This window comes from Drosophila suzukii, chromosome 2L (assembly GCF_043229965.1).
Source record: "Drosophila suzukii chromosome 2L, CBGP_Dsuzu_IsoJpt1.0, whole genome shotgun sequence".
Classification (NCBI taxonomy): domain Eukaryota; kingdom Metazoa; phylum Arthropoda; class Insecta; order Diptera; family Drosophilidae; genus Drosophila; species Drosophila suzukii.
In genome coordinates this window covers 23783970-23845671 of record NC_092080.1, presented here as the reverse complement: position 1 = coordinate 23845671, position 61702 = coordinate 23783970, and the positions used below count along the sequence as shown (strand labels likewise).

Genomic DNA, 61702 nt, shown 5'->3' with positions numbered 1-61702 from the left:
GTATTTATTAAAAGTATTTATAAGAGTAAGTATTTATCCAAAATCAACAGATAGTTAAGATTTAATACCAGTTGTATTAAAAGTATAGATTCAGGACGAAAATAATTTAAAGTCTATACTTTACAGCTTTATTTCTATATTAAAAAGTCCATAAATTGGTTTAGTGGTGTTATTTTAAGGCCAATAAATTTATATTTAATACAAGTCGATACTCAATAGTGTGAAATTAATGTAACAATAATTGATTATGGCTATGCTTTTCGGTGTACAAGAAAGTTTTTAAGCTTTACTTTTGGCAAAAGCCTATATAATTGTTGAATAATATGATTTCAAACTCGTTAGAACAGCTAAAATGGGGCTATGGATAATTTGTAGCCTAATTTTAATTCTGTCGCACCATTAAAACCTTATACAAAGTGTTTTCATTCGAATCTCGAATAATTCGCTCATTTATCTGGCTGTCTCTCTGCCGCATCGTCCATCATCTTAACGCTTTTCTCCTCTCCCATTTTCCAAGATCAGGCCACTGCGACGGGCGGCTAACTGATGATTCCCTGACCATGGTCCATGACTTTCCTGCGGATAACAAATTGGGCTGCCTCCAGTGCTCCATCTTCAGCAGCTCCCTCTTTATCACCTCCTAAATGGCATTCCTTTCGGCCCTTTCGTGCAGCTCCTGCTCCTGTTGCTCCTTCTCGGGGTCCGCATCCTTCGGGTGCGTCTGCTGCCCCGCATCCTGTCCAATCACTTGCCCCTGCCCCGCCCCTGTTCCAGCAAATCCTCCGCCTCCTTATACAGATATCCTCATTTTTAACGGCTTGGCATTTGCAAACTGCAGCGTCATTTAAACTTTTCTCATTTGATGGCAGCGGCGGCAGCAGCGACGCCAGCGCAAAACTTCGTCCTGCTGCCGCTGCCGCTTTTGCAATCGAGGCTCAATGAGGAGAGAAGGGGGATGCACCGACTTCTCGATAAGCAGTGCACTCGAAGAAAATATGTGCCCTAATTTTTCCGAAATTCTTATTCAAAGTAAATTTTTATTTCAGTTATTTCTAGCAACAATTGCAATGTTAAGTAATAAATTATATATCATACTTAAAAGACAAATAGGGTTTTGAATACTTAAACGTCCACGTTCTTTTTGTTTGTTCATATAAGGGCAGTCAATATTTTACGGAATATTTGTTTCACATGAGTAATCTTTTGGCAGAAACTTAGTTGGTGTATGGGATCACGTAATATATAAACAGCCCCTAATATGAATAAGCTTAAGTTGCTCAACCTAGTAAACTTTGCAAGTTGCAACAATCGTTTGGAAATCGTTTAAGATGTTCATCAGTTTTGTTAAAATAAAAAAGATTTTGATTATAGTCCCACTTTCTTTCTTTAATTTAAATTTGAAGAGAATTCATTGATAAATTGTTATAAGTTTTTGGTTTCAAAGCAATATCCGCCATTATAAATATATGCAATTATTTCCAGAGTGTAATGACAAGGTTCTTGGCTCAATGGGACTTCTAAGAAATTTCGGCTACGGTTTCCCTCAAGGATCGTCATTGTTTGGCCAACGCATTTTTAATATGCAACTAATTTGCAGGACACGACAGCGACGCAATGCGGCAGAGTCCGATGGGGAGGGGGAGGGGCAGTTACTTCCGGGGGGCTGGTGCTACAACCTTGCAGGAGCAGGTGCAACTTAGGTGCAGGAGATGGCGATGGTGCAACTCAGTTGTGTCCCATGACGGCTATTGTTTGAATTCAATTCCCGCCTTTGTCGCCTCTACTACTTTGGCCAAAGTTTCGCACGCCCGGATTGCACATCCCTCGCCCGATCCCCCTCGATTTCTCATGGGCTCCCTTGGCTGCTGTTTGACTTTCAGTCTCGAATGATTTACCTTACAAGATAAACAGACCGACGCAGGCTTTGTCTGAGCAGCCAAGTTTGACTTTTGTCTTTTGTGCCTCTAGAGCAGGCGAATGCGGCTCCTGCTCCTCTGCTACTGGCTAAGGTGCTATGGCACTGGTTAAGTTGCCCGATTATATTTATGTGGGATAAAATATATATTCGAATTTAGTTAAAAGGAAAATGAATTTTAAAACCTTTACCAATATTTGCACTAACAAAGTTATTTTAAGCTACTTTATCTTTCTTTTTGGGTATTAAATGGTCTTAAATACGGCTAAATTTATTTTTTTTCTCATTTTTCCTCTTTTTTACTTACGAAAAATGTTTAATTTGTATAATATTTGTTGTACCTTAGCTACCATTAATTTTTGTCAATGTTTAGTTGCCTTATTATATAGTATTTTACATAGAAATAACCAGTACAGAAAGGTAAACTAAGCAATTAAATAAATAAAACACATTCTAAAAATCCTTTAAAAATTATTCTCACTTACCATGTACCTGATCTTAAGTTTAGACGGTAAAAAGTGGAGTGTCATAGGGGCATATTCCTGCTTACAGCTCGGCAGCTGCTTTCTCCGCTCACTTCCCCTCCAGAGCTTTTTGGATAATGCGCTTGAAATTGTTGCTAGGAGTGGCGCGTTGCTCTTCCCCTCGACTGACGCCGCATTGGGCCTGGGCAATGCAATTTCAACTCTTTGATAACTCGGCTAAAGTGCATTTGGCTGACAACGATATGCCCCGTACGCCCGCCCGCCCGCGCACCCCCTTTCTTATCAGTGAAAAGAAAGTAAGACACATGAAAATGCAATAGCCAAAGTTTGATATGAAAACGCAGCGAGTCGCGCTCCCCTTTTCCCCGCCGAGCGGAAAAGCCCGCCTTCCTTCTTTCGCTCAGCCGCGTATTGCAAAAGTTTTCAATTGTATTTTTTCCTGCACAGCCTCATCCGCATTTCCCATAGTTTTTTCCTCATTCCCGATTCTTGTTCGCACTTTTGGGTTTTTGTATGTGATTGCGTTTAATTTTGAATGCTGCCGCCAAGCTGATAAATTGCCTCGGCATTTGCATTTCCCCTTAACCACAGACGAAAAGAAACTATCTGCACCCCCTGAGAAACGGGGGAATATTTTCGCGCAACTTTCTTAAGAGATGAATTGTCAGCTGAGCAAATGCAGCTGTAAATGTGGCGAATTTCCAGGGAAAAGGATTTGGGACCAGGAAGTTTTAAGGGGGATTCGAGGTGCGAAATTCTCCGAAGAAACTTGAAGTTTTATTGATTTCGGTTTACCTTTCCGCCACTTCTTTTGGCTTTTTAACTTGACGGTTAAAAATTGATCGAATGGGAAATGATTAAGCTGAGGTCATACTTTAACAGACTTCTATGTACAAGGTGATAGCAGGAGCCAATCCAAAAGTGTCGTAAATGCTTGTTCTTATTTATACGAAAAATCAGAGAAAACTTTGGCAGTTTTCTGAAAATCAGTCTGTCCCCAATTCGTTTTCCCCTCCACAGTTGGTGGCCAAACTGAGGCCACACGTTGTCAACACATCATATCGACCCATTACCTGCCCCCTCTCCTGGCTTACGCAACCTTGTCTTAAGTTAAAGTCAAAATCCGCAAATAGAACAAAAAGAAAACCTTGTGGGGAAGGAAAACACACTTATGTTGCAAAATATGTCACGTGCCGAAATGTCCGAGTGCCAATAAGTGGAGGAACCAAAAGAGGAACCGGAAGGAGTCCTGGAAGGGGATAAAGGACACTGCGGACAGCGGACACATGTTCCTGTTAGTTGGGAACTGTCCTCGTCCGCTCAAAACTTGTCACTTTTTACGCGCAGCTGCAGTTTATTTTAAGATTGGCCGGGTGGCACCTTCTCCCCACTTTCACCTCCTCGGCTGCCTTGTTTCGATGGCATCGCTGACGCTTTTCGCTTACTTTCCACTGGCCGAAACTTTTCCACTCTCGTCACACTTTCCTTGCCTCCCCTCCCCCACTCTCCCCCCACTCTCCTTAACACTTGTCGCTACTTTTTAGCTATTTTGATTTTTAAGAAACAAAAAGAGAGTAGAAGGGGCAGAAAAGACTGGGAAGGAAACTTGAAACGAGGCTGACACCGAAGGCTGGAATACTCTAAATTTAAATATCCACTTAAGCAGATAGTTAGAAAAATAAAATGCGTTTTAATTCAGAACTCAACGGTTTGTTTTTTCTTAAAAGGATTAACCTGTTATCTTTCTTTAAAACAGATAAGGTATATTTTTATAAAATGTTTTCTTAAGATCATATAAATCCATTACAATATTTAAAGGTGTACCAAAAATACTTCAAAATAGTTAAAGATAATCTTTATATCCAAACGATCTGAAAAGGTTCTATTGAACTGGATTTCAATGCAGCCATTAAAAAAAGGATAGATGTGAAATAAAACGGACACAAAGAACCATTCATTTCATTTTAAAACGCAGAAAGCAGGATACAGGGACAAATTTTATAAAAACAGAGTTTCTTGGCTATGTCTTACAGAAATAATAAAAGGTCTGCCCTGAAAAAGGCTAGACAGGCTGGCAGCCCTGCAGAATTTATTAACAAAGTTTAAAGTTTTTAGTTTAATATCGCATATGGGGGTACTTCTGTTTACTTTAAAAAATAAGCGGATCGAAAAATTTCATTTTCTGGATTGTGTTGAAATCGAGACACCGTCTTATATAGAGTATAGTATTTAGGGGGAGGAGGCATCAACGGAATGGAAACTTTTGTTGCTGATTTCTTTTGCAATTTTCGGCAGCTGCCCCCGCAGCATCCGCAGTCACCCCCTCCTGCTCCTGCCCCATCTCCGTCCCGATCTCCATCCATCCCCATCCGCATCCCACCTCCGCTGAACCGGCGTCATGTGCGAAATAAGTTTCACACTTAACGACATAACAAGTTTTCGCCGAGCAGTGTCCGCGCCCCATTCTCCGTTTGGCTCCTCAGCAGCGACGCGACATTGTCCAGGGTTTTCAGGACTTTCCGGGTTCTCAGGGTTGTCAGCGACAACGCGTTGATTTTTGAGTGCAGGTCATTTCATAAAGGAGCGGTGGAGTGTGTCTCGTTCTCCGGCGAAGCGCATTGTTAGCTGCAAATGAAACAATCTTCAAGAACGTTTGAAGAGCTTAATTCGAGAGAGTTATGGCTGAAACGGAAACTGTCAAGTGCTTCAAATGTGATGAGATGTCCTTGTGCAGATGCAAGCTATGCTGGTATACTACTACACTACTGCTTAAGATCTTCAACGTATCAAATGCTTAGGATGGAAATTGGGCTCCAAAGTAGAATGCCATTATATAATTGTTTGCTTGTAAATTTCTTAAATTACCTTTGAATTTTATAAATTTAGTGTGGTAATCCAATGAGAATTAAAATATTTTTCTTTTAATTATTTTTAATGTTCCTAAAAAGATTAAGTTGTTAATTTTTTTTTTCTTGTAATATCTTTAATTATCGCGGTCCTTCTCCGATCCCTCCTCATAAACGATGGTCCTCCTGCACTTTTTACCACGCACTCATGTTTCGCCGAAGATTCCGTGATATGTAATTTAATTTCATGCATTGCCTGGCTAATGCGCTTTGGCGCTTAAAAGTATGCTATAAGTAAGGCAAATGCGCAAATGTGCTTACCAAAAACAAAAAATAAAGTTCAAAAAAGTTTGGCCAGTGGCGTCGATGGTGGGGGGCGTACAATTTTCGGAAGTGTGGGCGGGGGCTGCTCTTCAGTTTTGGTAGTGTCAGAGGCAGCGGCCTGGAAACAATGCGCGACATTCAGGCGACATTGTTGCCAAAGCTTTTTACAACTCGCATGAGTTTTTCCGCCGCCCCCCTTCAGACCCCCCTCCCCCCACCACCCCTCTCGTTGTCATTTGCGCCACAGCACACTATAGGCTGGCTGACCACTTTTTGTGGCCAAAAATCCATTTTTCGAAAGTCGTTAATATTAAAATCTAATGAAGTCAAAGTGTTGGGAAAACTTCAAACTTCAATGTTACGCAACAGAAATTTTAACAGAGTCACGATCTGTTAAAATATCGGCTGTTAAAACAGCTGTTCAGTGTCACGGGCGCACGAAAGCTACTTTGTGAAAAAAAGAGTCGGTTTAAAATTATAAAAATAAGGCACCAATCTAATTTTTTACAAAACAAGTTATAATGGCATCGAAAGATAGCGGTTTGTACTTTATGTTTGTGGTCGTCACAAGTTGGATTTGTTTGTGTAATTGAGTGTTTTTTATAGTCGCTTTACGTGTACAAATTTACAATAAAAACTAACTTTAAATAGAGATATAAAGTGAGTTTCACCTAGTTTCACCTTAATATTTACACTGTGTTGTTGGTATTTCAGTTCTTGTTCATATGAATGCTATCCTAAAGTGCACTTTTGCGCACTTTCGTCGCAATTTACCTTTTTAGGTCACAACCTCAGGTTGGACAACTCAGAATTGTTTTCGATTTAACATGTGAAAAATGGGCGGCGCCACACCTTTTTTCTAAATATATGTTCATTATATCGATATAAATCCAAATCAAAAATATACACCTCTAAATTATGTTTTGTTTTTAGGGTAAGTACTTTCTTTTATATTTTTATATTATTTTTTATGGTACAACTAGAAATTTCTCCAAAATGGGGCGTTGCCACACCTTTTTCGGTTAGTTTGCTAATTATAAGCCCAAATATAAGAACCGAACTCAAATATTTGGTTTTGCTTGAAGTTATTAATTTTGGCCACAAAAAGTGTTCAGCCAGCCTATAGTGCAGCAGTTGTAGCATATTATCTAAATGTGTTGCTCTACATATGCGAGTGTGTGCGGCAGTGCTTGTTTGTGTGCGTTTGCTTTGTTTGCTCTATGATTTGTTGTTGTAATGTGCTTTAATGTGAAAAGTTTTTAATGCTTAAGCTGTGCCCCCTTCATTACGGCCCCTGCCGCCGCCCCTGTCCCTGTGCCGCTCACCCACTCGAAAAGTCACTCACTGCCACAGCGACTCTCACTCAGTCGCAACCAAAGAGGTACACAGTGAGAAAAAGCGGAGAAAATATGTGGTAAGAATTTTTATATATGCATTGCCTTTCAAGATAAGTGCCTTAACCTCAAGATTGATATAACTAGAGTAATATCAGTTAACATAAAAAATTATAATTTTTAAAGTATCTTTTAAGACCCGTTATATTTATACATATGCTATCAGGGAAAAACAAATGTTATACGATTTTGTATCGCGATTGCCAAGTTTTATGACCATGCGCGAGGCTTGCGTTTCCTCAATGTACATTGATTTTTATACCCGTTACTAATAGTGTAAAATATAGAAGAAAGCGTTTCAAAATCCGAAAATAAATTATTATTTGTAAGATAAGATTAAGATGTGATATATGTATCTATCTAGCCATGTATGTCCGTCTGTCCGTCCGTATGAACGCTAAGATCTCGGAAACTACAAAAGCTAAAAAGTGTGATTTTGGCATACAGATTATTGAGGTTCTGTGACAGCGCAAGTTTATTTCATTAATTTTGTTTTGATTATCAATATCTATCTTAATGCCCAAAATTGTCGAGGTCGGACCATCTATTAAAAAGTTACACGTAAATAAAGGAATCGACGCTAGGCGGTGCCGTTGGGGGGTGTACAATTTTGAACAGTCGCTTTGCCCCATATCTCCATCTCCCTCGCACTTTCCTTAGCTGAGTAACGGGCATTTCATAGTCGATGGCATCGACAATAGAGTTTTCCCTCGTTAAAACCTATTTTGAATTGGAGAACATCAAAAATCTTGTATTTTATTTTCCTAATATTATTTCCCAGTGCACAGCCAAACGCAATTGTGATTGTGCTCCTATTTTCTTTGGCTCCTCTTCTGATTCCGATTCAGATGCTGCTGCTTCTTCTTCTGCTCCTTGGTGCTGCGTTAGTTGGCAACTTTTATTTGTGGTTTTTTTATGTAAATGCGCCCAAGTGATAAGGCAACTTTTCGGCTACTGCAGCGCCGGCAGTGCGACAGAGAGGGGAGAACGCTGTCGCTACATGACAAGAGCAGCAACATGAACATGCTGCCAAGTGCTCTTCATCTCCCTCTCTCGCTCTCACTCCTTTGGCTTTTTGTTGTTCCTCCTGATGCTTGGAAATTAAATTTCAGTGACTTTGTTGTTTATTTGACGGGGAAGGGGTGAGGAGGGGAGGGGAGGGGAAGGAGAGGCGGTCAGAGGGAGATAGCTTGTGGCAGAAGGAGCATAATGACTCGAGGAATACGTTTGCAAGTGGTAGGAAAAACCGGTTAAATCATACTGGATTTCATCAGCATACTCTTTACGAAAATTTCTAAAAGGTTATTACTATTAGTTTCAAGTGGCCGTCAACGTATACTTTATTTTGTTAAAGAACCTCCTTATATTAGTGTATATATGTAATATTCGCAGTAAAAAGGTACTGGTTTGCCATAGATTAACTTAAAAGAAAACAAATTAAATTGTGCTTCATTGCTAAATCCTATATCATCACTTATCACAGCAATAGCAATGATTTCACTACAATCGTATCGAATTCAAGTAGGTATTAGGGAAGCCAAATCAAGAATATTTTAAAGATTCGTTGCAAAACAGATGATATCTGCATGATTTACTTATTATTGTATGATTGTATTTAATGTTACCAGTGGCAATGGCAAGTTGGAATTGATTTATGATAGTCAGGGGATTATAAAAGACAATTTAAGAAAAGAAAATATTTATACTTGCTACTACTTTAATAAATAATTCAAAATTAAATGTTTTTATAAACTGTTTACGTACATATATGTTTAAAATAAAACCCTGCAGTGCATCCCAAGTTCGTTTTTGGAGCTTTCCTTCCTCAAAGCATGTCTATAGGGCATTGTGTCAGTGTGGCTGTCACGAGCTCCTTCCTCCTCATGTGTGTGTGTGTTTGCGACTGGCTCTGCTTTGTCCTTTGCCTGCGAGTGTGTGTGTGTGTAAATTAGAGAAATTTACGTTTATTATTATTTTTAGTGGCAGTCGCTCATCAGAGTCCGGGCAGGCAGCGCACTTACGATTCCACTCGCAGCCGGAGTCCATTGTGCGGGGAGGAGGCTCGACTGTCGGGTCCTGGACTACCCGTCCCCGCCCCCAAAAGAGGTCCTTATTCCGCCTCCCGGGGATATCTCTGTTATATTTATGTTTTCAGCATGTGCTCGTAGTAGTTTCACTCGGTTTGCCCATGCCACTCATGTGTGGAAGCAGATAACATGCAACCAGCTCCCCGAGAGACCGCCCAGCGAGAGACAGGGACGGAAGTGGGGATAGGATGGAGGACGCCTTTTGAATATGAAATGAAAATGCAACTTGGTCCGGGTGATGATAATAATTATGGGCCCTGCAGGCGATAATTGCCCACTAAGCGAGCCATAATCTCAGGCGACTGGGTGGGTGGGAGAAAGGGGGAGAAAGCATGCTCTGTCCTAAAGGGAAGACCCCAAAAGCCAACCGAAAACCGCACCGCAGTCGGAGGAACTTTTTTCGAGTCCTCTCACATCCTTTCAGCACATATTGCCCTCTTCCCACTCTGCGGTTGCTTTGTCTTTCGTGTGAGCTATGCTTTATCTCACTCCCCCTGCCGCTGCTGCACGCCTTCTTCTTCTTCTGCTCCTTGGTCAGCAGCAGGAAATTATTCATGGCATCTTCAGCTCGAACTTCCTGTGGCTTCAAGGGGTGGCCCTAAAACTCAATGTTTAATTGCCGTTGCGAAAACATCAAGAGCACAAACGACAACAACAAACAGACCGCAGAGCGACGTTAAAGTACAGATACAAACAAATTGTGAGCCACAAGGAGATAATTTAAGGATATAAGGTTCTTTTAAATTTCAGCTTATGCTAATCGAGGAACTACCTAATCTTAAGTACCTGTTATAACCAGTTTATTGATGGCTACTATCCTGCTTAAGTAATTTTACCTCAATTTAATTTTTGTATTTACCTAAACTTTCCATGGATTATTTTCTTAAACATACCTAACTAATATTTTAACTTGAAGATTTAAGCGCGAGTTCACGAGCCGTTTTCTTGAGTACCTACAACTTTTCTCATTTATATTTGAAGCCCTAGCTGACGCGTTTTACGTCCTTAAATTCCCTTTTTCAACCCCCCTGCCTTTCCGTGCTTGAGTGCTTTTGTCATTTCGAAAAAGGCAAACATTATTGGCTCAGTGAGATAAGCTCCGTCTGTAAACTATTTTTCTTGCATTTACGTGACGCTACCTCCCACAACTTTTCCCGTAGCCGCCTATCCTTTTGCAACCGTAAAATGCGAAAAATATTATGCCTTATCCATTTTAATAGTCAATCGTTTTGTCATTTTGCTTCTCCTGCCTGCTCCAGTGAAAGAAAAATTAATTTTATTTTAATGCCCGTTGCGGGTATTTGAGAACGGGGTTTTCTCGTGGTTGTTGTTCCTGTACGGTTGAGTGGGATTTCCAAGGATTTTCCTTATCAGTGATGCGGGATCGCTTTGCCTCAGCCCCCCTTTTTCAATGTTGTCAGGTGTGTGTGCTACCTTTTTTAGCTTTTTTCCTTCCCTTTATTTATTGCGATTTAAGTGAGTTGTCAAGCGGGGATAAGGAAAGTGCGATACACGGAGTGGGCTAAAAAGAGAAGAGTTTTCACAGCAACAAGCTGGGGTGTGTGGTCTTCATGTGGTTATCTAATGCGATTTTAATTGAAAAGTGGAGACTGTTGACGGTGCGGTTAGGTAATTGGTTACATCAATAGATTGGTTTGCTGTAGAAACTTAAAGGCCTGTCACAGTGCCTTTTAGACATTTGGTTTTATGAAACTTCTGCGCTTTTAAGGTTCCTTTTAAAATATCGAATTTTAAAACGATCTGTGTAGCATTGAAAGTGACCGAACTTGTTAAAGCCAACAAAGTCATCTATCTTTAAATTAATTGCAATATCAGTTTGAGTTCTTTAACAAAATTGAATTAGCGACTTTTCAACGTAGAAATATATCAAACAAAAACACTTCCTAACGACGTAAAAATCTAGTTACGATCGCACCTTCAACAAACAAAACTTTTGTTCGATCGTAACTAGATTGATATCAACTTTTGTGACAAAAATGTGTTATACGATCTACTAAATATAAATATCATCATATCATATCATCACTATCACGGTAGAATTTCATTTTTTCGTGTATATATAGTAGTCGCCTTCGCACACTCTCCTGGTGCGCTTCGTCACTACGTGGACTGCCGTCCGCAGTGATAGCAAATTGCTATTATTAAAAATTAACATCCCTTAAAATTAATTGTAGAGGACAAAACGGTTTTGCCAGCTCGAAGAATAAAAATAAAGTACGTAAAAACAGTTTTTAAATACTTTAAAGTTTAAACGTTCAGCTCCCTAGAAAATGACGGTGCAAAAAATATAAAAACAAAATGATGTTGCCCACTTAATGAACTACTTTAAATAATTTTCCAACTGAAAATTATTTTCATTTAGTAAACTTTGTCCTCGTCGCCGAAGTCGTAGCTCCTAGACGTAGCAGTGCGTTGGAGACCCTCGACAATCCGTCCCATCCCCGCCCCTTTTTTTTGGCCAACGCCGGGACTTTCAAGAACGCCTTTACTCTCATTCAATGGCAACTTTAGCATCGTTAACAATTTGGCAAGATTTAAAAATGGCAGCAATTGAGGGGACGAGGTGAAGAAAGGAGAGAATCGAGGAGCAGGGGCGGGGGAGCAAGCGAGACTCCAAATAAAAATATCACTTTACTGTGTCGCCCGACAACGTTGAAATCGCTGCCAAGGACGGGGTAATTTATCAAGACAAAAACCAAGCAACAGTGGAAGACGGGGTACGAGTGGAACAGATATAAAAGCGAAGGGTTCACTGCGAAAAATGCTCTCTTTATGATTTAAAGAAGGAATTTCATCAAATACCAGTAGAAATTTATACTACAATAATTGGGACCCGAGTCCCAAATGGGATAGTTTAGTTCCTGATTGAAATGATATCTTTTAAATGGAAGTTCCCATTGAAAACGTCGTTCTTTACGCACTAGAAATATATTAAAGATAAGGGGTTCAGGTAAATTACTAGTGTTCTAAAAGTGTAAAAAACAGAATTTAATATGCTATGTAATTTTATTATTTGCTATTGCTATGGGAGTTATTTGTTTGAAGCCTGGAGCAAAGCATTTTTTAAATCCCACAAATTACCTTCTTAAAAAGGACTCCCGTAGCAATAGCCAAATATTTTCGTAGTTACTTTTCAAAACAAAAATAAAAAATGTAATGTGAAATGGGAGCTCAATCCCAATTGAAAAAGTATTGGACCCTTTAAGTGATTTATATCTGCATCGTTTATGGTGTTTTATTATTATTATTTATTAATATTAAATGCTGGTTTTTTCTCGCAGTGCAGAGATGGCAGCAGCAGATAAGGTGAAGGGGCCGCCAGGGGGCGTGCGCGGGCAGCAGCTTTGAGTCTTTGGTTACTTTCTTAATTTCATTTACGCAATAGCAGCGACGCCGGCAGCGCGGCAGCGGCAACTTTCCAGCTTCCTTTGGACTGTTTTGTTTTTCAATTTGGCCCTGGCGATGGAAACTTTACCAAATACATCTCAAAAGCAGCAACAGCAGCCAGAGACGAGGGCAGCAGCAGCAACAGCAATGCGAGGAGACGTGCAAAGTTTCTATTAAAACGGATTTAATTATGTAATGGAATCATGATAAATTTCGCGCAACGTGAAAAGTGTTTGGCCAAGTCTGCCCACCTCGCCCCGCTCATGTTGTAGCATACAAAGGCCAAGAAAAAGGAGGCTAAGACAAAAGTTGTACAAGTGGAGCAGGCTAAGAACCGGAGAAGAGATGGACGGCCTGGCCAGATAGCCAGATAGATGGATAGACAGATAATGGGGGTGTGGCCGAAAACCTGGCAGCTCCAAGAAATCCCCCTCCACTTTGGGGGCTATGATTTATACGGAGTAGTTTAATTAACGATGCTCATAACTAGTGGTTCAAAGTTTCCGCTTCCGGCTCAGCCGCGCAGTTTTCTATTGTTGTTTCCGGCTGTTGCGTCAAGAGTTTTTCACCCCGGCTGCTTTGACTTCAAGTGCTTTCTGTAGATTCTACCCAATTAGACTAAAAAGTGGAACAAAGCTTGATTTTCATATCCCAAGAGGTGACTACGGTGATTCTAAAATATTAAAGCTCAAAAAGTCTTTGTGGCGAAAACTCGAGCCCAACAATAATCCTGCTTGCAACCTTTACATTGTTCAAGCACGGTGTTTGTATTGACCAATCCACTTAAAATTGTTTTATCAAATAGAAAATATATTTTAGTAGAATTATGTTTTAGTATTAACAAAGGGGCGACTGATTATTAACAATTATAAACCATTAAATTTATAACAGTTTTAAAAGAAAGTAGAAGTCAAACGTAACTGTTATATCTGAGTTTTATAGTAAAAGTCTAAAATACTTTAAAAATAAAATTATTAATAATAGTCATAAAAGACTTTTAATCTTAAAAGTCATAAAATAAAAGTTTATTGATAATCTGATTATATTAGGAGTAGCTTAATGTATATCAGGAAATTTCTTGATGCATTTCCAAAAAAACTCTTTTTAAAAAAGACCTATAACTAAATAACTGTTTATATAGGTCCTTGCCATAAAATTTTAATTTAAATGAATTATTATTTTTAATCCAGTTAGCCAATGGGTGTGTATTAAAGACTTGCAATCTTACTTGCAGTCTTACCAGCAAAATAATGAGTTCGTTTCCCTTGATTAATTGAAATGCAGCCATAACGTTGTTTTTCTCATTTCCTCCCTAATATGAACTTTCCTTGCGATAGTAAAAATATTTGTATATATATCTGCTGGGAAATGTGTGCTAGAGTGCATTATTCTGTACGTTCTATGGCCACCCATCCCCTTTCTGCATATGTGTGTGCTATTTGTTTGTTGCTTTTTGTTTCTGCCTGCAAAGATTCTTTGTTCTCTTGCCATACTAAATAATTAACATTTGTGAAGTTTTTGTTTCTCTTGCAGCGCCCCAAAATGGAATTCTTTTCATGTATTTCTTTGGCCGTAATTAACATTTCAAGACCAGAAAACAAATGCACCATCAGCAGCAGCAACAATAATTTAGAAACATTGTACGACGCAACAAAAGTGTGTTTTAATTTGTTTGCTGTTCGGTCGACCCACTCTAATTGATTGTCGCGTACGCATAAAAATGACTCACACTTGCTTTTCAAAAATATCCTTTTCTTTAAACCATTTAATACTTTTTATTAGTATTATTATTATTATACTTAAGTATACATGAATTATAAAAAATCAGAATAGTACAAAAGTTAATACTCCCATTTTGGTCAACTATTTTGTTATCCTTTACATAGATTAAAAAGATTTTCTTTTTACTAACAATTTATAGTTAGTATTTTAATAATTTACTTTGCAGCGTATTTTTAAAGTAAGTGAAAAGAAATAAAAACGCAGTTATTAATTTTATATCTTAGAGTTTATTTCCTTTTCAACAAAATACTTAACTACTTAACTAACATTTGAATTATATTGTTATAACATTGGGTTTCATAGCATGTTTAGTCATTAAATTAGTATAGTAACAGTAGTTACAGCTTGCTTTTTACTCATGTGGCAGATCGTCCTATTGATTTTTCACTGTACCTTCTCTAAACAAGACAAACACACGTGGAAAAGCGCACATTTCCATTTGGACCACTCACTCATTAGCCGAGCGTTCTTTTGTCCACATCCGTGGCCACAAATTCACTAGCATTTTTTACCGCATTGTCATTTATTTGCTGCTCGTTTTTAGCTTTCTACCTTTCATTGTATCTGTTTTGCGGTCCGCCGTTTCCTCCGCCGTGGACACCTTTCGCCCATCCTGGCAGGATTCCTGTTTTTTTCTGTCGGCCGCTTAATAACGTTTTAATTGTTGTTGTGGGCTTTGACCGTGGGTGGACCGTGGACTCGAATTTCCCACGCAGATCTGCCGCCCAGCCACGCCCCCTCGCCATATCGCCGTGCCGCTCAGCATTTTTATTATCATAATGAGCTGCGGTGGGGGTTGGGATTGTGTGTCTGCTGAAAGGAGTGTTGCATAATGTGGCCGCCGCGATGCCGAAAAACCATTCGAAATTATGCATGCCGCGGTATTATTTCTAGCCTTTGTTTTCCGCGCTCCGTGCTTTTTCCACTCTTAACTTTTCCGGGGGCGGGTGGCGAAATAAATTCAAGTTGCTTTGGCAAGTCTATTTAGATTTTCAAAACAGCTTCACGGCTCGCCGGGTTTATTACCATGAGTTTAAAGCGACTCCGGCTGTCTGCTTATCAAGTTGCCATTAAATCTCTCGCTTAAACATCCAACAATCCACGGCCACGCCTCGCCGATAAGCAAAATTTCAGCGCAAATTTATTTGATGTGTTTTATTGTGTTGTTAAATTTCGCGTAGCGAGAAGAGCCAACAAAAAAACAACTGGAAACAGGAAAAAGAAGTCCCCCTCCCACTTCCGGCTTGCTTAGCTCTATCAGCCGAGCCGTTTATCATTCCCAGAAGCTCTGGCTCCTCCAAAAGGCTCTCAGCTGTTTTGGCGCCGTGTTCACCTGCTCCCACCTGGATGCCTGTCGCCAAAGTTCATTAAATGCGCCATGAATTTCAAATGCCGGACGGGCTGAACTTTAAGTTGAAATGGGACTCTGCGTGCTGGGAATTTACAAGCAAATTGAAGCTGAACGGAGTTCAATGTCACTGACAATTGGCTTATTTCAACGCAAATGAGCTGGAACTGCTTTAAGTTCCAATTTAATTATAAATTCATTCGTTTTAATTCGTCTGATTTCGAATATGCTCGTGATTTAAGTACACTCCATCTACGTACATCAGGGCGGTCCAAAAATGAAATCTTGTTCAACAGTGCGTATGAGTTATTAACTTTGAAAGCAGTTCGCAGACCCTAAAACGGAAGTTTTTGATACCTTAAATTCCTCAACGCTTAGAACAGAACCTTAAAAATTGTTATATAAATGTGAAACACCCTAGAAATATACATATTTAAATATACATTATACATTTATACATATATCAAATATTTCATATATTTCCGTAAGAAGTATGCACTATAGATGTCTAAAATCGTTCTAGTACACAAAAATAATAGTAATATGTATATTTGAGCTTAGCTATTAACTGGTTAAAGTTAATTCTTAAACATTGTTTGCATACATTTCTTGTGAATATGGACTGAAAAGCAATATCTCAGATGCAGATTTACTAAACGTACTTCCCCAGTGATGTTCTTCTCGTCCCCCAACCATTGGCAAAGTATTCCGATATTAGCCAGCATTCCTGAACAGATACCCGGCTCCCTTTTGGCCCTAGACCATAAACAAGACACTATCGAACCACCGAACAAAAGTCGAGCCAGAAATGCAGCTGGCTCTGCTGGATTATCGTTTATTGCATTATTTTTATGCGATGAACGCGCGTCGATTAGAAAACTAAAAATGTATTTCGCATTTCGCTCGCCACTGCCTTTTCCGCTGCTGAGTGGCGAAAAGCGAATGAAATGCAATAAAAGTGAAACAGAAATGGGAACTCCTCACGGAGCACCGGGAACTGGGGAGGAAAGTGCAAAAAAATGGGAAAACGAGCCACGGAGAAAATGGCAATCGCATTTGGCGCATTGCACTTTGCCAGGCAACAGCAACACAGGCAGCAGCGGCAACTATCAGCAGTTTACAACAATATTGGCACCTCCACTTGGCTAACTTGGCTAACTGTGAAATTGTGGCCCATAAAACGTGAGCATTGCCACGGGAAAAGCGGGACTCTTCGACTATAAAATATCCGGTACTCAAACTGAAATCAGTATAGAAATATATATTAAACAAGGGAGAACGCTATAGTCGAGTACCTCGACTATCAGATACCCGTTACTCAGCTAAATGGAGATATGCAAGCAGCAAAGCGAGATTAAAATGCGCCACCTACCGGCGGTATACAGATTTAAGCGTTATGGGCGTTAGTGGGCGTGGCAAATTTTTTTTTGGATCAATCGATAGGTATTGACGAGACCAATACATTTCAGTGAAAATTTTTTATCTAGCATGAAAATTGTGGGCGTTACAGGTTTTTGCGGTTTGTGGGCGTTAAAGTGGGCGTGGCAAACTTTTTTTGGGTCAATCGATAGGTATTAGTGGGCGTGGCAAATTTTTTTTTTGGATCAATCGATAGGTATTGACGAGACCAATACATTTCAGTGAAAATTTTTTATCTAGCATGAAAATTGTGGGCGTTACAGGTTTTTGCGGTTTGTGGGCGTTAAAGTGGGCGTGGCAAACTTTTTTTGGGTCAATCGATAGGTATTGATGAGAACATTACATTTCAGTTAAAATTTTCTATCTAGCATCAAAACTGTAGGAGCCACAATTTTGGGCGGTTTGTGGGCGTTAGAGTGGGCGTGGCAGTCTACTGAAACAAACTTGCGCTGCGTAAGAAGCTCAGGAATCTGCACGCCGAATCTCAATAGCCTAGCTCTCATAGTTTCCGAGATCTCAGCGTTCATCCGGACAGACGGACAGACGGACAGACGGACAGACAGACAGACGGACATGGCTAGATCGACTCGGCTAGTGATCCTGATCAAGAATATATATACTTTATGGGGTCGGAAACGCTTCCTTCTGCCTGTTACATACTTTCCGACGAATCTAGTATACCCTTTTACTCTACGAGTAACGGGTATAAAAATATAGATATAGCTATGAATAAAGACAGAGTCAGCGGAAATAAATATGCCACTTTAGTATCAGAGAAATCTAATTAGAAGAAATAAATTATAGCGTACCGCTGTCCTCGACCAAAATAAAACGGAATATCTTAGAAAACATAAAGCTGTTCCAGGTAAATTTCCATAAGAAGGATTATAACAACAAATTATAAAAGTAAATCATTACACAATTATTTAAGTACTGATTATTCACTTAAAGTAGTTCTGTAAGTCTACTGAAGTCTTTAAAATTTGTTGTTCTTGTTAATATTCTTAAGAATTGGCAGTAAAAGTAGGTTTTGTTAAATTGTCGGGTTTCAAAAATGCAATAATACATTTCGATGTATTTACTAAGCAAAAAGGAATTGAAAAACCAAACTATTTTGTTTTAAAAGATAGAATGATATGACCTAAGAGGTACCTACAAATGTAGGTAACTCGAGTTACTTCACAATAAAATTCCAGAAAAAATCAACATTACTGCTCGAAAGTATGCAACGAAAAATGTAAGCTACTGACCTGGAGCTCAGCCACTGCCAAGCAGACAAAAATCTTGGCCAGCCACATGGCGTATACGTGTTAATTTAGCGCAACGATTAGACACGGCGCACTCCCCGCCCCTGATACAGGCACCAGTCCCTTCGGCTTCGGCTTCCTCCGACAATTGCAGCTTGGTAAATTGCCCGTTTGCTCAGCACAATAAATTTCAACACTGGCTCCTGTCAGTCAATGGCCAGGGGGGGGGATCCGGGGGTTCCTGGCCGGTTAGGCTGGCTCGTTAAGTGCATTTTAGCCGAAACGTTTTCAATTTGGCCGGGCCAGTCTATTTTTAGGCTAGGCCCGACACAAAACACTATATTTTGCCGGACTATAAGTAATGATGTGACGATTTGGCAGCAACCGAATGAGGTGAGCGAACTGGGATGGGTTCCGATCCTTTCCATATGTACACATATATATGTATATCCCTGCCGTGGGCGTTTCTAATATAGTTCATTGGCCGGAGGCCATGTTTTCCTCTGCTGTTTGGCATTTTACCCACGCAGTTCAAGGCCCCGTTTTGTTGGTGGTCGATTGAAGTCGGGGTAACCCAACTAACCCATACAATTCCTAATGAGCGTTAGAGTTTTAGAAAGAAAGGGTATAAAGTGATTTAAATAGTCCAGAATTTTAATCGAGAATAAATATAACTTCTTAGAAGTAAACTCAAGACATTTCCCAAAATTCCTTTGATCGATTACCAACACTGGTGATCATTAAACTTGTGATATTCTCCAATTTCCTTCACTGATGAGCTAATAGATATTTTCATACCACTTCAACCCACCGCATTCTTAAAGAGTATCTCCGATTCGCAAACATAACTCTTGGTGAAAATGTTTCCACTTTGTTTGTTTGTTGCTGCCGTTAAATAAAATTTACTTTGCCATGCACTTTGGGCATACATTCTGGTCGGAAAAGTGGCCGGGGCCCTGCCTTCGTGTTTCTTCGCTTGATTTTTTGTTCCTGCGAGGAAGGCGAGGAACCAGCTTGGGTCGTTTGCCCAGTCTGATAAATTGTTTCCGTAGAGAGAACGCTGCACGTAATTGCTGAGCGGATCGATGAAAAGTAGCTTAAGGATGCCAGACAAGAGTAAGTTGTTGCTGCGGCGCTCGATGCTGCCGCTGCTGCCCCTGCTGCCTGTGACAAGGCCAACTAATTTGTACACTTCACTCGGCAAACCGAACGACAGTTGGCATAAAAATAAGACAATGTTCCAAAGTGCAGGGCCAACTCATTGCAACACCCAACTTGTTTCCGTGTGAAATGTAATGCAATTTCATGTCAAAAACCAACACAGACGACAGGACTCAGTGGCAAACTTTAAAGTGATATTTTTGTGTCGGTTAGTGCAGCACACCTGTCCTGTTCCGTTGCCATCCACCTGCAGGCTTCCCGCCCTCGTCCCGCAGCCTTTAACCCTCCGCCTGCTGCCATCTTCGAGTTCGTGGGCTGCCGTGCCGGAGTCTCCGCTCGGTTTTTGCTGTCACTGCAGCAGGAACAGCAGCAGCAGCAGCAGAAGCAGACAGAAGTGCCAGTCACGAGGCCGCAAGAAAACAAACTTCAGCCTGCTTCCTGTCCCCCCCCCAGCCCACTCCTCTCCCCGGCTTTCACTCCTTTCACTCCGCTCATCCTCGACCGCAGCACACGCCGCTTACTTCCGCTTTTGAGTGTTAAGCAACGCACACAAACGGAAATACACTCGCACACACACTGCGATGAAAGTCGCGCAGCAGCGGGCTGTTCCAGAGCTTAAGAAAATGTATTCCATTCTACTCTTAAGCTTACAAAATTGCAAAGATTACTTTTTAAAAAATATTATTTCATAAGTCATTCAATTAAGTAAATTGTTAATTTTTACTAAAACCCTTTACTTTTAAATGGAATACATTGATATAGAACAGCCTTAATTTGTATCTTGTTCGCAACCCATAAGTTGTTTAGAAGTTATTGAAAAAACTAAGTTTCTCTTACAAGATGATCATTATTTTTCCAAACATGGCCTTGTCATAGCAATCTTGATCTATTGGCTTAGTTAATCATCGTTTTACGTTTCTAAAATATTGTCCAGAAAGTTGAGTTTTGAAAGGCGATGTAGTGTATACTCGAAATAAAATAGTCTAGAGGATCGACTAAGGGGTCTGACTCGTTTCAATGAGTAATTTCAGGTTTTGAAACCCAAACTGCGGTTTCATTTTTCGTGTTGCACTGTGTAATCCATTGACGCGCCTGGTAAATAGTTTTGCCACATTTTTCTCCGTGTAGGGACTGCCACACTCACACCCGAAGATTCGTTGTCCTTTGACATGCATGTCTCGGTCTTTAGCTGCTCTGTTCAACCTGTCTGCTGCTGCCTCTCTGTGTGCAGTTTTTGTCATTCCGGGTACTTTCCTTGTGCCCTGCCTGAAGGCAGTGGAAGTTATGACAAAAACTGCCACGCCTCCCGCCCATTGAACGCCGTGCCTAACCCCGCCTGCCAACTGGCCAAGATCCTTTGGCCGGAAAAGGACGAAAAAAGAAGAGTGGCGGGCGAAAGACCAAAAAGTGCATGGGAAGCGTTAAAGGTGATTCAGTTGTTTGCTGCTTGTTTGTTTGCAATTTGTTGCCATAATTCTGAAGTTGTTGCCGCTCGGTTTTCGCGCATCTGGATTTGGATTTCTGGCGAAGCAGGTTGACTCGAGTGGAAGTGGAAGTTGTTATGGCAACTTGATACTCAAGACTACATCTCTTGGAAGGTTGATTTATTATACTAAAACTCAGATACCGCGTGATAAAATCTTTTACATCGCTGAATACCCTTTCTTGCTTTTTAAATTGGCTTACAAAAGCCGTAGCTTTAAACACCACACCTGTTTTTAGCTGGGCCCTGTTGCGAAATGCAAATTTCGAACATGTCTCAAGGGCATGCAGGGCAAGCCTTAGAGCTTCGCTGTTTACGGTGCGTATACGTGATATTTTCGTCTGCATCTGTACCTCAGCTGAATGTGAATGCTCGCCATTTCGGTGGCCATATCAATTTCGCCATCGCTTGCTTCTGGCCACATTACCGTTAAAATTGTATTGGATTGGACCTGGCTGCTCTGCTGACCAACTGGATAACCGAATGGCCATTGTGGCCCCAAGTCAGTGCCAGATTGAGCATCTCCGTATCCTTTTCCCGTCGTCTGCATTCGGTCGCACTTGCCATATATATTTATGTGTACATAAGTATATCCCCTACATGCTGTATGTGTGTTTATAGATTTTTCGTTATAGCCACACGAAGTTCTTCTTAAAATGCAATTTCCAAGATTTTTCTTTTCCTTTTCAGCTCGTTTGGCCGGCGCCATTTTAGCCCCTGTCCGCTGATTTTAAGCCTTTTCTACCGACCCCCAAACTCCCCACCTTTCCCAACTGGCCAACACTTTTGGCTGCGGCCACGCCCCCATTTGGTTCTGCTTGCATGTGTCAAAAGGTATTTTTTATGTTCAGTTTCGTGTTTTCCAGCATTTTTCCAACGTTTTATTTTTCCTTCTCGGTTTGGTTCGCAGGACATTTGAGGCAGGGGCGGGGAAGTCGAGGCGAGTCGAGTCGAGTCCCATCTTGTGTGCAGGTAATGTGGCACTTGGCTAAAATGGTGTGTGAAATTTTATGCGAAACGGCTTAAGATGTTGTTGCTGTGGCCGGAGTTGTTGCCGTGCTTGTTGTGCTGATATTTCTGGAACGGAACACAATCATTCTGCTATGTTGCACATAAAAAGTTACGTTGAGTGGCAGTATAGTATATATGTATATATGTGTATATGCGGGCCGGGGAGTGGATAGTTCCCAATTCGGTTGGGTTTTCCTCCTTTCTCTGACCGAAGCTCTGCTGATGATGACATTTTCGTTTTGGTCGCTCGGATTGGCAGCAAAACACACACACAAAACTGGTAAAAGGGAAAAAGAAATCCCTAAAAAAAGATTAGTTAGCTTGGCAGGGTTTAGTTTCAGTTCCATCTTTTTTCGCATTTCAGTGTGGACTTGAGTCAATGTTGTTAGTTTGGATTCGGGGAATGGCAAATGGCCTGAGAATGAAACTCGATTTCGATTGCGTTCTCCTTTTTTTGGCTCTCGCTTTTTGTCATGGAAACATTTTCCGCATTGTTATTGAGTGTGCAAGAATTGGTCTTCATTTCCAGTCTCGATTTTTAAAGTAATCAGCTGAATACGTAGCAAAGAGTGCGTAAATTGGTTGCCTTACCTAAGAAATTGTAAATAAATACAAATTTGAAGTTCTGAAAAACATACATGTTCTTAGGTATCAGATACTCTGAAAGAGTATTTAAAACAGAAAGATAGGAAAGATTTAAAGAGCTAAAATGTACACAATTTGGCCCTAGGTAAAATGCATATATTTTAATTGAATTCAGCCGTATAAAGCATTTACAAATGTATAGCTGCACTTAGTCAAATAAACAACATTGTTTTGTAAATCAGCGCCAGCTCTAAAATGCATACTCGTTTTTGACCTTTTGCCTCATTTTTGTATTTCAATGCAAATAGTTAGTTCGGATGCAAACATTTGGCAAAAAAATAATGAAGGCTATAGTTTAAAATTTACTGGAGGTAAATGGGCCTTACATTACAAATTTAAACTGATTTATTGCTTTATTGTAAAAACCAAGCGCAGAGGCAAACTTTTAAGCTACTTTTCTGTAATAGGGGGTGTCATAGATAACCCTTAACGCTGAATTTAGATGCGTTTCTTATGTGCATTATGGAAAATTCTATACGAATTCAGCGTTAAGCGATTTCTCAGGCAACCCTAATTAAAAAGGGTTTTAATTTCTAAGCAAAATTATAATAGTCTCCCCAAATGTTTTAAAACAATGTTTTAAAACAAGAATTACCTTTATGGCGAGGTTACAAGTGATGAATATGAAACACTTTAGCAATGCAACGAAATTATATTTTTTTAAATGTTTTTACCTGTATTCTGTCAAAATAATTTTGGCATTTTAATTTGCATTTGGAATCCACCTGAATTTCAATTTGTTGCCATTCAGTTTTTGTCCTTAAAACAAGCCAACTACTGCATGCATTTGGACGAGAGCGTTTTACATGTCAAAGGGACGTTGGACTGTGTCCGTGCAGATAAAACAACTCTATACCGAGCGGAAAGGGACGCCGAATCCTGGGGGCTTTCACCGGAAATGGATGTTTCTCTAACGCGTATTTTCGCATTTTCGTGTTGTCGTGCTTTTTTGATGTTCTACCCAGAGAACTCGTCAATTACAGCAAACAATGACAAGCATCATCAGCATCAAAGGGAGCCGTTCTCACCTTCCACATCTGTCAGCGCCATCATATTTTCCAAATTGCTTGTAAAAATACCTTTTAATTGCTCGTGAGAAAGGGGATTCCATCGCATCCCCTCACTTGGCACTCAAAATTTTAACACGGTCTGGGATTAATTGAATTAAGCTGGAATGGAATGGGGAATGAGGACGGCCAAATCTAGTTAGCAGCCAGGGTTCTGATTTTGGTTTTTGCTACTGCTGCTCTTGCTTTTGACACTTTAAATGGATAGGCATAGCAAAATCATTAATTATATTTTGTAATTCGAATGGAAATTGCATGTCACTCCTTGGTACAGGAAATGGGGACACAATCTAGCAAGTCTTTAAAGGGCTGGAAGTAGTACTGCTATAGATGTACACTGAGGGAAAGAGGGCGTTCTTAATTCAGGAACCAAATTCACGAGTTATGTATATTTCAGCGGTTCTATAGATTCTTGATAAGGGGGCACAAGTTTGTGTTTTTGATTTTTTTAAATTGGTTTTAGGAAACAGGTCAATATTAACTGACTTTTAGTACCATTTTATTTTGAATGGAGACTGTGTTCTTGATTGCAGACGAGGCTTTTTCTCTGGTTGTCGAAAGTAAATGGTAGTACAGGAAAACAATAACCCTTTCACATTGTACTAAAAAGCAACTAAAATCAAAGAACCAAATGATTAAAAATGCTAAAGCTCTCTTAATTATCTTGTAAGGCATGCCTGGAAACCGAAGCACTACCAAGTTCACTGATATCATCCAACACATCTGGGTGAGAATAGGTGGCATGCAACGAAATAACCGTACTGCGCTCCACATGACTGGGAGATCGTGTTGGCGTCGAAGTGATAAAGTTTAGATTGTCATCGATTCCCACCAAAAAAGTTGGGATTTCGCCACGCCCTTTTACAAAGGTAAGGCCGCGATATTGGCAGACGATGCCGAATTCCTGAAGGATTTTGGCAGACTCCTCTGTAACCTGGATGTTGCCCGGTAGTCCTGTCGTCTCCATCCTTGAGGCCATGTTGACCGGATTGCCCCAGATGTCGTAGTGTGGCTGCGATGCGCCCACTATACCGGCCATAACCTCGCCGCTGGAAATGCCGATGGCCATCGATCCGTCCGTAATACTACGATCCCCTGGAATACTTTGGTAGGCCTTGTTGCATTTTGCCAGCGTGCGCATCATGTCCAGGGCATAGGAGACCATTACAAAGACCACTTCTTCTCGCTCCTTTTCGTCCTGCGTGAACTGTAGTCTTTGACTACCTCTTTCTACGTTGCGTTAAACGCAGTGGATAAGTAAAATGGTTCTAGTAGTTTCACACAAGCTAAGTACATACCAGTTGAGTTTGAGCCTCTATTTTTCGCCGTTGTACTAGTGGAACCCGCGAAGTTCACGTTCAGTCCACACGCTGCCATATATGTGCACCCGACGATTTTGATTTTCTCGACCGAGTAATATTCCTTGTAGAACAGCAACTGCATTTAGGTATTGAGAAAACTATTTTAATATTTTTCATGACACGCTAATTCTTGAGAGTTTTTGAAGCATAAATTAAGCTGTCATTCATAACACCTTTATCTATAAGCATTAGCAGTAAAAAGATTTTGCCAAATAGAGATTAAGTTTATGACTTGGACAGCTAAGCGGCTAAGAGAAACTTGTACCTTACCAACATATCGAATTCCGCAATAATTTCATTCAGTACCCGTAGGGTTCTTAGATCCATTTCAAAATTTATTAACATGGCAAACATAACCGAAACCATTTGATAATTTTCATAGTAGAGTTCGTGCTTGGCTAACGAATTTATGTAAACGTCGACTGCAGGATAGAGAAGATATTTTATTTTAATTTGGGATTTTATACCGTTTTGGACTCACCGATATGAGCGGGAAGAATGTTGTTAAGGATAATTGTAATCGAGTGATTGGTTAAATTGGCGTCAGCCTCCTTTTTCTTTAACTCAACACGCCAGCTGAAGAAATCAGGATAATAATACACATAGAAGCAAATATTTTTAATTTAAGTCCCCGAACTCACTGGAAGTTTACTTTGTTGGTGAACTCAAGTTGGCGCTCCTTCACAACCATAGTTAGCAGGGTAACGCATATTAGCAGAGCATGTGCGTACTCGGCGCGAAAACTTGGATTAGTCGTAACGCTGTGGTGGAAGACGAACTCATACTGGAAGAAAATCATCACCAGATAGCAGACCGTCTCTAAAACGGCCATTGCAGTCTTCAGTGCCAGGGAAATGTGGGCGAATGTGAATGTCAGGCAAATCATCAGGGAGACCATGTTGGTCGCAACCCAGGGCTGAAAGCATATCATTGAGTCCTGTTCGTAGTGAAAGAGCCTCTCCTCGATAAAGGCCATCTCGAACTCTTCGCGATCGCACGTCATCTGATTCAATTATTCAATGCTAAAATAAATCATGTTTACCTTCTCGATCGCTTTGAATACTCACCACAATAAGACACATGACGGAAAACCCCGATACCACTAGGAAGAGGTATATGATTACACGAATGATCATACTGCCTATGATTTTCTCGTACACACGAAATATAATGCAGCTAATTCGGCTGTAGCTATGTGGCTGGTTCCCAAACCTTTTCCAGCATAACTTCTTGTACCAAGCGATGAAGGTCAAAACGGTCTGCACTATAATCACGATGGTGGGCAATATCATGCAAGTCGGGCATAAAATCTTCGTGTCCATTATTTCAATGTACACCAGACAGTATCCAACGCACAACCCCAGGAGCATGCTGTATTTGAACATGTAGTCGGTTTGCTTCAGGTATGCTCTCTCCAATTCGCAATCGTGGTATTTCAAGCAAATGTTTAACTGATGATACAATGGTATGTTCACTCCTTCTCTTCGACGATATATGCCGTATAAGGTTTTGGGACTGTGTCAAGAGGCCGAAATTTAACAAATAAATTAGCAGTTACTTAATTTTACCCCTCGAATGCAAACAATTTCTTGAATGAATTCGTTTTAAATTGTGTGCCTTAAAATAAAAACAAGGAAGAACGCTATAGTCGAGTACCTCGACTATCAGATACCCGTTACTCAGCTAAATAGAGATATGCAAGCAGCAAAGCGAGATTAAAATGCGCCACCTACCGGCGGTATACAGATTTAAGCGTTATGGGCGTTAGAGTGGGCGTGACAAATTTTTTTTGGATCAATCGATAGGTATAGACGAGACCAATACATTTCAGTTAAATTTTTATCTAGCATAAAAATTGTGGGCGTCACAGGTTTTCGCGGTTTGTGGGCGTTAAAGTGGGCGTGGCAAACTTTTTTTTAAGTCAATCGATAGGTATTGATGAGAACATTACATTTCAGTTAAAATTTTTATTCTATTGTAGCATCAAAACTGTAGGAGCCACAGTTTTGGGCGGTTTGTGGGAGTTAGAGTGGGCGTGGCACTATGCTGAAACAAACTTGCGCTGCGTAAGAAGCTCAGGAATCTGCACGCCAAATCTCAATAGCATAGCTCCCATAGTTCTCAGCGTTCATCCGGACGGACAGACAGACGGACAGACGGACAGACAGACATGGCTAGATCGACTCGGCTAGTGATCCTGATCAAGAATATATATACTTTATGGGGTCGGAAACGTCTCCTTCCCTGCGTTGCAAGGGAATAAAAATTGGAATACTTTACCATATAGCTGCCATATGAACGGTTGGATAAGTAGTGATAAAATAATACAACGACCGAAACATTAAATTTTCGGTAAAGATATACGATAGTAAATTAAAATGGAACATTATTTAAATATTTCTGCAATTAGCTTTTAGTTTTCCTAAAGCTCTGTGCATATAATGCTCCCACAAGAACGACCTGCAAGGGTATAGAATCTTCGGCCTGCCTAAGCTAGCTTCACTTCTTGTTTAAATTTGATCTACCTTACATTTTTACATCTTACGCTTTTTACTTTTATCTGCCTGTGACGTCATTGACGTCTTGCTAGATACGGGCGTACAACTATTACTTATCAACTAATAGTCCGATTTTAACCATTTTGGAGTGCAGACAGGTATTGACAAGAGGAATAAAATAAAATTTATTTTAAATTTAAATATTTGAAAATGTGGGCGCCAGAGTTTTTGGCGATTTGTGGGCGTTATAGTGGGCGTGGCACTTTGAAAAACAAAAAAGCGCTGCGCAGGAATCTCTAGAATCTGCAAGACTAACCCTACAATTGTAGCCTTTATAGTTTCCGAAATCACAGCGCTTATACGGACAGATGGTGATGACACTCGGCTTGTGATCCCTTATGGAGTCGGGAACGCTTCCTTCTACCTATTACATACTTTCCGACGAATCTAGTATACCCTTTAAATCTACGAGTAAGGGGTATAACGGGTAATTTAACTATGAATTATCTCGGTTTCCTTTTGTAATCATCTTAACTAGTTTCAAGACATTTTATAATCCTTGGTTGCATTTTTTTTTGGACTTAGTTACATTATCATGACTTAGGGGTCAAAAGGCTGGAAACCATTTTGCCCTGACTATTTAGCCCTGAATTTCAAGACAGTTTCCTCAAACCAAGGATTTTGTTTTCCTCTTAATACTTACTTGAATGCACTAACCGGCATTTTCCGGAACTCTTCTCGCAACTCTTCATAAAACAGCTCTTTCAAGCTTTCATTAGTATTATCACTCAGTCTTGATCTTGATCCTACATTAAAGAGGGAGACAGCATGCAGTTCACCAAAGTTCTCGTCACTTTCTTCTGCATCCTTTTGCAAGTCTTCACGAATAATGTATGTATTTATTCGATGTTTACTCAGAAGAGGATGATTTCTTGCCTTTTCAGGACCATCTTCAATTACATAGCGCTGTTTGCTCAGATTATTCAAAGTTGCTTCGCTGATGTGCACGAATCCCGCCACTCCGGTGGATTCCAGAACATTGGCAATGGTGACGTCCAGTCCTAGAAGAATTTGAGAAATTTGAGCTACCAGCGGATTTTCGTGGAGAGGATTTGCCTTCTTACCCCATATATCAAACTGAAGCTTGGCTTCGCCAATGACCCCAGCAAACAGATTCCCCGAGTGAACTCCAATGCGCATATTAATGTCCAAGCCTTGTGTGTCGCTGGAAACGCATAACAAAGGTATAGTTACAGTTGGAGTAAGTATACTCATACAAATAAATTTATTTATTTTAGAAATCTCTCCTCGGTCCTTTTTAATTTAAGACAAATAATGTCTTGGTACTTAAGAAGATCCATTTAAATATAGAAGAAATATAGCACATTTCTTGAAAAGGATTAACAGGAATCGTCCTAATGACACTTTCCAAGAAAGAATTTTCCTTAATAGAAAAAAAAATTACTTGTTCTTGTGATCTTGTAACAATATCTTTTACGTTCTTAAATGCAAAAACTTCCCCTAAATTCCAGAAAGAAGTCGATTCAAAAATTAAAAAATAATCAACGTTAAAAACAACCGACATTTTCCGGTAGAGAAAAATTAAAAAAGAAAAAAATTATCGCGTGTTATTTGTAAAAAACAAGTCTCATATATTTTGACTCTTATTAGATCAGAAAATGTAATGTACATTTGTAAATATTTGTTTAGTAACAGTTAGTATAACAAATAATTATGTTTGTACAACATAATTTCAGCCAAATGATTTTGGTAGAACATAAAATAGTTATATACAGTGGATGCACATACACAGTACTAATGCTTACTCAAACATTTTCAGTGAAAATTCTAGCAAACATACGTAAGTTCTTGAGAACATTTTCCCTCTTATTTTAGTTTTAGCTGGTAAGGCGTTGTTTAAGGGGTGACTTACCGTACTTCCATGATTTCGTCGATCATAGAAAGGCCTAGGGCCACACAATTATTCGCGTGATCGGGATCGGGGTCTGACAAACCCGCCACACAGTAGTAACAGTCGCCCAGGAACTTGATGCGCTGCACCTTGAAGCGAAAAGCAGCCATATCGAATCTTCCGTAGAGGTCGTGCAGGACCTTTACCAACTTCTCGACCGTCAATGTAGTGGTCAAGTGGGTGTAGTTCACCACATCTGCGTACAAGATGGAGACATCGGGATGGATCTGGATGGCCATTGCGCGCTCGAAGGCACTGTAGAGACGAACGCCGCCGCCGCGCTTGGTCAGGATAATCCGGTTCTGAATGTCCTTTTGCAAGGGCTCCGAGATCTGCGGCGGCAGGATGGAGTCCAGCAACTGCTTCTCCTGGATTCGGGCGTTGCGCAGCCAGAGCTCCTCCTTGATGTACTGGTGCCGGTCCAGGAAGGATGAGCGCACTATCGTGTCGTTTATCACGCGGTAGAATATGCCCACCAGATTGAGGCACAGGTAGTGCACCAAGTCCACGGACATTCCGCCGTTGGAAAACAGTTCGGACACGAATTGGGAGAACCCGTTGGAAAGGTATTGCACGAAGTAGACAATGTACACGGCTGATACTAGGACTGCCAGAAGGACTGCTCCGCTCATGAAGTGGATTGGCAGGAACATGTATATCATGTATACGATGTAGGTGTCGTAGAACGTCCCCAGCTGCCAGTTGTGGGCGTGGTAGTGGTAAACAGATTCAGTTAGGTCTAAAGGTAGATTTCGGAATTTGGCATTACTAAAAAAGTTTCGATTTTTAAGGCTTACCAGAAAATACCAACGTAAAGGAGGCAAATACCGAACTGCTATACATATACCACGTGTGTTTCGCAATAAAGCCATCGCAGAAGTTAATGCTCAACACGAGTAAAAGGACAATGGAGCATCCTAAGGCTAAGGCCACATCAAAATAGATAATCGACCGGCGCTTAAAAAGTATAATATATAATTTGTTACTTAAATAAACAACTTACAAATTTGTATACCCCTTACTTGTACAGTAAAAAAGGTATCCTAGATTCGACGGAAAGTATGTAGCTGGTATAAGTTTATAAATTTGTATTTATAAAGGATTTATAAAGGATTGTATATTGCCTAACTGCAGTAGACAAGAATATCTCTTTCACCGCAAGTTCTCCTCAACCAATCGATTTCTTAATGGTCTATTTACCAAAAATTCGGTGAATTACTGGTTTTTATCATTACTCATAGAGTAAAAAGTAATGAAAAGTATGCATCGACGGCCTCGACTATCCGATACCCCTTAGTCAGCCAAGAGGAGTGCGAGAGAGATGAAGATATGCAATCAGCAAAGCGACTTTGAACAGTGAAGATAAATATTGAATCTCAACAATTTGTATGCTAAATCCAACCTTCTAGCTTATATAGTTTTTGTGATCTAAGCCTTCATACGGACAGACCGAAGTAGGGATGAACATGGCTAGATCGACTTGCCTAGTGAACCTGAGTAAAAATATATATACTTTAAAGGGTCGGAAAAGCATTCCGAAAATTACGAAAATCGATTCATCAAAAATTCAGCTTACTTTTTGCCCATGTTACTATGTGCAGAATTTGTACACACATAGCTGGTGCCATGATATCAGCTTCTTTATTTCGTCAATCGTTTTTTTGCGACCGTCACGACTTGTTTTATGCATTAATTATAATTTAAATAAGAGTTATAAGATATAAAACTTATAACAGTTACGAAAATGGGACCCAAATGTTGAGTATTGAGTGTTCATTAAAATTTTAATTTTAGTCTACAGATTTGGTGATTCCCCTTTTCAGGTTACTTACCTCAATGGTTGTTAACAGCAGGGTACAGTGCAAAAGGGTCACGAAAGAGTGCAGCAAAAAGAAAGAGAATAGGTAACTCTTCCAAAGGCGTATGCGATACAATCGGAACTCGTTCTCCAAGCCCAACTCTGCACACTTAGCCTAAAAAGTGCGCTCTTGTTGTGTTTAATTTAAAATAAATTAAAACTGGATTACAAGTTACCTTAAGGTAGCCCGGTTCCCACATGCGCTCCCTCGCATAGTTAAGCTGGCAATTTCCTCTGGGCAATGGCATTTTGATTTATTATTCACAAATCTGTTTTACTATTTCAAATGTCAACACGTTACGACTCAATAGATAAACTTAACATTAATCACAATGCCTACTATTGCAGGGATTAACATTAATAAACAGGCAAAATAAAAATCATTTATTTATTTTAAGACAAATATCCTTCCGCAATTTAGATGCACAAACCGTTGTGACTGCAATTAAAAAACATTTTAACTAAAATGATATAATATATATGTATTTTTATAAAAATAATATGATTAAGAAATACAAAGATTGGGTTCATTTTGTAAAGCGACGTACCTCGAATTTTCCAGTCAGCAATTACAAATAGAAAATTTGAGATACGTAGCCTACAATATGAATTTTGAAACCGATTTTAATTTTACGTAAAATTTTCCCTGAACGATTTCTATCAAACTTCTTTGCCGAACAGATCCGTATCTTGAGTATACGGTAAACGCCTTGGAGACTTACTGGAACCTTTCCTGGAAATGAAGTTTAAGTCCTCATCGATCCCAACGAAGTAGGTGGGAATTTCCCCACGTCCCTTAACAAAGGTCAAGCCGCGGTAATTACACTGAACGCCGAAGTCCTCAAGAATTTCGGCCGACTCCTCCGTCACCTGGATGTGGCCAGGCAGCCCCGTTGATTCCATTCGCGAGGCCATATTGACGGGGTTTCCCCAGATGTCGTAGTGCGGTTGAGAAGCGCCCACCACTCCGGCCATTATCTCCCCGGTGGATATTCCGATGCAGATCTCCCAGGTCGATAAGGCCCGATCGAAGGGTCTACCCGCGTATGCTTTGTTGCACACAAACAGGACTCTCATCAGGTCCAGAGCGAACGTGGTCATTATAAACGCCACCTCATCGTGATTGGAACCTTCTTTGATTGACTCTAGTAGACTGCGCTCCTCCTCCACTGAAACAAATACGTTCACAAGAACAACAAGAAGATAACTAATAATCCGATTTGAAAAAATAATACAAAGAGGTGTCCATACATTATTTGTTTTTGTATTGTTTTTTGTCTGCCAAATAATGACTCCTGCGAAACAAATTAGTTTTTTTGCTCGATAACAGGGTGGATGGAGTAAGAAAAAGTCAAAACTAAATATATATACAGTCCCTTAAACACTATAGTTACGTAATAAATGGATAGCCCCTTAAATAAATCTTACACTGCAAAAAGAACATATAAAACGCGGGCGCCCTAATCTTTTGTGGGCACAGGAATGGGCGGGGCAAAGTTTTAGGTCAATCAATAGGTATGACAAATTAAGAAAAACGTACACTGAAAATTTTTAAAACAAACTTGTACTTTTTTGTTACTTTTACAAAATCTTTAAAACATGCGGATGTAGATTTTGCATTAGAGTCGTCTGCCAGCACTAGAGTGGGCGAGGCACCTTGGGGTAACTAACTTGCGCTTACTGAAAAGCTTATGAATCTGGATGATAAATCTCAAACCTCTTATAGTTTCCAAGATCACAGCGTTATTACGGACAGCTTTCCCTATCCGATTATTAGTTATTGGTCTATCTATAAATAGATTGGTTCACCTTGTTAGTGGTATTTACCTAACCAATTCCAAATAAACAAGAAAAAACGCTATACTCGAGTATCTCGACTATCAGATACCCGTTACTCAGATAAAGGGACAAAAGGGAGATGAAGATATGCAAGCAGCGAAGAGAGATTGTAATGCGCCACCTACGGGTGGGTGTAACGGGTATAAAAAGACGGCAAACAGGTTTTTTGTACTAGTTATACCGCAGAACACAAGTTTGTATAGGACATTTACTCATGAGGATCTTATTATCATGGAAAACTTTAAGTGGTTAATGGAAATTTTTGGCTGTGTACCTCAACTATCAATGTCATAGCAATATCAATATGTTATCAATACGTACTTTTGGAGTGAAATGATTCACTGCCAATGCTCACACTGCGTTTGATTTTTGAAGCGAGGTTAAGATCCAGTCCACAAGCTGCCATATAGGTGCAGCCAACGACTTTGATTTTCTCAACAACGTAATATTTCCTGTAGGTAATCAACTGCAATTGGATGTAAGTAATATAAGTACCATAAAAGCTTCCACACGTCAACTTACCAGCTTATCAAATTCAGTTATGATGTCGTTTAGCACTCGTAAGCTTGGCAAATCCATTTGAAAATTGATCAGCATGGCAAACATGACTGATACCATTTGATAATTTTCATAGTAGAGCTCGTGTTTGGCTACTGAGTTCAGATAGAGCTCGACTGCGGAAGAAAAAGTTAGTTTCTGCTAACCTCATTGGGAAGTTATTCCATCAAAAACTGACCAACATGAGAGGGAAGAATGTTATTGAGCAAAATTATGATCGATTGGTTTGTAACGTCGGCCGCTTTTTGCTTATTACGCAAATCCAAGTTGAGCCTGTTAAAAGCAAAAACTTGCAGTTGACTCTGAGGTCTATGTGTCTAACATTTATTCCACTCACTTGTAGTTCATTTTTGTGTTGAACTCGGCCTGACGCTCTTTTGCATACATAATGACTAGCATCATGCAGACCCGAACACAGTGCGCTATCTCAGCTCTCAAATACGGAGTCGTGGTGGCACTGTGCTGGAAAAGAAAGGCGTACTGGAAAAGCACAATCAGCAGGTAGGCCACTGCCTCGCAGCAGCCGATGATTGTCTTGAGGGCGAACGGGATGCGTGCGAAGGTGTAACTCATGCCGAGGATCAGGGCTACCATGTTTGTGAACGCCCACGGGTGGAAGCAGGTATTCTGATTCTCTTCGTAGTGAAAGAGCTTGCTCTCAATGAGGTCCAACTCGTACTGACTTTGATCACAGTTCGCCTGGAAATATCGAAACGCATACAATATGTGAAAGAAGTCCTCCCTTACCAGGATTTAACCAACGCACAGTGGAACACCATTTGATTTTTTGATTATACATTTTTTTAAACTAAAATAAATGTGTCCCAGTCGAAAGCTAAAAATCACATTCCAATAAAGAAAAATTCTCTTATAAAACGACAATTTTTGCTAGAGAAAATTGAATGTAGGAAACTACTTTGAAGATATGTTGATGCATTCCAAAAGTGTTCTTTTGAGGATAAAAACAAAAAAAAACAATATCTTCCGAAGTTGAAACCTTATTCCGATGGACTGCAATAGGAACACTAAATTTAAAGAAATACATGTAAAGGAAAAGGAAACTTTCACTAGGGAAGACATTCTGTTCTTCCAAAGAAATAATAAAAAATTCATTGTAGGTATTAACTTCCGACTGAGGTGTACTGGAGTAGGATACGAGCATTGCCAAAATTTAGAATTGAGCACCACTGAACCGATGTCTAAACTCACCAATATCAAAGCAATCACTATGTAATAGCACACTATAAGCATTATATAAATAGTAATGCGCAGGAGAAAGCTGTGCTGAATCTTTTCAAGCAGTTGAAATACGATGCAGCTGAGTTTGCTGTACTTTTTATTGTTATTGTGTCCATATTGCCACCAACACAATTTCTTGTACCATGCGATAAAGAGTAGGGAAGTCAGAAAAGAAAAGGCGATCGCATTAAGCACAATACATTCAACGCAGACAAGTCTGTTGCACGCGATCTGGATGAATATCAGGCAGCCCCCAATGCCCCAGGCCAGCAGCATAGAAGACTTGAATATAAAATCTGGTTGGTGTAAATAACTCCATTCCAAAGACGAGTCCTTGAACGCTGCACAAAACATGCCCACATCGTGTTGGGATTTCTCACCACTCGAATTTGGATTTTGCTGGCAGCAAGGTGACCGATACCTATGGTAAAAAGTAGTTCCAATTTTAAAACATGTTTTTTGCGTGCACTATTTAATTCTAAGTTTAATGTGGTTTTATGCTTAAATGTGGGTCCTAAACGGATTCATTATCTAGATATGGAAATGGAGAAGAATGGTGGCCAGACATAATATACTCGATTTCAAAACAATTTTTGAACCTTTCGGTCCACAATCAAGTTTAAATTATTCATGGGTAGAAGGCTCATTGATGAAAGCAAAATTATTAAATAGGAAGGAGAGACATGTACAGAAATGAAGTTAGTATCGAAATCAAAAAGCCACAAAGCTCAGTTTTGCTATTTTGACATGAAATTTTATTTTCACTAAAACATCACTTACTTCAAGCCCCCCACGGGCATTTTGTTAAATTCCTCACGCAACTCATCGGTCATAGAGGCAAGACTGGCAGTATCCCGGGTTGGTCCCAAGTTTTTAATGTCAACGTCCACATATGAGGGCCTTACATCCACTGGTCGGACAGAAGCGCGGTTTACTACAGCGGAAAGAAGGAAGGTGCTCATCGGATGCTTTTGCAGTACGGGATCCATTTGTGCCATTTCCGTTCCCGGATGGATCGTATAATCGGCTACATTCAAGTTACTTAGAGTCCGCCCACTAACGTGCACAAATCCTGGCTTTCCAGTTGCTTCCAAGCGATTTGCGATCTCCACGTCAGAACCTAAAGAAGTCGTTACTAGGATTTCATTAAAGGGATTTCATTACATCCCCTTAGGGAATGACCTACCCCATATGTCAAACTGTAGCTTGGTCTGTCCAATGACACCTGCCAGCAAACTTCCTGAATGGACTCCTATACGCATGTCGATATCCAAGGCACGTTCCGACCTGTGGACCATAAGGCTATCATAAGTGCACATAGATATTTTTAAGGAAATAATAATATTTGTAACTGACCCTAGTAGCAGCATTCAATAACAATAACAGTATCCCTTTATTTGACTATCTAAAAAGATTATCGATTCATATATATTTATATATATATAGTAATCACCTACCCCACACTATTAGTTCAATTTATCACTTTTACTATGATTATGCTAACATTCATGAATTCTTGAAATCAAAATTGCCCCTGTTTACGCTGACAGAGATGCCGGAACGGTAAGAAAAAGTGTGACCGGTTTATAAACTTATAAGAACTAAACTGAGTAAATAAAACTGGTAAAGGCAAGACAAATTTCTGTATTTCTAACAGTCTGGCAACTTTGATTAACTAGGCTGACATTTCCTATAACTATATCAATCTAACATATAATATTTTCGATATGTATTATCGTATTTTAAAACGGTATTTTAATACACGAGTTTAAGACAACGAAAATGCTAGATTAAAGTAACTTAACTTTATTTGCTTTTGAGTGTAGACCCAATTCTTTTCCCAATCAGTAACATACCGCACCTCCTGGATGTTGGCAATCATAGAAATTCCCAGAGAAACAGCCTTCTTAGCGTGATCTGGATCGCCCATCGTCAAACCAGCCACACAATAGTAGCAGTCACCAAGAAATTTTATTCGCTGCACCTCAAAAGATGAGGCAGCCATATCGAATCTGCCGTAGAGGTCGTGCAGGACCTTTACTAGCTTCTCCACCGTCAGAGTCGTTGTCAAGTGGGTATAGTTCACCACATCTGCGTAGAGGATGGAGACATCAGGGTGGATCTGGATGGCCATGAAGTTCTCTGCCCTCCGAGGAACTCCCATTTGGAAGCGGTCGAACTCGGCTTCTGATTGCATTATCTTTTCCTTGATGCTGTTCTGAATAGGTTTTGCAATCTGAGGAGGCAGGATGCTGTCCAGAAGTATTGATTCCTGACGCAGAGCGTGACTCAACCAGATCTCCTCCTTGATGAACTGGTGACGGTCCAGAAAAGAGGCACGCACCACCGTCTCGTTCATGATACGGAAAAATATACCCATCATGTTGAATCCCAGGAAGTGGAATACGTCGACGGATATCACATCAAAGCCATGAATATGCTTAGCAAGGTCACTTGGGTCCGTCACCAGAAAGTGAACGAAGTAGACCACGTATAAAAGACTGACTGAAAAGGCCAATAGTGCAGCTCCAGTGATCGAGGGTATCGGCAGGAACATGTAAATCATGCACAGCACAAAGACGTCATATGAGGTATTGAGAGGCCACTGGGTCTGGTAGTAATGAAATATGTTGCACGCTATATCTGAAAACGGAAAGTCAAAAAGAGGACATAGTCGATGGATAAACTTAAGCCTACCGGAGAATGCCACAATATATGCGGACAAAACCGAGGTGACGATCATTATCCAGTGGTGGCGAGTCACGAAGTTTTCGAAGAAATTAATGCTCATCAAGCCAGTAACCAGAGCTAGAGAAGTTCCTTCAAAAATCAAATCCAGATAGGTGAATTTTGTGTACTGCATACAAGTTAATTTAGATATGCTAAGTCCATCAACTGATTACTCTCACCTCGGCACAAGACCATTTCACTACTTGATGACCTACGACCACTAGTATATACAAGGGATAGAAAACGGTGAGGTAACTGATCATCAGACGGACCTGATACTTCTTATACTCATCTTCCAAGTTCAATTCCTTACATCTAGCCTATGGACATTACTTTTATGAAACAAACTCCCCTTTGTATAATAATGGGTTAACGATTTGTTACCTTTAAATAGCTATATTCCCACAGGCGCTCATCAGTATAGTCAAGATAACAGGTCTTAAACCTCTCTTTGAACGGCGTTCTATGAGTTTTTTCGTTGTTCATATCTCCGGATCGTTTCCTAGTGTTCAATATTTTTGAATAAATTTTGGATACCAGAGCTAAGCCTGCTTTTTGTAATAACGTGTCAAACGCCTATTTCACCTAATGGCTACATACAAAAGAATTCGAAAGAGATTGGACAACTCTCCGTCTTCATAAACTAAGAATCAAAGCGACCCTAGACTTAAAAGTTTACATTTTTTTAATATTTAGGTTGCAAGCCTTTTTTAATTTTTTGTGTTTGACTTTTCTTATGACTTCTCTGGATAAATCCTCGTCAGATAGTGCTGGACTATCATATCATACTTAGCGATGCAGCGTTATAAGGACTTTCAGCCTATGTCCCTTCCACCACCTTACACGGTATAACTATAAATAAATGTTAAACCGTGTGGACACAAGCATTAAGTTAGTATATGTTGTATTGTAATCCGACCAAGTCAGTCGATCTTATATACTTCTTTTAGAATTAAAAGCTGTTGATAGATCTCGACAAAGCGCATCCAGCTCACAGTTTAACAGTTATTAAAATCTTAAAATATATAAAGAAAAGACAAAATTATTACATTTAAAATATATATTTGGAAAACTTTTGCAAAAACGTAAAGAAGCTATTCGCTCGAACACTCATAACTAGAAGAATCCCTACCAACAGAGTCTGGATCTAGTGAAGACATGACTGAAAAGCGTCTTGACGAACTCTGATTGGCCAATTTCGCGGACATGAACTTCAGGTTTTCATCGATGCCTACGAAGTATGTGGGTATTTCACCACGGCCCTTAACAAAGGTCATGCCGCGGTAGATGCACAGAATGTCGAACTCCTGGAGAATTTTGGCGGACTCCTCTGTCACCTGGATGTGGCCAGGCAGCCCCGTTGATTCCATTCGGGAGGCCATATTGACCGGGTTTCCCCAGATGTCGTAGTGCGGCTGGGAAGCCCCCACCACGCCGGCCATTATCTCGCCACTGGAGATTCCAATGCAGATCTTACCGCTGGATAAGGAGCGCTCGAAATAAGAATCCGAGTGGGCCCTGTTGCACGCCGAGAGGGTTCGCATCAGGTCCAGAGCGAACGTGGTCATTATAAAGACCACTTCGTCGTTGCCATCGTTGACATCGCTGTCATAGTTATCATCCGTCATCCTCAGATTTCGCGCCTGTTCCACTGGAAATAGATTGAATGCCTTATATAAATACACCCAGAAAAAATAAAAAAAACAGTTGAAGCGTTCAAAAATAAAGACCAAATAGATTTTAATTTAATTTTTCTTATGAATTTGCAATTCGCAGATTTGCGCCTGAAATGTATATTTCTGAACTAATTAACGTATGGGGTTCATGCTAGAGGTCTGTACAATGCACTCAAAACAGCAAATAAAAACAAGGAAGAACGCTATAGTCGAGTACCTCGACTATCACATACCCGTTACTCAGCTAAATGGAGATATGCAAGCAGCAAAGCGAGATTAAAATGCGCCACCTACCGGCGGTAGACAGATTTAAGCGTTATGGGCGTTAGAGTGGGCGTGGCAAATTTATTTTTGGATAAATCGATAGGTATTGACGACACCAATACATTTCAGTTAAAATTTTTTATGTAGCATGCAAATTGTGGGCGTCACAGGTTTTCGCGGTTTGTGGGCGTTTAAGTGGGCGTGGCAAACTTTTTTTTAGGTCAATCGATAGGTATTGATGAGAACAATACATTTCAGTTAAAATTTTTTATCTAGCATCAAAACTGTTGGAGTTACAGTTTTGGGCGGTTTGTGGGCGTTAGAGTGGGCGTGGCAGTCTACTGAAACAAACTTGCGCTGCGTAAGAAGCTCAGGAATCTGTACGCCAAATCTCAATAGCCTAGCTCTCATAGTTTCCGAGATCTCAGCGTTCATCCGGACAGACGGACAGACGGACATGGCTAGATCGACTCGGCTAGTGATCCTGATCAAGAACATATATGCACTATGGGGTCGGAAACGCTTCCTCTGCCTGTTACATACTTTCCGACGAATCTAGTATACCCTTTTACTCTACTAGTAACGGGTATAAAAATATATGAAGAACACTGTTTTCAAAAGTAATTCTCAAAACAAATACAAATGGGTTAAAAGACCAGTATAATTCGTGCAGAGACTTACCCTCAATATGAAGTGAGCTATGGCGAATGTGACTGCTTTGGCGGACGTTTGAGGCCAAATTGAAATCCAATCCACATGCTGCCATGTAAGTGCAACCAACGACTTTAATTTTCTCAACCACATAATATTCCCTATAGGCTGTCAACTGCGATCGGAAAGAAGAGATAGATCACTAAAACAAGTACATAGATTCAATACTTTAGCTACCAGTCTATCGAATTCGGTTATAATATCGTTGAGCACTCGTAAGCTGGGCAAATTCATTGGAAAATTGATCAACATTGCAAACATGACCGACACCATTTGATAATTTTCATAGTAGAGCTCGTGTTTGGCTAACGAATTAAGATATAGGTCGACTGCGGAAAAAAGAAGAATAATTCATGTCAAACGACTAATGAAAAATGTAAAAAACACTGACCAACATGAGAAGGAAGGATGTTATTGAGCAGAATTATTATTGATTGGTTTGTAACGTCGGCCGCCTTTTGCTTGTTTTGCAAATCCACATTGAGCCTATTAACAGGAAGAAGATTCAGTTGATAGTTAGTTAGAGAGCATTTGTTCTTGGCGTTGGGCTCGTACACAAACTTGTAGGTATAATACTCACTTGTAGTTCATTTTTGTGTTAAATTCGGACTGCCGCTCCTTTGCATACATGGTGGCTAACATCATGCACACCCGAAGACAGTGCGCAATTTCAGCTCTCATAAACGGGGTCGTGGTAGCACTGTGCTGGAAAATGAACGCGAACTGGAAAAACACGATCAAGACGAAGGCGACGGTTTCGCAGCAGCTAACGAATATCTTGAGGGCGAACGGGATGCGCGCGAAGGTATAGCTTATGCCAAGGATCAGGGAAATCATGTTGGTAAAGGACCACGGATGGAAGCAGATATCCGGATCCATTTCGTAGTGAAAGAGCTTGCTCTCGATGTAACTCAGCTCATACATGTCGCGGTCACAGTTTATCTGCATGTAATCATAAAATACAATTTACTTGTACATATCTTGACATTTTTAACAAATAAGTTAGTCCTTAAACAAACTAGGAAGAACGCTATAGTCGAGTGCCGCGACTATTAGATTCCCGTTACTTAGCTAAGGGGAGTGCGTGGGAGATGGAGATATAAAAGCAGCAAAACGAGATATACAAGATTGCGCCACCTAGCGTCGATTCCTTATACACCTATACAAAATCTTTTAAAATGCGGGCGTTAGTCAGGTTTTAGCATCATGGGCTTTTGCGGGCTTTAGATTGGACCCTGCTGAAACAAACTTGCACTGCGCATAAATCTCTAGAATATTCATGCCAAATCCCAATTTGATATCTTTTATGGTTTTCGAGATCTTATCGTTAAATTAAATTAAATTATTAACGACGTTAATAGGCCAGACAAATGGCCAGAAGGACATGGAAAATGATTAAGACTTACCATTATCAGGGAGATCACCGCGTAGTAGGAAATTATGATCAGCAAATAGGTGCCAATGCGCAGGGTCACACTATGTTGGATCTTCTCGAACAGGTGAAAAACCATGCAGCTGTATTCACCATGCATTTTAAATGCATAGCGTCCACTTTTCCACCAACATAATTTCTTGTACCACGATATGCAGAGCAGAGAAGTCAGAAATAAAAACGTAATCAAGTCGACCACAATGCAAACAGGGCAAGAAAAATTGTTAGTCACTATCTGGATGTAGATCAGGCAACACCCGATTCCCCAGGCCAGTAGCACCGAGGACTTAAAGATGAAGTCGGGCTGGTGCATATAATTCCATTCCAGAGATTTGTCCTTGAACGCCGCACAAAAAAGCCCGATTTCGCGCTCTGTTTTCTTATGGGTGTCATTACCAGCTTGACGGCAGCAAGGTGAATGAAAACTACAGTGAAAAAATCGGTTAGTAGTCGTAAATATATAGTTATAGTGGTTATAGTATAAACTTCATTAACTTTACATTTAGTTAAATAATAATAATAATTAAATACAATCGAATAACAATTTTGGTACTTTTCCATTCCGTTTCGAACATGGTGTACAAAAGACCATGCAAGGCCAATCGGTCAATATTCACTTACTCGAAGCCCCCAACTGGCATATTCCGGAACTCTTCGCGCAACTCTTCAGTCAATGAAGTGCGACTTGCTCTGTTCGATCGTACAGTGTCTACAGGTTTAATGTCAAGACTCGATCCGGATAAAACTCCTTCCATAGTGGATGCGATTGAACTACGGTTTATGTGACCAGTTATTAGATAGGTACTCATTGAATTGAGCAACGGATCATTTCGTGCTTTTTCTGAACCCGACATTATTGTATAATTAGCAAGGTTCAAGTTACTTAAGGTCCGTCCACTAATGTGTACGAATCCCGGTCTTCCAGTAGCCTCCAGTCGATTAGCGATCTCAACGTCAGCACCTGAAAAAATCATTATTTACTTCGCAGGAAATATCCTGTGATGATTGAAGTACCCCATATATCATACTGCAGCTTCGCCTCGCCGATAACGCCTGCAATAAGTGATCCTGAATGTACTCCTATGCGCATGTCGATGTCCAATTTACGTTCAGCCCTGTGGGTGAGTTGGGCAGCTTAGTACTTAATTAAATCCTAGTCCCAAGGGCAATACCGCACTTCCTGGATGTTGGCAATCATGGAAATGCCCAAGGACACGGCACATTTCGCGTGATCTGGATCGGGCGTCGTTAGTCCCGCCACACAATAGTAGCAGTCACCGAGGAACTTGATGCGCTGCACATTGAAAGTAGAGGCAGCCATATCGAATCTGCCATACAGATCGTGCAGGACCTTCACTAGGTTCTCCACCGTCAGTGTCGTTGTCAAGTGGGTGTAGTTCACCACATCTGCGTAGAGGATGGAGACATCGGGATGGATCTGGATGGCCATAAAGGTTTCCCTTCTCCAGACACCTCTCGCGCTGAAGCGGTCGAACTCGTTATCGTTTTGCTTGATCTTGTTCTTGATGCTGTCCTGGATGGGTTTCGCTATCTGGGGAGGCAGGATGCTGTCCAGAAGCATAGACTCCTGTTGCAGGGCGTGGCGCAACCACTTCTCCTCCACTATGAACTGGTGGCGGTCCAGGAAGGAGGCACGAACCATAGTCTCGTTCATGATTCGGAAAAATATACCCATCATGTTGAAGCCCACGTTGTGTAAAATATCAACGGATAGTATATCGTAGGCGTGAGCTCTGCGCTCGACGAACACTCTGGTAAATGAGAGTGAGTACATGTAATAGGATACGTAAACGAGGCTGACTGAGGTGGCGAGTAGGGCTGCTCCCCTAATTGAGGGTATTGGCATAAACATGTAGATCATGCAGAGCACGAAGACGTCAAATGTGGCATTTAGGGGCCAGCCGCCCGTGAAATAATGAAACAAATTCTGCGTTATATCTGAAAATTAATATCTTATAAGTCCAACGGTGTCGATCTATAATTATATCTCTTACCCATAGCTACCACAACATATGCAGACAAAACAGAGGTGAAAATCATGACCCACCGGTGGCGAGTTACAAAGTTTTCGCAAAAATTGACGCTTAGTATAATTAGTACTACGGTAAACGACAATTGCCTGGTAATTAAATCAAAGTAGATGCCTTTTAAGTTCTGCATAAAAGTTAATTTAGCGAAATTTGACTTAGTCGGTAAAACGTAAAATCTCACCGTTACGAAAATCAGTTCAACTGCTAGAAAACTAACACATACAAGAATAAACAAAACATAGAAAACGGACAGATTACTGATCATCAGGCGGATCTGATACTTCCTGTACTCCTCCTCCAATTTCAGCTCCTTGCATTTGGCCTATGGATAATACATACGTTTATAAACCAAGCAAGGGTGGAAAATAAGTTTACCCTCAAATAAGTCAGTTCCCAAAGACGTTCATCAGCGTAGTCAAGATGACATGGTCTTAGCCTTCTGTTTTTAAACGGGGCCTTGGTCGATTGTCTTTGATTAAGGTTCATTGTTATTCTTCGTTTTCTAAGTAAGATATTTCGAGTTGAAGGTGATGAAAAAGCTTGCTTTATGTTTCACCACACGTTTTTGTTAAAAACAAGAGACAACTATATAGTCGAGCGTCTCGATTATTAGATACCCGTTACTCAGCTCTTAAATTGAAAAGTAATAACGCTTAATTTACTTTAAGATGACCGATTTAAAATTTAAGGGCACTTGAAAAATTCTCAAAATATCGCATTAGGCACACGCGCAAAAGTTTCGCCATACGATAGTTAGTCGTAGACTAATGAGAAAACAGGAAGATTTATAGCGCTGTAAAGTTTTTACCCGTCAAATTTACATGCACGGATTTTCGGTCCGTTTACTATGTTCTAGATCTTTGCTACACTGGGTAAACGATCTTCCGTTTCCTTTCAGCGGAAGTTGCAGAGTATTCAGATATTCCTGATGCCATTTCGTCCAAAATCCTTCAAGCAGAGCCTGGACCCTTTGACAATACCCTAATCGGCCACAGGGACGTGGCTTATCACTTCGCTGATTTGAGCAAGCAAGGTTCAAAGGCTAGCGTTGATTCGGCGGAGATTTCCCTCCTCAATGAGGTGCTTTCGGAGGAATGAGTACACACCGAACTCCATCATCCGCCAGGATGGACGTAACTATGTCCTTATGTTGTTGTGGTGAAAGCAATTCTTGCACTTCGTCTAGGGATCCGTTGTCACTGTAGATCTTGATACACTTGCCACGTAGGGATATGAAGCGTCGCAAGGCAGCCAAGAAGGTTTCTAATGTCAGGTTATGGGCAAGTTCCAGGTGTATGACCGAAGTGACCATGCAGACAAACAGACAAATGTAGCCTGGGAGGTGTGGTTGCGATGACGAAAGCAGGATAAACAGTCGCGTATAATTCTACGAAACAGGAAGGAAAAGCCCGGGTGAAGGTTTACTCAGTGCTCGTGTTCCAGGATCAGCTACGAGATTCTATGCGTTTTGGTAGCAAAACTAGGTGTTTTGCCTCTCGTGACAATTACGATTGGTGCAGTCGTCTGCCTACCCTCAGCAAATCAATTTCGTCGATCATTGGTGCTAGTTTGACCAGCTGCGATCGGTTCCTTAGGGGTTTCTTAGCAAGGAGCAATTGATAGTGGACTTGGACCCAGCGTTGCACGTGTCTCCTGCAAAAAATCCTTGCTGCCCTAACTTCTCCAAATGTTAGAGTTCTTGAGGCCTTGTCGCTGGATGGTCTACGTTGAATGAATCGCTTCACATAGGCGACAATGTGAACGAGCTTGAGCCAAACAGAAACGCGTGCGATCAGCTCATCGAGTGAATGAACCTGAGTTGAAACAGCCAATGTAGCCAAATAGTTGGATTTGATTTCTCCTTGAATGCGCTTGTCTGAAAGAAATAAGGCGAATCGTGAGTCGTTCAACTTAGCCAGGTATTGATCCTTGTCCCGAAACCATAATGCTCCGATCCACCACAAACTGACGCAGCCATCAGACCCCTGAAAGCACAGTCAGCTGGATTTGATTTGGAGTCTACGTGACGCCAGCCTTCCTAGGAATAGTGTCAATGATTTCCGAAGTCTGTAGTTGGGCATAGGACAACCAGAAGAGCTCTATTGATGAGTCGAACCAGGCCAAACCCGGTATGTTCTTGTGGCGTAATCCAGAAGAGATCGAGCGAATAAGATGGTTTAGAAGATGTGCTGCTCAAAGTTCCAGGCGTGGGAAGGATTCCTGTTTCAGTGTTGGCACCCTTGTTTTCGCAGCCACGAGGGACACCGAGATGGATCCGTCGTCACTTGAATCTTTGCTGTACACCACATCCCAATCCAAGTTTAAGAGCCAACGTTTTTGGGAAATAATCTTAAACTGGATTACAATCCTCCAGTAGGACTTTTGAAGCATTCGGGTATTCCTCTTGATGATCCACAGCGAGTTGTTCCATCACTCTTGCTTCCAGGAATGGTGCACATGACATTCCATAGGTTATAGTGCACAATTGGAAATGCTTGATCGGATCGAACGGATCCTCTCTCCAAACGATCTTCTGATAGTTTTTGTGGCTTTCGTTAACCCATATTTGGCGGAACATTTTAACGATGTCCGATGAGAATGCGAAGTTGTACATTCGAAAGCGTGGGCACACAGCAAAGAGATCGCTTTGGATACTGGGCCCTGTGAAAATAGTGCCATTTAACGCCCTACCATTAGCATCGCGAAAAGACCCATCAAAAACCCCTCGCAATTTTCGGCCTAGTACTGGGTGGTGGGGAAGAAAGATCTGATTCCCAGTAGCGATTTCCTCTGGCGGCACCTCACGCATGTGCCCCAAATTGATATACTCCCGTATACGTACTCGTTTTGTTGTAGTCATCGCTCCACCGATTTGTAACGTTTGAATGAATAAATGGAAGTTCAACTACTTCCCCTTTTTTATCGCGACTGTGGGTGGCGACAAAGTGCTTCTCGACCAGTTCGACTTCCGGTTCCAATTTCGAGTTACTTTGAACGTTCTCCAGTTCCCAAAACTTCTGAAGCGTGTAGTATCGACTATGTTGTGCTATGTGCAATAGCGTTGCTTGCATTCGAAGTGATGAGTAAAGTTATAGCCCATCCGAATACCGACAAAATGGCAATAAGATTATCCTTGTTTTCGTACATCTTTTGTCCTATGAACTGGTGTGTTTGCGTTGAAATGTGTATCCGCCAACTGCCGATCCTAAAAAAAAACATCGAGTGTCGATGCGTCGAGATTTTGGCGTTCCAGAGATGAGGTGCTTCTGCCTAGCACATGAAAACAGACAACCAAACAAATCATCGGATATGCGAGACTTTATATGCAGCGTGCTGCATCCCCTTGTCGTGTCTGCTTTTACCGAGGAGATTCCCGTAACCAAGATGCGTGATGCCAACCGTGTCAATCCAAGAGCAATCCGATACATAAGACAGCTATGATCCTGTGTCTCCTTTGCGTTTTCAACATACACCAAGTAGTTGGTAATATGATTTATTTAGTTTCTGTTAGATGTGTAGATTTTTCAGTGCCTTTTGTACATACAACTTTTTAAGTGCCCTCTCCTTGGGCCAAATTACTGAGTGTCACTGAGTTGTTGTTAGACTCGCTAAGTTTCGCTCATCCTCTGCAAGGTTCCCAACAGCCTATGGATTTGGTTGGACATGAAGGAGGGAGTGATGATTTGATCATGATTTGATTTCTCCTTTTCAAATGATCGCCTCTGCACCCCAGACATATCCAGAAACTGCTGACAGCCATATAAAGTGCGTTCTGTAGAACTGCATTTGGTGCAGCCACTGCTTTCAACCGCAGCCATCGATTGTGTGATCCTTTTTGGCTTTTTAGGATGTGTTGTTGCCTTGCTTCCAGTCGCAAGCTCCAGTTCTTCGCAACGAGAATGGAGAAACTTGAAGAACTCCTCCAATGTGGGTGAATCTATCTCCATGCTGCACCTAATCCACCTACGCTGTATGGCAGCGATAAGTTTCTCTAGGGAAACGTCCCTTCTGATTCACAGCATCCAGTCTACGAACAATTTCGTTTTCTTCCGTAGAACTGATGCATTGATCTTTGTAGTTGTTGGAAGGCTCATAAACTGCTCAAAAAACGAGTTTACAATGTGCCGAGAAGGATTGTATCTTTCCTTAAGACGATCCCATGCAGTGTTGTACGCCGTGTTCGTAATGGCCAAGTGTCATACCAAGTTGGCAGCCTCATCAACGAGAAGTGCTTTCAAGTGAAGGAACTTCAGGGTGTTGAACAAATGCTGTTTGTTATGAATTGAGCTTTCATATATTTCTTGTGTATTATGTCTTGCCACTCTGTGTAGTTACTAGAGAACCGTTTGATTTGAATTTTCGGCAATTCGCTTAGATTTAAAATCGCAGTGAGTACCGAGTTAGAATTCGCAAATGTGACATAAGCACCAACATTCGTTGTGCTCTGAATAACAGCAAATAGTTATTGGTTTTGTTACAGCAAGTATAGGATTGCATCGTTATTTGAATGAAGCCCGTTGCTGGCACTCGCACTGCTCGCAGATGTCCCCGGATGTAGATCATTACTTTCCTTGAGTGTAGCGTTTGCCCTTAGGTGTTTTGCTTCGTAGACCGCATTGTCGATCTCCGGATCGACATAACCTTTCACTTCCTTGTGAAGAACAATACATTCGCTGACCGTTTAGGAGCCCTATTCGTGTGACGATCTCTTTCTGTCTAGCACTCTCCGTTTGTTCAGCCCATGGCAAGACACGTGTGAAGTCCAACTTCAGTCTGGGACGGCTTTTCAGTAATGACTTTAATTGTTTCATTGTAAACAATTATTCTGAGAGTCAAAGCACTTCAAAACTCTCCAAGAATTCGGAACGATGGACCAGCAATATGGTCAGAAATATAAAAGATTGAGTTGTGTGGACTGTATTTAATTTTATTCTTGCCAGTTGCGAAGCCTATTGGAAACTGAGTTAAATTTCACAAAGACGTCGTCGTAGCAGCGTTGCCATGGTTTTCTGTTACATAGAATAGAGATGGCATTATGCGCCTAAAGATGAGAGTTTATTAAAGACTGCAACCGTTAACAAACAATAAATTGTATTTCCTTATTTTTGGCTTGTATCAAGAAACAAAAAATTAGAAACCATAAGTGGAATTTAAAAAGTTATTAAAAGACCATTTAAAAATCATGTAGTGTGTGTCTGGAAATGTTAGCAAGAGCATCTACATTATTTGGGTTAGAAAAGGTGGTTTGCAATGATACAACTGAACTGCGCTCAACATGACTGGGAGCTCGTTTGGGCTCTGTAGTGATAAAGTTTAGGTTGTCATCAATTCCCACTAAAAATGTCGGGATTTCGCCACGCCCTTTCACGAAAGTCAAGCCGCGATATTTGCAGACAATGCCGAATTCGTGGAGAATTCTCGCGGACTCCTCCGTCACGTGGATATTGCCCGGTAGTCCCGTCGACTCCATCCTTGAGGCCATGTTGACTGGATTGCCCCAGATATCGTAGTGCGGATGCGATGCGCCCACTATACCAGCCATAACCTCCCCGCTGGAAATGCCGATGGCTATCGACCCGTCCAGAATATTCCGATCACCCGGAATACTTTGGTACGCCTGATTACATTTGGCCAGCGTGCGCATCATATCCAGGGCATATGAAGCCATCACAAAGACCACTTCCTCGCGGTCTTTTAAATCTTGCTCGAACAAAAACCGAACATTACTCCCTTCGGTGGTCTCTGAAACGCAAAGGATTTGTAACTAAGTCATCATTTGGTTTAAGACTTACCAGTCGCGCTCGGGTTATCCTTCATTGTTTTGCTGGTGGTACCAGCAAAGTTCAGGTTTAGTCCACAGGCAGCCATATATGTGCATCCGACGACTTTGATCTTCTCAACCGAATAATATTCCTTGTAGAACAGTAACTGTATCAAAGCATTGAAATTAAATATTATATAATATTATAGTATGATCCTTTACCTTACCAACATATCAAATTCGGCAATAATTTCATTTAGTATACGCAAGCTTCTTAGATCCATTTCAAAATTTATTAACATGGCAAACATAACCGAAACCATTTGATAATTTTCATAGTAGAGTTCGTGCTTGGCCATCGAATTAATGTAAACGTCGACTGCAAGATAGAGATAATTAATTTTAGTTTGGGATTTTAAACCGTTTTGGGACTCACCGATGTGGGCGGGAAGAATGTTGTTAAGGATAATAATAATGGAGTGATTGGTTAAATTGGCGTCAGCTTCCTTCTTCCTTAACTCAACGCGCCAGCTAAAGAAATCAGGATAATAATACACATCAAAGCAAATATTTTTAGTTTAGGTCCTCCGAACTCACTGGAAGTTTACTTTGTTGGTGAACTCTAGTTGGCGCTCCTTCACAACCATAGTTAGCAGGGTAATGCATATTAGCAGAGCGTGTGCGTACTCTGCGGGAAAACTGGGGTTCGTCGTCACGCTGTGATGAAAGACGAACTCAAACTCGAAGAAAATTATCACCAAGTAGCCGATCGTCTCCAAAATGGCCATTATAGTCTTCACCACGATCGGAATACTGGCGAATGTGAAAGTCTGACAAATCATCAGGGAGACCATGTTGGTTGCAACCCAGGGATGAAAGCATATCTTTGTCTCTTGCTCATAGTGAAAGAGCCTTTCCTCTATAAAGGCCAACTCGAACTCTTCGCGATTACATGACATCTGATAAGTCAATTAAATTTTGCTGAACTTTTTGGTCTCTAAGAATACTCACTACAATGAGACACATCACGGAAAACCCCGATATCACTAGAAAGAGGTAAATGGTTATGCGAATCATCATACTGCCTATGATTTTCTCGTGAACCCGAAATATAATGCAGCTAATTCGGCTGTAGTTATGGGGCTGGTTGCCAAACCTGGTCCAGCAAATCTTTTTGTACCACGTTATAAAGGTCAAAATGGTCTGTACTACAGTCACGATGGCGGGCAAAATCATGCAAGTAGGGCAAATAATTTTAGTGTCCATTAGTTCAATGTACACCAGACAGTATCCAACGCACAAGGACAGAAGCATGCTGTACTTGAATAGGTAGTCGGTTTGCTTCAGGTATGCTCTCTCCACATCGGGGTCGAGGTATTTCAGGCATAAGTTTAACTGGTGATACAATGGGACCTTTACTCCTCTTCGTCTATAGATGCCGTACAAGGTTTTAGGGCTGTGTTACAGGAGTGGGAAATTACATAAATATATATGCTTTTATTATTTTATATTACTTCTTATGGAATAAAAAAACAATGAGAGGGGGATACGAGTGCAATCTGTATTTAATTGAAAAGAATTGAATTACGACTTTTTGTAATAAATTGTGTGCCCTTATTAAGTTAATTTTTCTTAGTTTAGCAATGATTAATATATTCGTGGAAAAATATTTAATAGGAAGATATAATGACTCTTTTTACTTTACATTTAAATTATTTGTTATGTTCACTAGCCGAGTAGGAAATGTCTCATGCACTGTGTTGCTTTAGTCTGATGTTATCCCATGACGTTGGAAAATAACCAAGTAACCATCGATGTTATGGATGCCAGCGAAAATGGCTTAACATCAGTGAAAATAAATGAGAATAGCAAAAAAATCTAATATTGTTTAATAATGGAAACTTATTGCTGGAATAATAAAATACTATTATTTCAGCCCAACAGGTAGATGTTAGGGTATCTGACCCTATAACATTTATACTAATGTGAGCAAAAAGTAAGGTGAATTTGTCTGTAAAATGATAAATCTTTATTTAATTTAAATAAATTTTATCCATTATAAGTAATCCCTTCCCGATAAAATACACTTATGGCACGGTTCATTATCGTGATGCCAAAGCCAAGAGTTTTTGTTGCCCATATTTATTGTCCTTTTAGACGAATTGATTCACGCAAACGAAGCATAACGCTCAAATAATACTCCTTATTAACCGTTTGGCCAGGTGGAAGGAATTTATAGTGTACCACACCACGAAAAAAAAAAAAATCCATACTTGTTGCCTACAGTAGTATATAGCCGAGGCACTCGACTATAGCGTTTCTTGTTATTCTTGCAAAGCACCAATAACAAAACAAAACTATTTCTGCTTGCAAAGTTTTACAAAGCTCACAAAAATTTAAAAATATGAAAATGATTAATTTTAAGTATCTTTTAAAACATAGAACCTCTAATAGTATAATTCTAAAGAGCTTAGAGTTAAAGGATCTTTGAATAAAACTGGTCTATCGAAAATATATTTAATGACATTATCATGACTTAGGGGTCAAAAGGGTTGAAAGCATTTTGCCCTGTCTATTTAGCCCTGAATTTTAAGACAGTTTCCTCAATCCAAGGATTTTGTTTTCTCTTAATACTTACTTAAATGCACTGACTGGCATATTCCGAAACTCTTCCCTTAACTCTGCATTAAAAATCGCTCTCAGGCTTTCATTAGCATTATTACTCAGTCTCTGCCTTGACCCTACATTAAAGAGGGAGACAGCATGCAGTTCATCAAAATCCTCGTCACTTTCATCCTGATCTTCTTGCAAGTCTTGTCGAACTATGTATGTACTTATTCGGTATCTACTCAGAAGTGGATGATTCCGTGCCATTTCGGGACCATCTTCAATAACGTAGCGCTGTTCGCTCAGATTATTCAAAGTTGCACCACTGATGTGCACGAATCCCGCCACTCCGGTGGATTCCAGAACATTGGCAATAGTGACGTCCAGTCCTACAAAAATTTGAGAAATAGAAATAGGTTACCAGCGAATTAACGTCGCGCGAAATTGCCTTCTCACCCCATATGTCAAACTGAAGTTTGGCTTCGCCAATAACTCCGGCAAACAGGTTCCCCGAATGAACTCCAATGCGCATATTTATGTCCAAGTTTTGCGAGTCACTAAAAAAGGATAACAAAGAATAAAAATACTTGGGAGTAAGTACACTCAGGGAAAAACATCGTGCTAAAATCAAGTACAAACAGTCTTGATTTAAGAACGATTTCATGCTTAAGATTTTAATACCGTTCGTACAGAAAAGGGTCTTTAGGATATATAAGGTTACTTACCGTACTTCCGTGATTTCGTCGATCATGGAAAGGCCTAGGGCCACACAACTGTTCGCGTGGTCGGGATCGGGGTCTGCCAAACCCGCCACACAGTAGTAACAGTCGCCCAGGAACTTGATGCGCTGCACCTTGTAGCGAAAAGCAGCCAAATCGAATCTTCCGTAGAGGTCGTGCAGGACCTTTACCAACTTCTCCACCGTCAATGTAGTGGTCAAGTGGGTGTAGTTCACCACATCTGCGTACAAGATGGAGACATCGGGATGGATCTGGATGGCCATGGCACGCTCCAAGGCACTCAAGGAACGAATCCCGACGCCGCGCTTGGTCAGGATAATCCGGTTCTGAATGTCCTTTTGCAAGGGCTCCGAGATCTGCGGCGGCAGGATGGAGTCCAGCAACTGCTTCTCCTGGATTCGGGCGTTGCGCAGCCAGAGCTCCTCCTTGATGTACTGGTGCCGGTCCAGGAAGGATGAGCGCACTATTGTGTCGTTTATCACGCGGTAGAATATGCCCACCAGATTGAGGCACAGGTAGTGCACCAAGTCCACGGACATTCCGCCGGTGGAAAACAGTTGGGACACGAATTGGATGAACCCGTCGGACAGGATTTGCACGTAGTAGATAATGTACAGGACTGACACTAGCACTGCAAGCAGGACGGCACCGCTCAAGAAGTGGATCGGCAGGAAGATGTATATCATGTATACGATGTAGGTGTCGTAGAACGTCCCCAGCTGCCAGTTGTGAACATAGTGGTGGTAAATAGATTCAGTTAGATCTGTTAGGAACATTACTAATATGTGTAATTGGAAATAGATGATTTAGGCTTACCAGCGAATACCAAAATAAGGGAGGCAACCATCGAGCTGCAAAACATATACCAAGTGTGTTTCGCAATAAAGCCATCGCAGAAATTAACACTCAGTACTAGTAAAAGAACAACGGAACTTCCTGTGGTGAGGGACACATCAAACTGGACAATCGACCGGTGCTTAAAAAGTAAATACTATTTTTATAAAAATAGATCACCTCTTTGAAGCGAAAAAAACAAGAAAGAAAGGTAGCTTTGGCAAGCCGAAGTTTATATACCTTTGAAGATCTTTCCCGTGGGAGCGTTGTGTGTTCAGAGCTTTCCAATTTTTAGAAAACTAATTACAGAAATATTAAGATAATTTTTCAGGTCGATTTTTTAAAAATTTTATTACAAATTCTGAAATATTAAAAGAATTGTTTCCCCAAATTTAAAAGTTAATATGCCAACAAACACTGGAGTTATAATATTTTGTACATTTAAAAAAAAAAAAAATTTTTTTTTATCACTTCTATGGGAGCTATAGTACATAGTTGTCCGATCCGGCTCGTTCCGACTTATATACTACCTGCAACAGAAATATGACTTTTGGGAAAGTTTCATACCGATAGCTTTATAACTGAGAGACTAGTTTGCGTAGAAACGGACAGACGGACATGGCTAGATCGACTCGTCTGCTGATCAAGAATATATATACTTTATGAGGTCCGAAACGTTTCATTCACTGCGTTGCAAACTTCTGTCTGAAATCATTATACCCTCTGCAAGGCTATAAAAGCACTTTAGTATAGTCCCCCGACTGTCAGATATTCGTTAGGTAGTCAATCAAAATTAAAACAAGAGAAAAGTAATAGTAATTAACAGATACCCGTTACTCAGTTAAAGGGAGAGCGGGGCAGATGAAAAATGCAAACAATTTACAACTAGTGGCCATTTCATACATTGCTTTCACTTTTTAATGAATGATCCGTCTTAAAACATTTTTTGTACCTATCTCGACTTGTGATCATGATCAAAAATATAAATTTAACTATACTTTTCGGCTCGCGAACCGGAACATTTTTATGAGTTTAAGATCCGTGGATCCGCTCATGTAAGATTTCTTTCAAATGTTCTTTATATATTTTACACTGTAGCTGAAAGTTTAAACTTTGGGTACAGGGAGGAATCGACCGTATATGATGGGACTTTCTGCCGGAATAGGTTCCTATTTACAGGTTTCCTAAATAGAGATAGAGATCGACAATATAAATTAACTGGAGCAGGTTAGCTGATTTTAAAAAGTTAAAGACTTGCTGCAGATTTTAAAATGAAGGGTTAATTAAAAGGTCAGTGGACGCTGTGATCTCGGAAACTATAAATGCTGGAAGGTTGTGATTTCTGATTTAGATTCCTTGTCTTCGTAAGCAGCGCAAATTTGTTACGCGAACATGGCATTCATTTTTTGTGTACGTTTGTATGAACGGTGCTGTCGGGTCACGCAGCCGCAGCAGCTAATTAACGTCTTAATTCGATCTCTTATATTAATTGCATTGCGAAAGGTATCACTCTCTCCGAATTCTGATTTCGACATTACACGCACTCTCGTCTCGCTAATAATTTGTTAACAAGCATAAAGCAACCCGAAATTTCGTATTTAAATTTAGCAATAACTAATAAAAAGCTTATTAGTTCAACAGGTGCTCCTCCCAAAAAATGGTTTTTGAACAGTGCTCACAATTTCAGAACAATTGTTCATAAGCTGACTCCAAACCGTTCAGTGCTGGGCATATTGGGTATATTGATTTCAGTCAGAAGTTTGCAACGCAGTGAAGGAGACATTTCCGACCCCATAAAGTATATATATTCTTGATCAGCATGACTAGTCGATCTAGCCATGTCCGTCTGTCCGTCCGTTTCTACGCAAACTAGTCTCTCAGCTTTAAAGCTATCGGGCTGAAACTTTCCCAAAAGTCTTATTTCTTGTGTAGGTAGTTTATAAGTCGGAACCTACCGTATCGGACAACTATATCTTATAGCTCCCATAGGAATAATCGAAAAAAAATACTAAGAAAAATTATATCTTTGGTGTTTTTTAGCATATAACCTCCCAAGGTTAAAAACAAAATTTTTTAATTAGTTTTGAATTTCGAATTAAATTTTATTAATATCGGACGACTATATCATATAGCTGCCATAGGAACGATCGAAAAATTGGTGTGAAAATAATATGAAACAAATTATACTTCGGTGTTTTTTAACATAAATTTTTGAATTAGTTTTGAATTTCGAATTTAATTTATCAAAATCGGACGACTATATCTTATAGTCGCCATAGGAACGATCGGAAAATTGGTGGGAAAATAATATGAAACAAATTATAGCTTCGGTGTTTTATATAACCTCCTACGCTTGGAAATAACATTTTCTAATTAGTTTTCAATTTCGAATTTAATTTTTTCAAAATCGGACGACTATATCTTATAGCTGCCATAGGAACGATCGGAAAATTGGTGGGAAAATAATATGAAACAAAATATAGCTTCGGTGTTTTTTGACATATTATCTTATACTATTGGGAATATCATTTTTTGTATTTTAAAAATTAATAGTTATAACTGCAAGGGTATAAAAACTTCGGCTTGCCGAAGCTAACTTCCTTTCTTGTTTGTGTTTAATTTTGAATTTCAATCTAAAATGGCTACAATTTCAAAGGAATTCCATTTCAGGTAACTTACCTCAATGGTTGTTAACAGCAGCGTACAATGCACAGTGGTGACGAAAATGTGCAGAACAAAGAAAGAGAATAGGTAACTCTTCCAAAGGCGTATTCGGTACAATCGCAACTCGTTTTCCAAGCCCAACTCTGCACATTTGGCCTAAAGATTGAATTTATTTTAATTGAAAAAAATCTACAAATTAAATACAATTTACCTTGAGGTAGCCGGGTTCCCACATGCGTTCTCTCGCGTAGTTAAGCTGGCACTTTCCTCCAGGCAAAGGCATTTTGATATTTTAGTGGCAAACTGCTTAGCTTATGATGTTGAATGTCAACCCAATGTCTACTATAGCTAAAACCAGAGAAAACGCTATAGTCGAGTGTGTCGACTTCCAGATACCCCGTTATTCAGCTTTTAAATTGAACATTGATTAACATTAAGATGACCGCCTTAAAATTGGAAGATACTTGGAAAAATCGCGAGTTCGAGATTTAGTCATATACTAACAGAAAGATTTACAACGCTGTATAGTTTTTACCCGCCAATTTTACGTGTGCGGATTTTCGGTCCTATTTCTGCCTTCTAGTGCCTTGCTACAATGGGTAAACGTCTTGTCTCTTTTTGGAGCATGTGAATGAACTGCACCCTGTTTTTATTCAAGTTTTTTCATTTGAGAAAGACTCTTCTAGATACCCTGCAGTTCCACAATTGAGCTTAGCGCCCAATCATCACGAAGCCGACTGCGACGCCGGCAGAGCTGAGCGCAACGGCGGCAAAGCGACGCGCCCTCAGTCGGGTCCGCAAAGAGAACGCACAAAAAGTAATTTTGGGCTCTCCCTCCCTGCGTGTGATGGGAAGGAGGCCCAGCAACTAAAATATATAGACTTTTGTGCATCCTTGCCTTTTGAATAATGCGACATTTGTTCGTAAATGATAAAACAACCATTTAAAATAATAGGTTTCTGTTTTAAAAAATTTGTGTTTCTTAAAAAAATGTATAGGTTTATTAATATTATTTAATAATATGTGAAGTTTTAAGAATATATTTTTATAAACCGATTTGCATAGTCGGATATGTCTATAAATACGCTGCTTTTATGTTCAAGATGCATAGACCAAACGGGACATGCCAAAAAAACAGAACAACAACGGATAAGCGGAACCGTAGTTGTTGTTGCTTGTTGTTTTTCTGAAGGGCACGCGACTTTTTTCGTCTTTTTCACTTGGGTTTACTTATGTGAAGGAGTTAGAATTGCACGCAATTAAGGTAGTTAAATAAAATAAACCAGTGGTTTAAAAGTGATACCTATACGATTCCCAGGTAAGTCTGTCGCAGACCAATATTAATTTAATCAGTGAGACTAAAAACAAGTTAATGTATATATTTAAAAAATGGAAAATCCAAGATTCCCAAAAAAACACGTGGCGGAAAAAAAATAGCTGTGAAAAATATTAATTTTTGACGTGAAAAACAACAAATGATGCATATAAATAAACAAATGAATGAATCTGTGAAAAAATTTGAAAATCTTATTGAGTGCTAAGTTCCTAGGGACCAAAAATAAGAGATGTTTGTTTTTATAACTTATGATTTTTTGTATTAATAACATTAAAGCACAATTTTTATTTTTGTGTAAGTAAACAAACATGGCTATTTAAATAAAAATCTCAAACGTCTCTAATTTTCCGTCCCTGGAAAAGTTGTATTTTTTCCGAATCTGCAAAATAAATAAATAATTTAATAAATAATAAAAAAAATACATAAATAATTTTTTACAACAAAATAAAATAAATCAAGTGACCGAAAACAAAAGTTTGCAAATTTCTTCTCGATATTTTTTTAATTTTCTTATATTTTTAGAAAAGGCTGATGGTAAATCTATAAAAAAATGGAAGGCTAAGTCGTTCCATCTTAAGCATATTATCCGAGGAACTTGTTCTGTCCCACAACTTGGAGGGGGCAAAACAAGAAGAGGCTCAGACTACCCAAATTTCGCCCGTGCCTTATTAAGTAAGTTTTTGTTGAGGCTGAAAACTATTGTTTGTAAGTTTAATTTTTAAAAGACTTCTGGGATTTTACATTGAATGCCAAAGATAACATTTCTTTTATTATAAATAAATCTTACAAATAACGATTACTTTCGGTCACTCGATTTTATTCTCGTCTTGTTTTATTTTTAAAACTAATTTTTTTCTAATACTAGCTGCAATCGCCCTAGTGGATCCCTCGGAGCCTCCCGAAAAGGCGCTGCAGAAGGCAATGCGGTGCGTTAAAAACTTGAGTTGTACCAAAAAAAGGCAACGCCGGCACCGATAACACCGGAAACTCGGGGGTTTTAAAATAAACAAATAAAAATTACAACTGAAATTTTATTTGCTGCCAAGCGCTCAACGTGTGCTGAATGTGCGCTTTTTCGCTGCTTGAATGAGCGCTCAACGTGTGCTGAATGTGTGCTTTTTCCGCTGCTCAATCGAGCGCTCAACATGTGCTGAACGTGTGCTTTTTCTGCTGCTCAAAAAAGCGCTCAAAAGGGTGCTCAAAAAAGCGCTCAATGCGTGCTATTTTATGAGCACTGATGAACCCTAGGACATGCCTATGTTAATTTAAGCACTTAGTTCCATACAAATTGTGCGCTCATTGAGCGCTCAGTGATGAGCTTTTTGCAGTGATTGAGTGCTCAATAAGCGCTGAATGGTACTGCAGGGTATCTTCTACAAGCAAAAGTAAAGTCACTTTGGAGTGACTTCCAGAAGTGACTACGGCGACACTTTTAGAAGATACTTCGGCGATATCGCAATCGGATCGCGGATCCCGGATGAGTGACTTCGGCGACACTTCCAGAAGTGACTTCGGCGACACTTCCAGAAGTAACGCAGAAGTGACTTCGAGAAGTGTCGCCGTAGTGGCACATTTCTTCCCGACGGAAGTCACTTCCGCGATCTGAATGCGATATCGCGGACGATCGTTTTCATCTTTTTGAAGTCACTTAATAGTGCCTTCCGCGATAGAAAATGCTTGCAGGGCAGGTCTGTATAAAGAGAGAAAATGCAAAGAGCAAGAATCATTCTGCTTTCTCTTAGCGCTGGCAGCGCTTTTCGATATCATTTTTCTGCACCTGCCTATGTTTCTGCTAGCGCCACGAAAGAGAAGCAATACAACAAATAGACTAAAAAATGTGTATTAATGTAAAGTTGCTAAGGCCTAGTACTCAGATCGGCTAAGAGTTTCACTAGTCGAAAAATCGTATTCTTTGTAGTGTGACCGAAGTCTTCAAAGTTTGGCAACAAACCCAGCTGCTTGACAGTAAGACCATGATACATGCATTGCGGGTGAACTTTGAAAATTTCGGCCTCAGTACAAAGAATAAGATTTTTCGACTAGTAAAACTCTTAGCCGATCTGAGTACTAGGCTTTATTCTTTGGGCCGCGGCTAACGGCGTTCATCGAAAGTTCACTCGCAAGATCTGGTATTTTTTCCTGAAAAACAGACCCGACGAAAAGCGTTATCTGCGTATTTAAATATAATAAATAATATAATAAATAAGCTTCTAGAGCCTATTTGGAAGAACATTGCACTATGACCACTTTTTGTGGCATTAATTAGTTACTTAAAAACTTAGCAATATTTTTGGGGTCTGTTTTTAGAAAATTTACAAAGAGTTCAAAAGAGCAAAATAAATCTGTAATAAACTATAGATGTTTAGAATGTTGTTTTGATTTATATATTTATTTTGCAAACCTTTTGATCGTAGTCTTCGTTTTCGAGCTAGATATCCCATGAACTTCCAAGATTATTTTCCACGTCATGATCTTCCAAGTCGTCTGTACTTTTGAGTTCCCAAGATAGTAACTGTATAACCTAGCTTGGAAGACTCAGCATTTTTGTAATCGGCTGTTTAGGCTTACACTGGATATAATGGGATCTGACGTATCCATTGCTCTTTGGAACACGTCTGTAAAATTTGATTTACGGGAGCATTTTCTGTCATGGTGCAGACGATCGGACTTATAAATCTTGTTCCGCGACTCGGCACAAAGCGAATAGACTGAGGTGCCTTATTGTTTCACAATATGTTACTAGAGGCATCAATAAGTATCAATGGCGTTGCTGTAGTAGCGAAAATATTCGAGTCAGCAGTAAAGGGTTGCTCTGATGAGTATCCTTGCTTGTAGTTTGACTGCCCAGAGCTGCCATCAAACCGGTAGCTCAGAATTAAATCTGCTGCTACAAAATCAGTGCCTTGCTCTTTCATTATGCTCAGAAATACCTCTTCTTGCAAGGATGCAATGCGAGCTGCTGTGTGATCGAGTAGGTTTTGTAGAGGTACCTCTGCCTTTGTCTCGGAAATTTGCAGTTCAGAGGGCCGGCAATTTTTCTTCTGATCAGCTACCTCCTTGTACAGCGGATATATGTTGTTTTTAGTTTGCTCCCTGACTGCGACATATTGCTGTTTTGTTATGCCCTGATCTAAAAGAAGAGCTAAAGCCTAGTTAGCAGAAACCTTTGTTGGCTTTGAAATAGGCTGACTTGAAACTTTTCGAATGGATTTTGCTTTCTCAGGTCAGGTTGGGTGCGTTTGCGAGCAGCTGCACTTGCAGCTTGAATTATCAACCTTACATTGCCTGCCTTGAATGTTGCTAGATCTGAGGCTTCTTTCCTCTGTGATCGATGTATTTTAGATAGGTAAGACAACGCAGGCCGTCAAACAGATCCTTAACGTTTCTTTATAGATACTTCTGTTTGCGAGCTTAGCCAAGTAGAATGCCTTCGCAATTGGTTTAAGTTTCTTTTGGCCTTTAGCCAGTGATCAGAGCAAGGTCCGCGTACTGCCGATTTCATATAATTGAAGATGGCAATTTCCTTAGCACTTTTCGTCGACTCTGACATCCACTTTTCAAGCGAAACGTAGTTTGCAAAGGTGAGATTAGGATCTAAAAAGTTAAATTACAGAGAAAGTGCGCAAAAGTGCACTTTTATACTAACTAGGTACTATAAGAATTGATTACTTTACAACATAAAACAAGTTTTAGAGGTGAAAAGAGCTGGACTCACTTTGTAGCTCTATTCAAAGATTAAAATAAACTACAGGCTTTTAGTTTTTTAAGGTTAGTACTTACAGAAGATTATAGGAACACCACAATCAATATCTACAATTCACGTTCACAAAAAAAAAGTGCACTTAAATTGATTAATTGTACACTTTTTTCCACATTTAACTTTAAAAATAACAATGCGATTTCTTCGCGTTGCCACCTCGTTAACATTAAAACAGGCTTTCACAGCTGA

General features: G+C 40.1%; 4 protein-coding genes across 13 annotated transcripts; all 4 read right to left on the bottom strand.

Moving 5' to 3' along the window:
* Positions 1 to 24017: 24017 nt before the first annotated feature.
* LOC108011938 (Adenylyl cyclase X E) lies at positions 24018 to 31663 on the bottom strand. Its single transcript, XM_017077187.4, has 12 exons — positions 31488 to 31663; positions 31286 to 31426; positions 30251 to 30410; positions 29415 to 30192; positions 28606 to 28706; positions 28185 to 28542; positions 26051 to 26498; positions 25625 to 25986; positions 25465 to 25559; positions 25254 to 25405; positions 24921 to 25059; positions 24018 to 24852 (listed from the first exon to the last, which is right to left on the bottom strand). Exons 1-12 carry the CDS (start codon positions 31557 to 31559, stop codon positions 24278 to 24280), a joined length of 3381 nt encoding a protein of 1126 aa, XP_016932676.4. The 5' UTR covers positions 31560 to 31663; the 3' UTR covers positions 24018 to 24277.
* A 146-nt stretch (positions 31664 to 31809) lies between these two features.
* ACXA (Adenylyl cyclase X A) lies at positions 31810 to 38253 on the bottom strand. Of its 9 annotated transcripts, none has more exons than XM_065867915.2 (12): positions 38062 to 38241; positions 37857 to 37997; positions 37645 to 37804; positions 36804 to 37590; positions 36134 to 36234; positions 35728 to 36082; positions 34918 to 35368; positions 34046 to 34407; positions 33887 to 33981; positions 33673 to 33824; positions 33472 to 33616; positions 31810 to 32480 (listed from the first exon to the last, which is right to left on the bottom strand). In XM_065867915.2, exons 1-12 carry the CDS (start codon positions 38161 to 38163, stop codon positions 31972 to 31974), a joined length of 3360 nt encoding a protein of 1119 aa, XP_065723987.2. In that variant the 5' UTR covers positions 38164 to 38241; the 3' UTR covers positions 31810 to 31971. The 9 variants fall into 9 exon arrangements, with proteins under 9 accessions (XP_065723987.2, XP_016932731.3, XP_065723988.2 ...); XM_017077242.4 differs by having other exon boundaries at positions 35728 to 36067; positions 38062 to 38240; XM_065867916.2 differs by having other exon boundaries at positions 37645 to 37767; positions 38062 to 38198.
* Positions 38254 to 38719: 466 nt separating this feature from the next.
* Positions 38720 to 44361, bottom strand: LOC108011925 (adenylyl cyclase X E-like). The gene is made up of 12 exons (XM_017077174.3): positions 44187 to 44361; positions 43993 to 44133; positions 43776 to 43935; positions 42933 to 43719; positions 42775 to 42875; positions 42382 to 42721; positions 41735 to 42185; positions 40909 to 41270; positions 40720 to 40814; positions 40506 to 40657; positions 40299 to 40443; positions 38720 to 39328 (listed from the first exon to the last, which is right to left on the bottom strand). Exons 1-12 carry the CDS (start codon positions 44295 to 44297, stop codon positions 38772 to 38774), a joined length of 3402 nt encoding a protein of 1133 aa, XP_016932663.3. The 5' UTR covers positions 44298 to 44361; the 3' UTR covers positions 38720 to 38771.
* Positions 44362 to 48863: 4502 nt separating this feature from the next.
* Positions 48864 to 56766, bottom strand: LOC108011924 (adenylyl cyclase X E-like). Of its 2 annotated transcripts, XM_017077173.3 has the most exons (12): positions 56629 to 56766; positions 56433 to 56573; positions 53736 to 53895; positions 52905 to 53682; positions 52636 to 52736; positions 52211 to 52568; positions 50584 to 51028; positions 50170 to 50531; positions 50009 to 50103; positions 49800 to 49951; positions 49604 to 49739; positions 48864 to 49553 (listed from the first exon to the last, which is right to left on the bottom strand). In XM_017077173.3, exons 1-12 carry the CDS (start codon positions 56698 to 56700, stop codon positions 48985 to 48987), a joined length of 3369 nt encoding a protein of 1122 aa, XP_016932662.3. In that variant the 5' UTR covers positions 56701 to 56766; the 3' UTR covers positions 48864 to 48984. The 2 variants fall into 2 exon arrangements, with proteins under 2 accessions (XP_016932662.3, XP_065724960.2); XM_065868888.2 differs by lacking the exon at positions 56629 to 56766 and having other exon boundaries at positions 52905 to 53638; positions 56433 to 56572.
* Between the last annotated feature and the right edge of the window lie 4936 nt (positions 56767 to 61702).

Coding starts and splice junctions, on each gene's coding strand:
- LOC108011938 (XM_017077187.4), bottom strand. CDS start 31,559: ATGCCATTGCCCAGAGGAAATTGCCAGCTTAACTATGCGAGGGAGCGC. Junction 28,543..28,605: donor GCTTCAGTTTGATATATGGG/GTAAGAAGGCAA, acceptor AAATTCTTCTAG/GACTGGACGTCACCATTGCC. Junction 25,406..25,464: donor CATTCTTCCCGCTCATATCG/GTGAGTCCAAAA, acceptor TCTATCCTGCAG/TCGACGTTTACATAAATTCG.
- ACXA (XM_065867915.2), bottom strand. CDS start 38,163: ATGAACAACGAAAAAACTCATAGAACGCCGTTCAAAGAGAGGTTTAAG. Junction 37,805..37,856: donor TGAAATGGTCTTGTGCCGAG/GTGAGAGTAATC, acceptor ACTTGTATGCAG/TACACAAAATTCACCTATCT. Junction 33,617..33,672: donor TAACTGAATTTGATAAGCTG/GTAAGTTGACGT, acceptor ATCCAATTGCAG/TTGATTACCTACAGGAAATA.
- LOC108011925 (XM_017077174.3), bottom strand. CDS start 44,297: ATGAACCTTAATCAAAGACAATCGACCAAGGCCCCGTTTAAAAACAGA. Junction 42,876..42,932: donor GCCAACATCCAGGAAGTGCG/GTATTGCCCTTG, acceptor ACTCACCCACAG/GGCTGAACGTAAATTGGACA. Junction 39,329..40,298: donor TAGCTCACTTCATATTGAGG/GTAAGTCTCTGC, acceptor ATCTATTTCCAG/TGGAACAGGCGCGAAATCTG.
- LOC108011924 (XM_017077173.3), bottom strand. CDS start 56,700: ATGCCTTTGCCTGGAGGAAAGTGCCAGCTTAACTACGCGAGAGAACGC. Junction 53,896..56,432: donor TGCTGTTAACAACCATTGAG/GTAAGTTACCTG, acceptor TTACTTTTTAAG/CACCGGTCGATTGTCCAGTT. Junction 50,104..50,169: donor ACCAACAAAGTAAACTTCCA/GTGAGTTCGGAG, acceptor TGATTTCTTTAG/CTGGCGCGTTGAGTTAAGGA.